Genomic DNA, 72,089 nt, shown 5'->3' with positions numbered 1-72,089 from the left:
ATGATCTATTAAACAAGAAAATTATCACAACACAAACAGCCCTGCAATGGAACCAGAACGCTACGAAGTTGAAATGGAACCAGAACGCCGTGGGTGGAGGAGAAGTGAGCGCAGAGAAGAGTCGAGAAGAAGAGACGCAATCGCAGAGTGTGTGAGGTGTCTGGGCGCAGAGTGTGTGTGAGGGAGGGATACTGAAAAAATGTGCACGTGCTGTTTTTTTTATTAAGTGATACGGGCCGCGGGCCGGCCTGTTTTGGCCCGCGGGTTGGCCCGACGGGCCAGCGGGCTTGACGGGCCTGACTGTCTCGGGTTGACGGGCTGAATTTCTGGACCCGGCCCATGTATTTACTGACAGGCTAGTGGGCTGGCCCGTCGGGCCCAGCCCATTTTGCCATCCCTAGTTGCAGGTGGATCTGGTGAGGCATAGAGCTGGAGTGTGGGCTATCTTAGGGTTTTCTACAGAGTTTATTATTTATGAAATTTAAAGGATTTTGTAATCATTTCGATTATTGAACTTGGTTTTCTTCATTTGAGTTAATAAATTATGGATTTGAGTTACTCTATAAGGTAATAAAGTTTTAAATTTCTCGCGTTTTTGGGAAATGAATTTATAATAAATGAGGTTTAATTATTATTTCTATTTTATTTCATTTAAATTTGTAATATCCGGCCGGGGTGTTACAAATGAAGCTCATGGTCTCAAAAGGTAAATTACCTAACTTGAAGAATGTTGACATTGGACCTTGCGAACATTATATCTTAGGAAAGCAGAAAAAGGTTAGCTTCTCCAAAACAAGACGTATAAAGTTGAAAGATTACAAATAGTGCATACAAATGTTTGGGGGCCAACTCTAGTGAAATCCCTTGGAGGTTCACAATATTACGTAACCTTCATTAATGACTCTACAAGAAAGGTATCAGTTTATTTTCTTAAAATAAATCTGATGTGTTTTCTGTGTTTAAAAAGTGGAAAAAGGAGGCTGAGACTCAAACATGTTTAAAGATTAAATGTTTGAAGTTTGACAATGGTGGAGAATATGACAATAGTCAATTCAAGGAGTTGTGTTCAGAAAATGGGATCAGAATGATTAATACGGTTCCAGGAACACCAGAACAAAATGGTGTGGCAGAAAGAATAAACAGAACCTTAAATGAAAGAGCAAGATGTATGAGAATCCGGTTAGGATTACCCAAGGTATTTTGGGCAAACACAATAAGCACAACAACCTATCTCGTAAACAAAGGACCATCAGTTCCTTTAGACTATCAGTTACCTAAAGAAGTATGGTCTAGAAATGAGGTAAACCTTCCACATCTAAAAGTTTTTGGTTGTGCTTCATATATTTTGTTAGATTCTAATAGTAGAGATCAACTGGACCCTAAGGCAAAGTGAAGTTATTGGTTATGGATTTGACATGTATGGCTACAGGTTTTGGGATGATCAAAACAAGAAAACTATCAGAAGTAGAAATGTTACTTTTAATGAAAACATGTTCTATAACAACATGACTGCAGAATTTGCAAATGCAAATAAACAGCCAAAGCATGTATCATTAGAAGAAATTTTAGAAAGTGATGTAGTCAACAGAAGATAGAATACAGATGTAGAGCCTGAGTCATAGCCTAAGTCAGAACTTGAACAAATAGTAGAGATAACAACTCCTAAAGTCCTAATTAGAAGATCTAGCACAACAATTGTAGTACCACAAAGGTATTCTCATTCATTGCATTACTTGTTGTAAAGCATTTTGTTGATGCTATGTAGGGAGATGAATCTATTAAGTGGGAACTTGCAATGGAAAATGAGATAAAGTTTATTCAGAAAAATAAAACATTGTCTTTAACAAAGCTATCAGAAGGAAAGAAGGTTTTGCAAAACAGGTGGGTCTATCGGTTAAAAGAAGAACTAGATGGCAACAAAAGATATAAGGCTAGACTCGTAGTGAAAGGGTTTCAACAGAGATGGGGAATTAACTTCACCTAAATTTTCTCTCCTATTGTCAAGATAACATACCATTAGAGTTATCTTGAGTATAGTAGCTGCAAAAAATCTTCATCTAGAGCAGTTAAATGTGAAAACTGCATTCCTACATGGGGATATTGTGGAAGAAATCTTTATGGCATAACCAAAAGGATTTGAAGTACAAGGCAAAGAAAATCTTGTATGAAAGCTTCATAAAAGTTTGTATGGATTGAAAAAAACACTGAGACAATGGTACAAGAAGTTTAATGAGTTTATGAGAAACTCATGATTTCACATATGGGAAGAAGATCATTGTTGTTACTTTAAGAAATATGTTGACAACTATAACATTCTTGCCTTGTATGTTGATGCCATGTTGATTGTTGGTGCTAATATGACAGAAATTGACATGTTGAAGAAACAATTGTCAGAAAATTTTGAAATGAAGGATGTTGGTCTAGCCAAGCAAATTCTTTGTATGGGAATATTCAAGAATAGATTTGAAGGTATTCTAAACTTATCTCAAGAAAATTATATAGAAAAATTACTTAGTAGCTTTAATGTTTGAAATGTCAAAACTAGGAACACACCTTTGGGAACTCACTTAAAGTTTTCAGAAAGGCAATCTTCTCAGACAGAGGAAGAAGAAAGTCACATGTCTAAAGTGTCATATGCATCTGTAGTAGGGAGCTTGATGTATGCTATGATTTACACCAAACCTGACATAGCACATGCAGTGGGAGTTGTGAGTAAGTTTTTATCAAATCCTGGAAAGTAGCATTGGGAAGGCGTGAAGTGGATATTGAGATATTTGAAGGGCACTTCAAAGATGCATTTGTCTTTTAGAAGAAGTAATCTCACTTTACAGGGGTTTTCTGATGTAGATTTGAAGGTGATTTGGATGGTAGAAAGAGCACAACAGGTTACATTTTTACGTTGGGTGGTATAACTATTAGTTAGAAGTCCAAAATTCAAGGAATAGTCTCCCTCTCAACCATTGAAGTTGAGTATGTAGCTATCTCAAAAGCACCAAAAAGAGATGATATGGTTGAAGAACCTTCTAAAAGAATTAGGAAAACAACAAGATGACTCTTCGTTGTTCAGCGATAGTCAAAATGCTATTTGTCTTACTAAAAATTCAATTCTTCATTCTAGATGCAAGCACATTGAATTAAAGTATCATTTTATCATAAACTTGATAAATGATGGAGACTTGTTTTTGTTGAAGATTCCAGGTGCAGAGAATCCAGCTGATATGTTGACTAAGACTGTCACAAAAACTAGTTTAGGCTTTGCATTGCCTCAACTGGCCTTCAAGAAAGTTGATGGTGAAGGCACTACATTGGGTGGTAATGTAAATCAAACCCTAAGTGAGAGAATTGTTAGTATTACGGTGCTTGATTTAGTCCTACATCGCTTAGGATTGTGAGATATGGTTCTCTATTTTGCTATATAAACAACCCTTTGTAAAGTTTGATACGCACCAAAATAAAAATACTTTCTAGTGTAGTCGTGGACGTAGGCATACACATTGTACGTTGAACCATGTTAAATTCTTGTATCGTTTCATTTTCTCTCCTTTATTCTTTACTTTATTGCCTTGTTCCTAACATGTTGGATCATGAGATTTCAAACGAAATATGGGATTTCAAACGAAAGAGCATTTTAAACCGACATGATTTTAAAATAGTGCAAATTTTTATGTCTTCCCTAGAATCTTTCATCTCTTAGTTTGATAATGCTTTAGTCATCAATCTTAGCAGGGACACTTGAGAGAAATGATCCTTTCAACTTAATCTATCATATACTAAATTCCTACTTTGTTTGGATACTTTGCACTAGGTCTCTAGTTAAGAGTGGCCCAATCTTTTGAATTATGGAGATTTACCTTCGGGAAAATCTATCTAACGTAAGGTAAGCTAGTAAAGATTATGAGTTACTATTGTTTTAAGATTATATTAACATTGAAATGCTTGTGATAACAATTTTTGGAGTTTGATTAATTTGTTTGGTTTCTGTTTCGAATGTTGTTCTATGCTTATTCATGTTAGAATGAATGAGAGTTATAACGTGACTTAGTGGTAAAACTGGAAGGGAGGGTGAGAGAGTTGGATTTATCCCTACCCTTTAACAAAATACTAACAATTAACTTGATAAAAAAAAGTTAGAATGGATGATTTGATCTCTTGTGCTAATTTTCCTTTTGATGCATTGAGTATTTAGAATGGGATACATGTCTAGTTTACTTGATATTACATATGATTTTGACATAATTATTAATGAAACAAACCCTTTTACTTTAGATTACAAAATGAGGAGTAGAGAAGTAAGAAAATAAGGAATTTGATGTGTTTGTAATGTTTTTGCAAGTAAATCCAAGGAATTCAAGCATATGATGCTGAGCTCCAAAGTTGATTTGAGCACCATAAGATGTTTTCTAAAGATTCAAATATGAGCCTTACAATTGGAGTTAAGCCTCAGAGAGGAAACATTCATTGCAAGAAAGCTCAAGCTCCATAATTGACAACTAAGGTTCAGAGAAAACCTTCATAGGAAGGAAAACTCTATTACTGGCTACTAGACCAGAAGCTCAAGCGCAAGTTGTAACATCCAAAACTTTTACGATGTAATATTTTTAATATAAAATATGTCATGGTCACATTATTTAAAAATATTTTATTGTTTAATATATAACAAAATATTATTATTATTAGAACAAATAGTGGACGTAATAAATAAGAGAATAAATTATAAATGGTAAAAATGATAGTAGTAATAATAAATAATAAGTACAGGTGCAACAATAATAACAAATGTTTAAATAGAAAATAGAATAATGTAAATAAGTTAACAAAATAATATAAATGTTTAGAATATTATATAATGTATTTATTATAATAAATTATGAATATATAAATATAACAATTATAAATAAAAAAAATACTAAAACTAATTAACTAATAACAATATAATAATGTGTTATAAAATATGCATGTATTCTAAATATATTATAAATATACATATATAAATTATAAATATATATATATATATATATATATATATATATATATATATTATAATTACATTGTCATTAAAGAAAATGAGATAAATACACTTTGTACAAATTAGATAAGATTTTAAATGCCACAAAATAAGATGCTAATCTAATGTATCAGTAAAGACTAAAATAAAACAAAAAGAAAATTTGCAAAACTTAAAGTTATAATTATATTATATATAAATAATAATAATAATAATGACCAACTTTATCTTTACTTATGAAGAGATAAGGTGTATTAATATTTTGTACTTAATTTTAGAACTTAACATTCTAAAAGGAAGGTGAAGTTTCTATTATTGGAGGGAGAGTGAATCTTTCTTATAGATAGAAGAAGAATTAGTAATAGAAGAGAATAAGAAAGGGAGAGAGGAAGAAATAAAATTTTACGCTGCAAGTTTTACATTTTCTCTCTATGGGTTGAGGTAAGGGAAGCATGCGTGTGTATCGTTTTATTTTTTATTATTTATTATCTATTTATAATTATTTTTATTTATATATTTATGTTATTTTTATATTTATATTAAGTGAAGTATTCTTAACTTTATTCTGTATATTTATCTCTAGTAATTGAAATTTATTATTCAATTTATATTTATTATATTGGTCTTCTTATTTTATTTATATTTAAATTTAATTACGCATTGATCTTATTTATTTATTTTTTATTTATATTTATACATCAATTCTATTTATTTACTTTATATTTATATCTAGTTATTTTTACTCAAATAACTTTATTTTTATTTAAAACTATGTAATCTCTGAATGAAAATATCTAGGAGTGAGGTTAATCCTTGTTAGATCTAAAACAAATTATTTTGTAGAATCTCTTATTTTTATTTTAAGGACAATCATCTCTTATTCTTTTATTATGCACATATCCAATTTATTTATTTCTACATCATATGGTTTAATATCAAAATAAAATTTATGACAAATAAAGATTTGATATAGTGGTTGGAAGTATGACCTTGGAGATTTAAATGGGTGGATATTACTCAAGATGAGATGTTTTTGAGTTACTTTGTTGGTCGTGTTGAGACTCATTTATTCTTGAGTTACTTTGTTGGCCATGTTGACACTCATTTATCCTTGGGATACTTTGTTGGCCATGTTGAGACTCATTTATCCTTGGGCTACTTTGTTGGCCATGTTAAGACTCATTTATCCTTGAGTTACTTTGTTGGCCATGTTGAGACTCATTTATCCTTGGAATACTTTGTTGGCCATATTGAGACTCATGTATCCTTGGGTTACTTTGTTGGTCATGTCAAGACTCATTTATCCTGACTAACCACTACAAAATATAATAAATATAATATGTTTATTATAGTTGGAGGTGTAAACCATGGTGATTTAAATGAGTTGTTAGCTCATTTATCCTAACTAGCCACCGCAAAATATAATCATTTGAGTTTACATAAATTCTGGTAAAATAATTACAGAAGATTAATTATAAATGATTTACTTTATAGAATTTGTATGTGACATGATTTGAGTATGATTTGTGTTAATACTATGTGAAGAAATTTTATTTGCTTTATTTGTTTTGTTATAGTAAATTATAATTTCACTAGCTTACCCTCACATATTTGTGGATGTGGTTTCCACCTACGATGATCATATATTTATGTTGATATGCGTGAGAGGTATATATGTATATACCTATATATCTAGTATCAGTAATGCCTCATTGATATTAAATATCTTATCTTTGAAAACATCAACTAATAATTTTGGAGGGCTGTGAATACCCGGTATATAGATTTACATTTATGTGTTGTTGATTATTACTTATGTAATGAATTAAATTGGTATAATTATGTATTAATTTGGGTCGTTACACCAATATATTTTCCTCTTTCTGAAAAAAGATATTTTAAAACAATTACTTTTTTTTCTTCTAAAGACTAATTTAAATTAATTAATATTAAAATAAGAAAAAATATTAAGATTTAAAGATTTATTTATAATTTGAAATTTAGGAAATTAGGATTAAGATACTATTTGAAATCATGTTAATAAAATAAATCACAAGTTTATTCATATATAAGATTTCTTTACAAAATGTTAGATCATTGGTCATAAAAATAAAAATATATTGCATTAATACATATGGAAACTCTTACATTAAAGTAAAAACGGTAAAAGGTCTTAAAAATAAATTGTCCGACAAGATTCATATTATATGACTTTTGTAAGATAAATCACAAATAGTTAAAGTCATAAATCACAAATTTCTTGATATGTATATATAAGATTTTCTTATTGGTCTAAAATAAGATCATTGGTCATAAAAATAAAAATATATTTACATTAATAAATATGGAAACCCTTCCCTTAAAGTAAAAATCGTAAAAAATCTTAAAAAACTGAGTGAAAAAAAATTAAGATCGATTTTTGTAATGTTAAAAAAGTTCATTTTCTCCTATAAATAGTTAAAGGATTTAAAATTTTCATTAACAAATTTTGAGATTTAAAATTTTGACATTGTGTCTTGAAATTGTTGCTCGGAAAAGATGTAGAAAAATTCATTGATATTGTCATTTTTGTTTGCAATTGTTGCTATGGAAGTTTGTTATGGTATGTGTTTTCTGTTATTTCCTTCTCCATTGAATTGAATGTTATTATTATTTGCATTTGTATTAAAAACATAGAATCATGTCTGTATGTAGGGCATTCACTTTCAAAGGAAAGTGATACAGTTGTGATTGCATGTCAAAACGTGGGACATTGTCATGTACACTCAAGCGCTCTACCTTGTGATCCTGAATACATTTCTTGCTACGAGGGATATTGTGTTTGCAATCATAAGAATTTCAAACCAGGTATTCAAATTTAATGCTATTCTTATTTTTAACTAATTTTAATTTTTGGTATGTAATACTTTATCCAATGTACTTAATTTCACTGTTAATTTCACTGTCTTATCGATGTTCAAATCATAGTTATCATTTTAAGAAGCACATAATTCCACATCTGAACATTTCAAATTATAAAAATTATCAAAGTATAAATTCAAAATGTTGTTTTTTTTGTCATTCTTGTTACAAAAGCGTGTTTTTTCAAATATTTTTTGAATTTGGATTCATTGAAATTGTAGTACTGATTATTTGTTAACCTTTTAAAATATACTTTGATTTTAATATTTTAAAATATATCAAAAAATTTCTATCTATTTTAAAGATTCGGCAAGGAAACAATATCAAAAACTTTTTTAATATTTTTCACTTATATGTTCCTTATTATTTTTGTGGGTTAAATATGTTTTTTGTTAGTAAATATTGAAATCAGTCTATCATGAAAACTTTGAACTAATTTAGTCCTTCAACTCTGTAAATGTATAGATTTAATCATCTTAATCAACTTTTATTAAGTTTATTTGACTTTTCAAACACATTTTTTTATAATATTTTAGTTTGTTTGTGTCGTTTGACACATTTTAGCTTCAATATTAGTTGAGAAATACGTTTCACAAGTTAAATAAAATTAAAAAAATTTGGTCTAAAAGATTATATCCATGTATTTCTAAAAATAAATGACTAAATTGGTTTAAAATTTCTAAAAAAAACTAATTTTAATTTTGACTAAAAATAGAAGAACAAAATCATATTTAATCCTATTTTTATTACAATTAATTTTTTTCTTTTTAATTTTGTAGGTAATTTGTTTTGAAGGAACCGATACGACAGAGAGCCACGAGGGAATGATTCTACTATGAAACTTTTGGAATACATATATTTTAGGATTGCATTATTCAAAAATAGGTTATTTTAAGAATGTGAACCCATTTTAAATAACTTTTCTACTCATGGGATATTTTTATATTTTAAGAATGTTTTTTAGGTTATGTTCCAAAGAATTATGTGAAATTTTTTACCTATAATTTTTTTAATCTTGAAGATGAAGACATTATTACTAAAGAGAAATGTATAATAATTAAACAACAAGTAAAAGTTGATTATAAAAAAGCACGTAATAGTCAACTTTTTTTTATGTTTTTAAAAATAATTATAAAAAAACTCTAGAGATAAAGAAATATTATACTATAAAACTAATGTTTCATATCAAGTAAGCCAAGAAAAATCTTAATACATTTTTTTATTATTTACTATATTTAATTTTATGTTTTATTATTTACATTTTTATTACTTATTTACATTACATGATATTTCATACAAAAATTATACAAAAAATCTAATTTAATTATACACAGAAGTTTATGAGTTGGAGCATGCCATGCCATCCCCCATAAGAAGAAAGAATAAAAAAAATAATAAAAGAAAGAAAAAGAAAGAGATAATAAGAAGTAATAAGGATTATCTGTTTTTTATTATATATATAATGTTTTTTTAATTAATTATTTTTTATTTGTTTTATTTTTTCTTTTTAATTACTTATTATTATTATTATTATTAACCTACTTAATCACAATATTTTCTAAAATGTTCTTCTTATTTTTCAATATACAAACTTTATCCAGATAGAATTTGAAACATTTTTCTAATATATGAATTTTATCCTAGGAGTTAAAGCGTAAGTTTGCCTAACACTTATTTTTTTTAAAGTGAGGATAAAATAAATAATATAATTATGGGATGTTATAATTTGAATATTTAATTGATATGTAATTTTTTTTAAATAAATTATGTTGTATGATAATAATTATCGAAAATGATAATACTTGTACGGATTTAAGATCACAAATTTGGAATAACATGTAGATCATTGTTTGATTTATGTATTAGGTAATGTCTAAGTCATAGATTAAGATACCATGTGATTCATAGAGTTTTTACATCATGTGACATGTAAATATACAAACTTGGATCATAATAAATTTACCTTTTCATTATTTTTAGGTTTATTTGTAAATTTAAATATTGACACTCTATCAGAACATACTTAATACGAATATTTGAAAATACATAAGTCAATACTATTTTGAATTGTTTATAGATTGCTAATTATACTTTTTTTCTTTACAAATATTTTGTTTTTATGTTGGAAATTTATTATAATACTTTAAGTAGTCAATTAGACAAACATATCACTATGGTAAAAAGTCGATCAAGGTTTAATAAACTAAATTGAAAGTTATCACTATTCAATTAAAAATGTAAAAAATATATTGTTATAAGAGGCTATTTAGTGGGATCTACATAAATGCGAATGGGTGTGTTGTTAAACTCTCTTTTTATTAAATTAAGAAAATGACAAAAATGTTTTAATAATTTAAATGACATATTAAATATAATATTATAGTTACTATCAGGCTTAATTAATCTTTTAGTCATTTTATTTGTGTGGTTCAATTAAGTCGTCATTTTCCTAAAAATGATTCAATGTGATCCTTTTATTGGATTGAAGTTAATGTCGTGTCTATATATGTCATAAATCAATTCATAGTATTTTAAATGTAAATTTTTTTTGAAATTCCACATGTCATATTATTATTATGTCATTTGATAGTGATAGTGTTACGTGACAGTGATAATGTCACGTGTCAGTGTCATTTCCACATGTCAATGCTTATATTCAATTTAGTCTCTATGTTTGAAATATTGTCTTATTTGAGTCTTAATTTTATTTTTTATTTAAATTAAAAAAATACCTAATTTAAAAAATGTAAACTGAAACTTGTATTTTTTTTATGTGACAAATATAAAAATTTTAAAAATACAAGTGTCATTATACATTTACGTTTTTAATATTTAAAAAAATTATAAGTTTAAAATAGGATTTTTTTTATTGAAAATAAATATGTAAAAAATAAAAGTAATTTAAATATTTATTTAGTAGAGTGATTTGATGTATAAATTCTAAAAAATTATTTTAACATGTATACATAAGTTGTAATTAAGCTTAGTTATTAATTTGATCTCACCTAGAAGAGGAACACAATACTTCCATCTTTAAAAAAAATGGGACTTAATTGAAATATAAAGACTAAATTAGTACAAAACACTGATATGTGATATTGACACTGACATGTAACACTATTAGTGCAAAATGACATTACAATATAACACATGGCAATTTTTTTTTTTTGATTAAAAAAATAAATAAATAAAATAAAAATACTACAAACTAAAACATGACATACACAAACCAAATTATATCATTTTTTTAAAAGGATTTAATTGAAAAAAAAAACACACATTAGAGGATCGAGTTGAACAAAATAAAAAAACACAAGAAAAGAGCCTTTACTATTATTTATTAAAAATTGATATATTATTAAAAAATGTTTGATTCTTTTTTTGTCAGATATATATAATATATTGTTATTGGATTTTATTCATACCCACCTCCTCATTCTTGCACCGAATTAGCTTTCTCTCCTTTCTACCCATTCTTTGATGTGTCTTCATGCCAACATTCAAAAGAATAATGCTCATATTTGATACAATTATAGCACTGCTTTTCTTTTATCATATGGCCTCTTGTCACTTCTTCCTTTACCTCTTTTCTGAATTTCTCTTCTATCTTTAGACCCATTGTTTCCAGAATTTTCTTGGGCCAATGATTCACTATTTTTGCCACCATTTCTATTTCCAGATCTTCCTCTGAATCTGCCTCTACCTCTTCCTCTCCAACCACTTTGACCTCTTCCAATGTGACCCACCTTGGCTTGTAAGGCCTCTTCTACCACTTTCTCACCATTATTTCTCTCGTTCACCCTCTGTTTATATGCTTCAAGGGAGTTTTGCAATTCCTCTATTGTCATAACATCAAGATCCTTTGATTCCTATATGGCAACCATAATGTGGTCGAACCATGGGGTTAGAGTCCTCAAAACTTTCTCCACAATTTTGCAATCTTCTATGTTCTCATCACATGCTCTCATGACATTGGTGATCTCCTGCAATCTGCCCAAATATTCTGCCATTGTCTCCTTTTTTGTCATAGAGAGGAGTTCATATTGCCTCCTTAAAGATTGCAGTTTCACCTTCTTGATTTTCCCAAAATTTCCATACCCATTATGTAAGATCTCCCAAACCTCTTTTGCTATGACAACTTTAAAGATTTTCTGAAAAATATTGGCGGCAACGCATTGATGCAGCAACACACGAGCCTTGCAATCCAACTTCTTCATCTCCTTGTATGTTTTCTTGGCCGCTTCATCAACATTCTTGGGTAGTTCTTTGAAACCCACCTTCATGATTTCATCTATTTTTTGAAAACCAAGAATCGCTTCCATCTTCACGCACCAATCATTATAACCCTTTCCATCAAATATGGGTAAGCTTCCCAGTATAAAACCCCCACCAACCATGAGTAGAACACACAACAATACTCCCAAGATTCCTCTTCTTGAACCTTGCTCTTGATATCAATCTGTTGGGCCTTAAGTAAAGCCCAAACCCATCTCCCATTACTATAATAGATTTTTATCTCCCTCTCTCTGTGCTTCTAGAACCACCCACATACACCACTCCACCTACAACGTTCTTCTCTTCTTTTCTCCTTTCTCTCACTTCTTCTCTACTCCACCACCGTCAAGCTAAGACTTGATTTCCCTTCGAATCTCTTTGCTAGCCACGTCCCTTTACTGCTCACTCACCAACTCTTTTCTTTGTTTGTAGGACACGTACCAATTTTCACACAAGCTGGAATAATGAAGGGAGAAAGAAGATAGCAAAAGAGTTGTAGAAAAGGTAATCTTTGTTTTCATTATTGAATATGTGTTATGTGAAAAATTGCAAATGCACCAGTCACACGTAACAAGTAATAAAAATATCGTTCTCTTCACAAAGACTTGTGCAACACATGACAAATCTTACAATTCACAACTCAAATAGACAACAAACCTCACAAAAATACAAAGAAACTCTTTTTGGTATTTTATCAAACAGTTGGTGTGCAACAAAAATTTAACATAGATTATATACAATTGTCAAGACTATATTTCATTCACTTTATTCTCATGCATTCACAAACATCTCAATTTCAATTTCATGTCAAAATCAACTCATTAGAATACTCAAATCCTATTCCTAGTGACTTTGAGCCTATAATAACTCATCAAGTTCCAATTCCTTGAATCCTCAACAAGTGAAATCATGCATTAAGATCAAGAGTCTTAAGCTTACTAATAAATTATGTTCTATCCCTAGATATAAGTTCCATTAGACATTCAATTTCAGTTCTAGGTTAAAAAGACATTTTTCAACACCTCAAGAACCACAAATCATGCATGGGTGGCCAAACCAAAGCAAGCATTAAGCATGGAAATCAAATACTAACATAAAAATGGAAAAGCATATGGATTAACATCACATAATACACAAAAATTTAGTTCATTACATCTAATCTCAACAAATAGGTTTAGCTCTCCATGGTGGAGAACCTAGGTTTTACAAATTGAAGAGATAGGGAAGAAATGAAAACCAAAGAGAAGATGCAAGCCTTCTCGCAAGGTTCTTGGCAACTGCTCCATGCTCCAATTGCCCCTCCCATTCGCATCTTCATCTCCAATTCGCAACCCATCTCCTCTCCAACTCCAAAAAGGAGGAAAACCCACCATGAATGGAGGAGAAGACCCAAGGAGGAGTGTGAGAGTTTTCCAACACCCCTAGCAACCTCCAAGAGGCTCTCCAAGCACCCCAAAAGTGTTTCTCTATCTTGCAAAATGAGGAATGGTCCAAACCCTCACGATAAACAAGATTAAAAACCCTTTTTGACATGTCAGCGACGCCACCGCTCAGCCTTGTCTCAGCAGCGCTGAGCGACAAGTTTTACGAATTGAATGATGTTCAGCTCCACTTTCCACTGCTCAGCCTTATGGCGCTCAGCCCCAATTTTCCACCGCTCAGCCTTGGACAGTTTGACAACATTCTGTATTTAAAGCACTGATGTTATTCTGGTGGCGCCCGACAAAGGTATTTGCTTCAAAATCAATCTTTTCTTGTCCAATCATGTTTCCTTGAGTTCTTGCTTGTTTCCTCCACCACAAATGCTTCCTATTAACTTATTTAAGACACTTAGAAAATAGATTAGAGACAAAACAAACATAAAACAACTAAAAAACAAAATAATACAAAATACACTAAACTTGAAGATATAACACAATAAAAGTTCGAAAAGAATTGATTTATTCATAACAATAAACACACAAAAAGATAAAAATAAACATTATCAATGTACATATATTGTAAAAGTTGTACATGAAACCGAAGCAAATATTTATACAATGTTAATTGACTCCGATTCTAACGGAAACGGAGCTCGGAGCTCAAAACTTATTTTTGGTTACAACTACATATACTGGAACACCAAATTGTCCTCATATATAGTGCATAGTCTTCCTCTTTCATCAACGACCGCATAACGATGTAACTAACTGATAAGCATTAAATGCTAGCCATCGAACTTCACCCAACCTATACCACAAATATAGAAACACAAATGGACTTTCAGGAGTGCACCTTGCTAATTTCTGTTTACACCCTTTCTACACCAAATAACTAAATTCATCTCTATTTCCACGACCATTTTATTGAATAAAAATATTATTATGACAAATACTTATCTCAACCACATGTATATGGAATACATATAAACATATTAGTTAATAAATTTCTCAAAATCACTATTTCAAATTATACATATAAATTTCTTCTACTAAGATATGATAGTTGATTACTTATAATAATTATTACATTAATTTGTTGGTTACAAAGTAAAGAGATATAAAACAATATTATAATGATTTGATGTAACTACATTTCGTCTGTATACACTAATTTAGTGGAAAAACTTTAACTAACCTACTACATTACTAAATATAACCATTATTTTTTATTTTGAATGTTATACTCAAAATATAATAATAATTTCCTTTAACCTTTTATTCCACAATTTTAATTATTATAGAATTTACTATTCACAAATCTATTTAAAATTAAATATTTTAACATATACTTAACATAAAACTCATTCATTAATTAACTTAACTTTTATATTATGAATCTCTTCAAAAGTGCATTTGTTTTAATAGAGACATGTTTATATAATTAACTAGACATACATATATTGTATAAATAAAATAGATAATATATTACAAAAAATTAAATTGATTAATTAATAATTATTTTATATTTAAAATTCTTCATTTAAATAATATATCTATTTTATATTATTCATTAAAATAAAATAATATAATAATCATCTTACTATAAATATAACAAAAAACGAAAAACAACGTCAGCAGACAGGCCTCAAATTAGTTAAACCAGTTCTCTGGCAACGTGAAGACAAATTGGGAGTTATCGGTGACAGTTTGAAATGTTAGTCTCCAACGCACTCAGGTCAACAAAACTTGTGTCATGGAAACCTGTTCGTGTTAATTTTTCTGTCTCTCTTTGTTCTTCATCTATACGTATGCACTGTCTGGTACGCTTACACTAACCTCTTCGACGCGCTTTTGCAGACGGGGCGGCTTCAGCAAACCCTAGCGGGATGCGTGGAGAGGAACGGCGTGGGTTTGCATTCGGGGAGGGTTTGGTCGGTGAGGATGTGGCCGGAGCTCGCTTCCCGAGGCAGGTACTTCGAATTTCGTTGCCGTTCAATTCCCGCCGCCGTCGAGTTCGCTCAGGTCTCGCCGCTGTGCACCACTCTGAGCAAGGACGGGTTCCGAATTCGAACCGTGGAGCATTTGCTTTCGGCTTTGGAGGCTTTGGGTGTTGATAACTGCAGGATTGAGATTGAGGGTTTTGATGATAAAGAGAACGACGCTGAGGTAACGTTGTTGAAGCATTGTTTGGTTCATGGAAAGAAGATGAATAGCCTGTTAAGTTCGTTATTTATTAAAGAATCGTTCAAATGAATCCAAAAAAGATATAAAGTTGGCTCACTAGAAAAAGTGAATCAGAGGGAGGGATAGGTGTCGGTTTGAGGCTCACTAGTAAAATTAACTCATTAAACGTTTCTTTCTACATTCAAAAGACAAATTAATCCCCAAAATAAATATTAATGAAATATTTCAAGGTGAGTATGACACTAATGGATTAACTCATTTTAGGTTTCTTTAATATTCTCCTTTGCTCTGCTTCATCATAAAATTGTTCTAGTATTTCGTGCAAAATATTTGTGAATTAATTTTCTTTACTCCCTTCCGTTCCTGTTTACTGATTTCTTGTATTGTAATGAATAGTTTGTATTACAAAATTATTAGTTTCAGTGGTTTCTCATACAGATTCCTATATTTGATGGGTCAGCAAGGGAATGGGTGGAAGCAGTGGAAGAAGTTGGTTTAGCGGTGGCCACTGATCTTGATGGCAATAGTGTTGAGAAAATGGCACCACATGTGAATGAACCCGTGTGTGCTTGGAGTAATGATTCTTTTGTCGCTGCATTTCCTTCTACAGCGGTTCAAATAACTTATGGCATCAACTTTCCGCAGGTAAATATAGGATAACGATACATTGGGTTGAGATCATACAAAATTTCTTGGCATGCCATTTAGAGATTTCTCTCCTATAAGTTAAATCAGTTTATCCACCTCTACTTTTAAGAATCTCTCTCATCTAACTTTTCCAAAGGTAGGGGTGTATGAATTGATTTTAACTCTTTGGTTCATTTTACCTCCATATTCTTCTCCAACAAATACTTTTCAATGAGTTTACCGAGATTGTGGCTGTGTGCTTTATGTGCTGTCAATTGTATATCCACAAAAAATTAAAGTAATTGCATGTATCTTGTTCCCAAATATTGGTAGGTTTGGCATTGAATAATGGACAAACACACCTTCCTTTTGCAGGCACCTGCTATTGGCTGCCAGTGGTTTTCTACTTCCCCATTGGATAATTTGGTTTATTCCACACAGATAGCTCTGTCAAGAACCTTCTGCATTTATGAGGAGGTTAGTTCTGCAGTTCTTCCATTTATAATATAGTTATTAACATGTTGGCTTCTTTCTACTACCATATATATAGTGGACAACCTGCTTGAGGTGTAAGATGTTACTTGTACGTGGAACTTGAACATTTGATATTAAGTTGAACTGGATATTGAACAACCATGATTAATCCACATAACTGGCATCAACTATAACCAAATGACACCAACATGTTCGATCAAAAGCTGAATTTTCAGTAAATCCACTTAGACAGTTTATTTTTGGTTGGTCTCTTCTAAACTTTTCTTATTATGATTATAATTGAATCGGATCCATACCTTTTAGATTTCAAAAGTTATGTTGGTTTTTTATTGCTTACCTCAAGCCTGTTCATCTTTTAAAAGTAAAGATAAGAATGCTATTCCAATCATTAAACATGCCATAATCCTAACTAAGTTAGCACTAAAATATGTACAATCATATGCATCATTCCTAGTATTATTAATGAAAGAAAGGAAAATATAAAAGTGGGGGTCAAACCAAATCCACTATGGAAACTGAGAATGCCTTCTTCGTCCCTTGGTAAATAAAGTTCCTAATTCCATTCTGATTCCAAATGAACCTCTATTTCATGTTGCTCCTTGTGTCTTTGATTGCGTGTGTATTTGTGCACAACTTATATCCAGATTTGGACAAACTATCCGCTAGAGCCATGAAACGTATCTTCTTAGGATATTCTTCTCTCCAAAAAGGGTATCGTTCTCCTAAAACAAGAAAGTACCGCATGTCTGCAAATGTTACCTTTTTTGAAGAAATATTTTTCTTCTCTTCTTTCTGTCACAAAGTCAACTCTCTATCCAACTAGTCTTACCCATTCAAGTAGTTGAATCCTTGGCTTACTCTACTCTTGACAACCCTCTAGGTTCCTCCCCTATTTCACCCTAAAAACTCATTGTTGTCTATTATCAATTACCAACATTGGCTACGAGTGATCGGTCCCATATTACTTGGTGAGTCCTTTTCATCGAGTCCTTTGCCATTGCCACTCAATACAATAATGAAGATTTTGGTTGACCTGTTTTCTCTGAAAAGGCACTTGTTCTACTTGTAATCTTCATCTTATTTACAATTTTCTAAACAATCATTGGTTATCCCCTTCCTATTTCTCATTTATTTCCTATCTCTCCTTTTACCATTCCAAAAGTGTGATTGAAGCACTCGATCATTCTGGATGGCAACAAGTCAGGATTGTTGAAATATAGGCTCTTAAACATAACGCATGGGACTTAGTTCCTTAGCTACCTTGGCAGAATAAAGTTGGTTGTAGATATTTGTATGCCATTAAAGATGGGGCAAATGGTGAGGTTGATTGCCTTAAAGCTCGGTTGGTGACCAATGTTATGTTAAGATATATGGTTTGTATCACAGTGATAATTTTCTCTTGTAGCCTATGCCTATACATCTCTTCTTTGCTGTGGTAGCTCTTTGCCATTGGCCTCTTGTTAAGAATGCTTATTTTCATGGCGATTTGGAGGAGGACATCTACATGGAGCAATCTCCTAGTTTTGTTGCTTAGAAGGAGTTAGGATTGGTTTGTAAATTGAAATGGTCCTTCTATGGTCTCAAGCAATTTCCACTACTTGGTTAGGAAATCATAGTCATATTGTTCAAATCTTTGGGTTGAAATGCAATCATTTGCTCTTTTACCGCATACATCTCTTGGAAAATGTGTTTATCTAATTGTGTATGTTGGTGATATAGTTATTAAAGGAAATGATGCTATCAAAAATAACTCAGCTGAAGCTACATTTTTGCAAACACTTTCAAACCAAAGATCTTAGGAGTCTGAAATACTTCCTAGGCATGGAAGTACCTCAATCAAATGAAAGTGTTTTGATTTTTCAAAGGAAGTATGTGTTGGATATGTCGATAGAAACATGACTGTTTGATCGTAAACATGTGGATAGTCCTACGGAACCAAATAAAAAATAAATAGCTGAATAAAGTGTGACCCTCTCAAATCCAGAGAGATACAAAAGACTTGTGGAGAAACTTGTTTTTCTTACTATTAATTGGCCTTACCTATCTTTTGCTACTAGTGTGGTGAGCCAATTTATGTAGGCTCCTTGCATTGATCGTTGGAATGTTGTTCTTCACATTCTTAGGTACCTCAAAAGGGGTCCGGGACAAAGTCTACTATATGAAGATAAAGGAAGTACCTAAATATTTGAATGTTGTGATGCTGATTTAGTTGGGAAAAGCAAGAACAAAATGCTGTTGCTTGATCGAGTGTTGAAGTTGAATATAGGGTAATGGCATTACTGACTTGTGAACTGGTGTAGATAAAACAATTTGTCCAAGAACTGAAGTTTTGTGAAACTCAGCAAATGATAAACAATTGTGATAATCAAAGCTTGGGAAATATAAATTGTATGCTCCAGCTTGAAGGAGAGTGCTAGAGTAGTTTATATTATCTTCTAAAATGCCATTTTTGTGTTATATCTATAGGTAACCTAGTATCCTATGGGTTCCTTTTTTTCTTTCACTTTTTCCTTAAGCTTCACATCCTTTGTTGTTAGTTGAATATTAAATGCAATAGTAAAAGCTGTTGGTAGTATATTAAATGTATTATTAGAAGTTATTAGAAGTTATTAGAAGCTCTTAGAAGATTCTAGAGATCTCTTGTAATTATTACTTTAAGGTTTGAGATCTCTATAAATAGAGAAATTGATGTACTGTTTTTAGTGAATTAACAATACAGTAAAATCCTCTTTCTTTCAAATTATTCCTTTCAAGTTGGTATCAGAGCTCCCGATCTAGGGAGCCTTGCATCTGCATTTCTTCTTTTCCGTCTTAGTTACGGTTCTCATTAGTGCTGTCCGAAGTGCAGCCATTTCTTTTATTATTGGGTTGCCTGAAGTGTCCCAAGTTGTGGTTTTGTCATTGTTGCTACTGCATCACTGTTGTTGTTGTCGCTGCTGCATCCTCTGTTGCATCATTACTGTTGTTGTCTGCATCACTGCTCTAGTGCCCACGAAATTTGGGATCCATGACTACAGAAATAAGTAAAAATTATATGTTCTACTCTAGTGCCCGCGAAATTTGGGAGGACCTTGCAACTACCTATTCTATGCGACAGGACATCTCTACGTGCTATGAGTTAGAAAGCAAGATCTTTGGTGCCAGGCAAGGAACTCTCTCTGTTTCAGAATATTATGGAAAGTTGAAGTTTTTGTGGATTGAGTTGGACCAGTATCAAAACTTGAAGCTTGAGAATAGCAAAAATGCTATCACTCTTGCTTAGTTTGTTGAACGATCTCGAATATTTAAGTTCTTATCAGGATTGAATCCTGAATATGACCATGTTAGGGCTCAAATTCTTGGGAAGGAAAGACTTCCCTCTCTTTCTGAAGTCTTCTTCATTGTCCAAGGTGAGGAGGCTCGTCGAATGGTCATGATGAATGAGACCTCCACCGAAGGTGCTGCTATGTTTTCTGGAAAGACTTCCAAACATGGGAATTCAAATCTTGCAAATATTAAACTTAGCTTAAAAGGTAAGGAAGAGCGTTGGTGCTCTCATTGTAAGAAATCTGGTCACACCAAGGACACTTGCTTCAAGCTACATGGAAAGGAGAAAGCTCTCAATCGTCTAGCAGAATTAAAAGGACAACCCTCAAGGAAAGCTTATTAGGCCTCTTTAGATTCTGAAAATCTTGACAAGACACCATCTTCCTCTTCAACTAAGGAAGGAATGCCTACACTACATGCTGAGATTGAACGTCTAAAAACTCTGGAGTCAATAAGTAAGCCACCTTCTGGTACTTGCTCTCTAACCATGACTGGTAAGAACTCTAATTCTTCTTTTAATGTTTCTAGAACTTTATGTAAGGACTCTTGGGTTTTTGACTCTGGTGCAACAAACCATATGACCCCTCATTCATCTCTTTTAACGTCATTTGTTACTCTTTCTAATAACCACATTACTATTGCCAATGGGACCCATATCCCAATACATGGACGTGGAAATGTTTCTCTTTTGCCATCCCTTAGTCTTAAAGATGTCCTTTATGTTCCAAAACTATCTAATAACCTTATTTCTATTCGAAAACTTACTCATGACCTAAATTGTTCCATAACCTTCTTTCCACTCATTGTACTTTTCAAGATCTTGCCACGGGGAAGTTGATTGGAGTTGTTAAGGAATAGGGAGGGTTGTATTGCTTTAACAACTTGGAAACTAAGAGTAGTATTGGTAGGCAAACAACTACCTCTTGTCTCCAGTCTTGCACTTCTTTTGAGTCTTCTCAAATTTGGCTTCTCCACCGTCGTCTAGGACATCCGTCATTTTTTGTTTTAAAGTCTATGTTCCCTTCCTTGTTCACCAAAGAGTCCGTTGAGTCATTCAAATGTGATGTATGTCAAATTGCAAAGCACCATCGTGCTACATATCCTTCTAGTAATACAAAGAGTGTTAATCCTTTTGATTTGGTTCATTCTGATGTTTGGGGGCCTGCATCAAGCTCTAGTATATCTGGTGCTAAATGGTTTGTCACTTTTATTGATGATTGTACCCGAGTTACATGGATTTTTCTTATGAAAGAAAAATCTGAAGTTTTTAACTTATTTGTTAGATTCTTTCATATGATAAAAACACAATTTGGAAAGTCAATTAAACATTTGTGTTTTGGTAATGGAAGGGAATATATAAACCGTGACATGTCTAAATTCTTTTCCGAGAATGGTGTTCATGAATTCACATGTGTGGACACACCACAACAAAATGGCGTTGCTGAGAGAAAAAATAGACATCTTCTTGAGGTAACACGGACACTTCTTTTCCAAATGTACCTAAATCTTATTGGGGAGAGGCTGTCCTTACTACTGCCTATCTTATCAACCGATTACCCTCTCGGGTTCTAGATGGTTTGAGTCCCATTGAGTCCATATCTTCCTTCTATCCATCTGTTCCTTTTCTTTCTAGTCTTCATAGTCAAGTGTTTGGATGTGTTGTGTTTGTCCATATTCATTGTCAATTCCGTGGAAAGTTAGATCCTAGAGCTATTAAATGCATCTTCATTGGTTATGCATCTAATAAAAAGGGATATCGGTGTTACCATCCTCCAAGTCGAAAGTTTTTTACCTCCATGGATGTTACTTTTGATGAAACTAAATCTTTACATGCGTCCTCAACTTCAAGGGGAGAGTTCTTTTGAAGTTGGGTCTTTTGAATCTCTTGAGTCATCTTTTGTACCTTCCATAGAGAAACTATCTCATTCTGATAATACTCTTGGTTCTCCTAATACTTCTCCAGAAACATCTTCTATGGATGTCTCTAAAATTGCTCCGAACAATACAGAGTCAGGGTCATCTACAGACTCTAGTCGTCCAGAGAGTTTTTTCCGTATACAATACCAAAGGCGACAAAGACAACCTAACTCTATCCAAGAACAACTTCAATCGTTTGAACCGAGGGTAAGTAGTCCTTCTATTGATACCTTTAAACCTTTGGAAAAGTCTTTGAATAGTAATTGTGAAACTGACCTTGATGACTTGCCCATTGCTTTGAGAAAAGGAACTCGGTCTTGTACCAAGTATCCTATCTCCCATTTTGTGACCACTAAACACCTTTCTATGCAACACCAAAGTTTTCTCTTTGCCATTGATGCAATTAGATTCCCTACATCAGTTCAAGAAGCATTGAAAGATGAGAATTGGATTCAAGCCATGAATGAAGAGATGAGTGCCTTAGAAAAGAACCAAACATGGGAAATTGTTGATAGGCCACTAGATAAAAAGTCAGTGGGATGCAAATGGGTTTTTAGTCTAAAGTATAAATCAGATGGCACATTAGACTGTTACAAAGCAAGGTTAGTTGCCAAAGGATATACTCAGACTTATGGTGTTGATTATGAGGAAACATTTGCTCCGGTGGCAAAGATGAATACAGTTAGAATCATTCTCTCATTGGCAACTTATTTTGGTTGGGAATTGCAACAATTTGATGTAAAAAATGCTTTCCTGCATGGAAATTTAGAGGCAGAAATATACATGGAAATTCCTCCAGGTTTTGAATCTAGTAAAGGTGGGAATAAAGTGTGCATGTTGAAGAAAGCTTTGTATGGGCTTAAGCAGTCCCCTCGTGCTTGGTTTGGTAGACTCACACAGGTTATGATCTCCATGGGGTATTGACAGAGTCAAGGTGACCATACCCTATTCATCAAACATTCCCAAGAAGGTAAACTTACACTACTCTTGGTCTATGTTGATGATATGATTGTTGCAGGAGATGATGAACATGAGAAACAAATCTTGAAAGAAAAGCTTGCTGCCCAATTTGAAATGAAGGATCTAGGAAAATTGAAGTACTTTCTTGGGATAGAAGTAGCTTACTCAAAGAAAGGCATATTTATTTTCCAACGAAAGTATGTTATTGATCTTCTCAAAGAAACATGTATGATTAATTGCAAGACTACTGGAGTTCCTATAGAACAAAGCCATAGAATTGGGAGTGAAGCCAGTTCTACAATAAATAAAGGCCAATATCAAAGACTAGTTGGGAAGCTCATCTACTTAGCTCACACTAGACTAGACATAGTCTATGTTGTGAGTGTTGTAAGTCAATTCATGCATGATCCAAGGGAGAGACATTTACAGGTTGTAAACAAGATCTTTCAATATTTGAAGAAAAGTCCAGGAAGGGGATTATTGTTTAAGAGAAATGAAAAATTAATAATGGAAGTGTATACTGATGCGGATTATGAAGGGTCTATCATAGATAGAAAATCCACTTCAGGATACTGCATGTTCTTGGGTGGAAATTTGGTGACTTGGAAAAGTAAGAAACAAAATGTTGTTGCAAGGTCTAGTGTAGAAGCTGAATTCCGAGCTATGGCACAAGGGGTGTGTGAATTGCTATGGATGAGAATTATCCTAAATGATCTTAAAGTGGCATGTGAAGAACCTATGATCCTTTATTGTGATAATAAGTCAGTCATTAGCATTGCTCACAACCCAGTTCAGCATGATAGGACTAAATACATAGAGATAGATCGACACTTTATTAAAGAGAAACTGGATAGTGGTCTTATCACTACTTACTACATCCCATCTGGACTTCAGTTAGCAGATCTGTTCACGAAAGGTCTTCCCACTGAGCGATTTCATAATCTCACATGCAAGCTGAGAATGATAGATATTCATTCACCAGCTTGAGGAGGAGTGTTATTAGTTGAATATTAAATGCAATATTAAAAGCTGTTGGTAGTATATTAAATGTATTATTAGAAGTTATTAGAAGTTATTAGAAGCTCTTAGAAGATTCTAGAGATCTCTTGTAATTATTACTTTAAGGTTTGAGATCTCTATAAATAGAGAAGTTGATGTACTGTTTTTAGTGAATTAACAATACAGTAAAATCATCTTTCTTCCAAATTATTCCTTTCAAGTTCCTTATATGTGTGAGGGTGTTTGTGTTTGTATAATGGACATAACTAAACAGTTAGATCCACGTTAAGAACTCTTAAACACCTTTTCTCTTTAAGTACTTATTTTCTTTAATGACTAGTAGTTGTATATGTTTGATAGTATGCCATTGTATGCAGGTATATATGTTTGACTAGTATGCCATTCTTTAATAACTAACATTGGATACCCTTGATTAAAATTTCTTGCAGATTGAGCCTATGCGCAATGCTGGACTTATCAAAGGAGGTTCTCTAGAGAATGCCATTGTATGCAGGTATATACTTTGCTTCAAGCATGCATTATAACTGATCGAAGCTCAGCTACATGCTGATAAAAAAAAATGCTAGATAGTGAATTAATTTGATAGCCTATTTTACTATAGCAGATAAGTTCACGCAGCATTATTTTAAGAGTAGTTTGAAACAACATGAATATTTTAATGGAAATCCCAGAAATGGTTGTTGTAGTCAACTATGTATGTGTAACCTTAAAGACGTTGCTTTAAGATGAAGTTAATACTGTTGCATATGTAGAATAGGCTGGGCTACACATAAAACTTCGATTCAGTTATATTCTGGCCGTATTAAATTACGTTAGTACAAAGGTGCAAATTGTGTTCGATAGTTCAATGAGATCCGGGAACACATGAGAAAGTTATGCATGGATGATTTCCATGTTGCCAATTGTGCTTCTTAGCTTCTGTGTTATTCATTTATAATTGGTACCCTTATTTTTTGCAGTGGCAATAAAGGTTGGTTGAATCCACCTCTGCATTTCAGTGATGAACCATGTCGTCACAAGATCTTAGACCTCATTGGTGATCTCTCGATGGTTGCTCAATCTGGGAATCAAGGACTTCCAGTAGCACACATCATAGCTTACAAGGCGCGTGCCTTTGGTTCTCTCTTCCATATCTTAAATATTCTTCTTCTCATTTATCTGTTTTACTCTCACTTTCACAATCGATGACGTTGAAATATTTATAAGTGTTTTTTGTTGATTATGTGCAAAACAAAGTATGCTATTAGTGATTTGAATTATGCTCGAGATCTGTGTTGTGAATAATTTTTAATGCGATTGATGTATGTTTGATGCAGGGTGGCCATGCATTGCATGCTGATTTGGCACGCCGGCTGATAGGAATGAGTTGAAAGGCCAACATGATGACAATGGTTACTGAGAAGCTGTTCTTTTAGGTCACTTCTGAGCTTCTATGCAGAACAAGCTGAAATTGTTATCTTTGGATGAGTAAATTTTGGTAAATAACTATTTTTTATAGAAATTGTAAATGTTTTGTAGTAAACTATATTTTGTTTGGCTATTTTTTTTATAAGAAATTGAAACAGGCTCAAACAACCTGAACCAGTTTTCTTTTTCTCTAATTTTTGTTTGTATTTTAATATATTTATTATTTTTATTATCTTGTGTATCTAACAAATTATAGAAACAATGGGCACTGGTCGTTCAATTCAAAATGTATAAACATTGGAAAAAAAAAAATCAGTAATGTACCTCTGTTGCAACTTCAGTTTATGGTTTTGTTCTTACTCTCTGAAAAGTGATTCTGTGCTTCCTGTGATGAATTTTGTGAGTTCTTGCTCTCTGAAAAGTGATTTTTTGCTTCCTGTGATGAAGTTTGAGTATCGGATTTGAATGGCTGTGTTGTTTGCCTTTTTGCTCTGCTGTGTATTATGATTCTGAATTCAGTAGAAATTTGATATTGTGGAGATGAGTGATACCCATGTGGGAGTGGGTTGAAGATGATGGATTAAAATAATCCTAGATGTTGTAATGGTGAAGGGGAATGAAATGGAAAGGATGGAGAGTGGTTTGGGTGTGGAGGAAGATGGAGGATGTGATTGGTTGATAATGAAGATTGGAGTGTACCAGTGCAGGGAATGCTCGGTGATTATGATGACCAAGCGAGAAAAAATGTGGGGGATAAGATCAAAACCGTATGAGAAAAGAAAAACCTCCCTGTGATGAAAAGGCTACGGTGGTTATCAAGCGTCCCTACCAAAACTGGGTTTTTTTTTTTTTAACTTTTAATTTAATTAATTAATTAATGAAAAAACATTTTTTACTTAATAATAATTTATTTCTTATTTTGATCATTTCTCTAATTTTATAATACATTTTTTAATATTAAAAACAAAAATCCCATTTTATTAACAATTTTATCTTTACCTCTTTATTTAATATATTTAATATATATTTTTTAAAACAATTGTTTATTTATCATGACCAAATTGGGTGTTGATATTTTTATGTATCACAAATCATTTAATTTAATTTTATTGAAATTGTAATATATTTTTAATCTTCTTTCAGATAAATATTATGTCATTTCACTAAATAAAATAATAATGTTACCAAGTAACATGAATGACAAAATAAACATAAAATCTATAATAGAAATTATAAAGGTAAAACAATACAAGCATTACAATCATAATATATAAAATTTCATCATTAACAAGAATTTATCCATTATATTTATTCTTTCGACATGAGCTATGAATATTTTGGGTGGTAAATCTGTAGTTAACAGATGTTATAATTAAGTTTGTACCAATATGCTTAATTGATGTTCTTTTCTTTTGTACTTCCTCTTTAATTGATAAATACTTTAAATTTATATATTTTGCACCTTTTGAGTACTAATCATTCTTTGGAAAGAAAATAACTACAACACTGTCATAATAAATCCTTAAAGGCCTAGCAATATTGTTAAGCATTGAGACAAGATTTAGCAACCACGAAACATGAACAATAGCCTCAAAGCATGCTACAAATTCAACCCTCATAGTAGAAGTAAAATTAACATATTGTTTTGTACTTTTTCAAAAAATTACTCTTCCAACCAATATATAAACACATCCAAATGTGGACTTTCTTGAATCCAGACATCTAACATAATCTACATTGGAGTAACCAAGATCTAACTTTCTATAGGTGAACTTATAATTCTTGGTGCCTTGTAAGTACCTAAGAACTTTCTTTCATATTAGAATTACTTTGATATCGACCTAACATTTTTACAAAAAAATTGATATATGGGTAAGTAATGAAATTGTTGGTTTAGCAAAGAAGAGGGGTTGAATTGGTTTTATAATTTTTTTTTGAAATCTTAAAAACCATTTTCCTTGAATCAGATTGACCACGTAATCAGAAAACGAAAGTTGCTGAACAATATACTTTCAACTTATTAAAATAAAAGTTAACAGGTTAATCTGTTCTTACACTATGAATCAACAAATTATAATATGAAAACAATCGGCTAAAATTTTGGGAAATTATGTAGAAATGCAAAATGTAGGAAACTCACTCAAACAACATGCTTTCTTAATCAATATACATCCTAATCAATATATATAACTTGATTACACTACCAGGCAATGTAAAAACATGTGCACAACTAACAAAGATTGATTTGCTTGGTTTTCTTGAGATTTAAGTGATGAGCAAGATGAGAGAGAAGATCACACACTTATTTTTATATTGGTTCACTCAATCACAGAGTTACATCTAGATTACTAAAAGTTTTACAAAATCACACAAGATTGCATTTTTGAATAAATCACAAACACTAAGATTTTTGAATCCCACAAAAATCTTATCCCCAACACTATAAGAATCTCATTTACAGTCCTGGAATCACACTAGCAACACTACAAAGACACAAGAACAACAAAAATTGATGGAGGCTTTCCGTAGCTAACCAAACATGTGTTCTGCAAGCTTCAACCAAGCAAAAATGTCTCCAAGATCAACTAAGATCTTCAATCTACAGCTACAACTATGTGATTCAGAGAGAGAGTTTTCCAAAAGTGTATGATTGTTTTTCACGCTCAAAAACTCAAAATCATACCCCATTTATCTGAAAACTAACTTATATATCTTATTTGTAAGTGAATTCAACAAGTTGATTTGTCTATACAATTTGTTGATTTCACTTGACTTAAGTGGAATCAGTCGAGTCGATTGAATAACAATTGAACTAATTGAATACATTCATACCAAAACTATATGCAACAAGCCTTTTAACCTATTAAAGACCTTTTTAACAAATTGAAAAGGGCATACCAAGACTAAAAGGACATCTAACCTATGTCATATAGTCTACAAGTATAATACAACATATAAACAACATATAAACTTCATGATTTTCACTTCATTTCCAGATTTAGCAAATAAGAAACTTGATCATCAATGCATCTTCATCAATTCTTCATCAACTTCTTATAATCTCATGCACTTTGCTTCATCAAATCTGTGAACCAAGGTCACTTATGCTAACAATATGGTTGAGTACAAGTTTGAGCATACATCAAACTTTCAACCATTGGTTCATAAGGAATTGACTCCATGACCTTTCATTTCAAATCATTCTTAGGAAATTCCATTTGAATAAACTTATCCACTTTCTGAATTAAAACTATTCCAACAAAGTATTAATCCATTATGAATTTCTGTAACACTTTATTAATATATGCATTTTGAGACAAACTTGATAGTCATTGTGATCTATCACGAAATATTTCTATTCCTATCACATAAGATGCTTCATTTATATCTTTCATTTCGAAGTGACTAAAGAGAAACTTCTTTACCTCATGTAACAAACTGTTAGTAGTAAGTAAAATGTGATCAACATATAAGACTAGAATTACATCAGTCACCAATGTTTTTTAGAAAACCATATGACATAATAGTATCATTGAACTTATTATACCATTGTCTAGAAGCTTAGTTTAGTCCATATAGATTTCTTTAATTTACACACCCTATTTTCCTTTCCTGAGGAAATGAACCCTTCAGGTTGATACATATATACTTCTTCCTTTAAGTCACTGTTTAAAAAAATCAGTCTTTACATCCATTTGGTGAAGCTCTAAGTCATAATGAGCCATCACAGCCAAAATAATTCTCTAAGAGTATTTCTTAGAAACAGGAAACAAAATCTCTTTGTAATCAAGTCATCTTTTTTAGTAAAACTTTTGGCAACAAGTCTGACCTTATATTTGCAAATATTGCCTTCTGGGTCACATTTGGTCTTAAAGACCCATTTACAACCCATTTGTTTAGAACCTTTAGGCAATTTTACTAAATCCCAAACTTGAGTGTCATCCATTGGTTTTAACTCTTCTTTCATTGCATTGACCACTTTTTAGAATTATCACTTTCCATGACTTGTTTAAATGAGATTTTGTATTCATCAATGCTTAAGTCATATTCATGTTCAATAGAGTAAACCACATAGTCACTTGAAATAGTTGGTTTCTTTTTCCTTACAACCCTTCTTAGCATTTCTTCTTGTGGTTAGTAACTTACACATTGTAAATTGGTTCATTATCATTATGTTTATCTTGTGGTATTGGAACAGCAACTTGTTGTCTCTGCATGTTGGGTGATTGTGATACTACAAAAGGGATAACAAATTGAGAAAAGACAGGTGTAGAAACATTACTATTAGTCTCTTGATTGACCACTATACGTGATTTATCACTCCCACTGAATTAACCATTCTCAATGAACCTACCATTACCAGACTCAACTATTCTTGTATTATGGTTAGGATAATAAAACATGTATCCTTTTCACTTTTGAGGATAGCCGATGAAGTAACCAGTAATAGTCCTTGCATCAAGCTTCTTTTCATGTGGATTATACATCCTTACTTCTGTCGAACATCCCTAAACATGAAGATGTCTTAGATTAGGTTTCCTTCCAGTCCACAGTTCAAAAGTAGTCTTAGGAATTGCTTTACTAGGAACCTTGTTAAGAAGATAAACAATAGTCTTTAATAAATACATCCATTAAGTTTTGGGAACATTGTTATGACTCAACATACTCTTAACCATATCCATGAGAGTACGATTCCTCCTTTATGCTACACCATTTTGTTGTAGTGTACTAAAAATTGTATATTGTACAAAAATACCCTAACTTTCAAGAAACTTTGCAAATGAACCTGAACATTGTCCAATCTCATCAATTTTACCACATCACCTCCATCAGACCTCACTACCTTTACTTTTCTATCTATCTACCTTTCAACCTCCTTTATGAATACATCAAGGACATCCATTGATTGAGGCTTTTTGTGTAGTAGATATATATAACAATAATGTGAGAAGTCATCAATAAAAGAAATAAAATACTTTTCACCATTCCAAGATGGAATGTTAAACATACCACAAATATTAGTGTGTATTAATTTAGGAGTTTATTATTTCTTGTGGTAGAATTATTTGCTATGTGTTTTGTTTGTTTACCTTTAATACAATCCACACATACATCAAGTCACCAAAATCCAATTGAGGTAAGATTTCATTTTTCACCAACCTCATCAACCTTTCTTTAGATATGTGACCTAATCTTTAATGCCATAAGAAAGCAAAATTTTCATTTTGTACATTACAGTTACTATTAGAAACATGTTCAACATTAAAAAGGGAATCAGTAAAATTATCATGAAGATTCAAACGGTATAAACCATCACATAAAGTACTAGAATCATAATAGTATGTATGCGTATACAAATGGAAAACACCATTTTCAATCTTGAAATTAATGCCTAAATAATGCAACTTTGCAACATAAATCAAATTTCTAACATAACCAGAAACATATAGACACTTTTCAAGATTAAGACAATAACGAGTGTTTAGAATCAATCTATAAGTCCCTACTCCTTCTATTCGCATCATCATTTTGTTCCCCATATATAAATACTTTCCAGTTCCTTTTATGAGCTGAATTATAAGGAATCCAGACATAATATTATAAACATGAGTGATAGCTCCAGAATACAACCACCAAGTATTATTAGGTACTTCAATAATATTTGTTTCAAAAATTATTGAAACTTAAAATGTACATTTCTTTTCAAATCAAGATTTTCTTTTCAGAAAATCCTTCTTGAAGTGACTACCTTCTTGCAAAAGAAGCATTTTTGGTCGTTCTTGATCCTACTCTCATTAACTTTCATTGGGGCTTTATTCTTCTTATCTTTCTTTGCTGGATTAGCTTTACTGGAGCTAGAACCATCATGAGTCATGAGATGAATTGAATATAGGGTAATGGCATTACTGACTTGTGAACTGATGCAGATAAAACAATTTCTCCAAGAACTGAAGTTTTGTGAAACTCAGCAAATGATAAACAATTATGATAATCAAACTTGAAAATATAATTTGTATGCTCCAGCTTGAAGGAGAGTGCTAGAGTAGTTTATATTATCTTCTAAGAAGCCATTTTTGTGTTATATCTATAGGTAACCTAGTATCATATGGGTTCCTTTTTTTTTTCTTTCACTTTTTCCTTTAGCTTCACATCCTTCTATGTGTGAGAGTGTTTGTGTTTGTATAATGGACATAACTGAACAGTTAGATCCACGTTAAGAACTCTTAAACACCTTTTCTCTTTAAGTACTTCTTTTCTTTAATGACTAGTAGTTGTATATGTTTGATAGTTCTTGGAGTTCTTCTTAATTTAAATTCAAACAAATATCAATCCTATTCAAACAAGCAGACTAAAGTTCTACATAGTAATATCATATATATATAATACGACAGAAGTTAATGTAAGACCCGAGAAATTTAAATAATTAAATAGATAATTATTTAATAAATGCGGGTAGTAGGAGCCTTTAAGGCATTTAATGCGGATTGTTATGACATGGAAAAGTATTAGCTCAAGTGGTTAAGAGTACTTGGTTGTGTGTGAGGATTTGGGTTTAAGTCCTATGTATGCCAATTGTATGTATTTTAATTTGTGCATTATTTTAATGATAAATTTGAATGTGGTTAGTGATAATGTAATCCTAAAATTATACAAATTATCATGAAATATGAATTGGTTGAATTGGTTGTGTATTGGCTTTGCAATTGAGGGGTTATGTGTTCAAACCTTGTTGGGAACGAAATTAAACTTTCTTTTTGCCTAATTTTATTTTGGCATGGAATTGAAGAGTCAGAGTAGCCCTAGCTGCCAAGGGAGGTAGCCTAGGGGGCTGGGTGACACCAAGTAATGGTTATTGAATAACCATTAAGCCATTCTTTTTAATTAAAATTCGTTTTAGTAGATTAAAGGTTAATTAAGGGGGCATTAATCTTGGGAGAGAAGAGAGAAGGAGAAGAAATTAACCTAGAAAAGTGCAGAGAGTTTTGGGTGTTAGAGTGGAGAGGTTCGGGTTCATGGAGAAAGCAAAGAGGAGAAGAAGTGTTGTGTTTTTTTAGAAGAAGGTGTGAAAGAAGAGTGAGGATCTCAATTGGAGCAAGGATTCCAGGTAAGGGGAGCTGTTTATAATTATTTTGATTCGTGTATGATGAATTGCGTGTTGCCATGATCAATAGTATGATAATTCAACTCTTTTCGACGCTGATTTTTTTAGTTTTTGGGTTCCTACCCAAAAATCGCCTGGCGAGCACTACTATGCCGCCAAGCGACACATCTCTTTTTGCACAAAGTTCTTGATTTTGGTATGAACCGCCTGGCGACAATGAATATCCGCCAGGCGGTGCGACGCTGCTCGCAAAAGTTTTAGGTTGTTTAGGGTAGGAGTCCTTGCGACTTCTAGAATTTCATGCTTGTATATTGTGTAAATATGTAAATTCTATAAATTGAATGGAATTGGGGTTTATGATGAATCTTTCGAGCAAAGGTAAGTGAGTGATCATTGAATTATGAGGGAGCTTGGAAGAGAGGTATTAGGAACTTGATTTCAGTGTATCATTGGCTGTAATCATAGGAATGTCTTGTGTGTTGTACTATCTGGATGGCGTGTGAATTCAACATAATTGGATGAGTAGGCAATGTAGTTGACGTTTGGGGGCTTTTGCACAAAGGAGGAACTGGGAATTTTTCCCAGGGTTTGATACCTTGCCTGATGGTGTGTAATCTACCGCCAAGCGACAACGCGAGTTTCCTTGGCATGTGGTGGCTGAACGTGACGCGAGGGTTGGGGTTTTATGGTGTTTTTTTATAGATTCAAGGGGACGAGGATATGGCATTGAACCTTGGGGATTGAGAATAGAGGAATGCAGAAGAATATGATGGTAGGGATATTTAAATGTGTAATTTGGAAGGTATGAAGGGAGAGTAATGCAATAGGGTATGACTTATGCTAATTGAGAGTGCAATTTCTGGAAAAGTATGTAGTTGCCTTAAGTATGTACTGTAAACTGCAAAAAGAATACGAAATAGTGGATTAAGATATAAATTCATGATGTTGTATATGTATAAGTTAAAGCCGGGTGAGAGGAAGGTGTAGGGCTGTTGTAGTATATCAGAAGTATGTGTGTGATGACGAGATTAAGGCATAGAGTATCTATTTTATGAGATGACTAAGTCATGGCTATAGGGTAGAGTGTTTGATAAATCACATATCAAATGTGTGAATTGTGAATATGAGCTGTAAACAATTGAACTAATTAAGATGGGGATAATTAGACTTGGGTTCTAATAAGCAAGTATGAGTATGAGATTGTAGAACAAACCAATTTGGGTGCCAAAACCAGCAAAGGTGTGCTTCTGGTATGGCACATGGCGGCACGGGTATGTGCGCCAGGCGATAGGACTAACATGACGGGTCTTTACACTACGTGGCGCCTAGCGGTAAGGTGTGATCTGCCAGGCGATAGACCCTGCAATAGTGGGTCTATGAGAGGTTGGTGCCTTGCGGAGGGGGGAACTACGAGGCGGTCTGTGCAGTTTTAGCCTAGCGGTGCTTAGGGTTTGCCAGGCGATAACGCTGCTGTTAATGGTTTGCGTGTGTTGTTTTAAGCAATGATGCTATGCTTGGATCAGGAGATGTTGTGCCATGAACGGGTAGGTTCATGGATGGTGGTGAACACATGATGATATGAGCGGGGAAGTTCATATCCAGTTACTCTTGTGTGGGGATATGAGCGAGGTAGGTTTGTATGTTCCGTACTCACACTTGAGAGATGCTGTGTGCGGGGAGGTACGTAGTTGGTGGATCACGTGCGTTGGACTACGGGCGGGCAGGTGTAACATCCCGTCAGGATATTACGAATTTAAAAAATAAATAACAACAATAATTTATTATACGCGGTAGTTAATAATACCTCATTTTCCCAAAATGCGGGAAAATTTAAATTTTATTAATAACCAATAACTGTTCAAGTCCATAATCGCTAAACCATAGATTATATAAGAAAATTACGTAAGGGTTTACATTTTATTTCAAAAACCAAAGAAAATAATAAAAGCTTTTCCCCACATCTATCCCCTCTCCACAGCTAAGCTTCACTTGCGCCACCTGCATCAACAACATTTGCTCCCGTGTACCGCATACACGATCATCGCCAATCACAAGCAGATAGGGTGAGCTTAACAAATAAAATAGATAGAATCAATAAATCATATAAAAACACATTTATTATTTAATCATCCCCAAACAATCCTTAAAGTACCAAGTTTTATAATCAACCATAACTTTTGTGTTCTACATCTTCTAGTGATTACTTCAAGATGACTTGCTGCCATACCTATCGGCCACAACCGATAGAACACGTGTAGGAAACCATGTTATGGATCATACACCATAACGCCAGGTGGAGTTCCCAAATACGAACATAGTTCGCATCGTCCCAAGACTACCAAACTCGTCAGCCAACTACTGAGGAGGGCAATCTATCTGGTCCCGTCTGTACTGGCCACAACTAGCACACTCACACCGGCAACACTCACCAACCCGAGCCACAACTCAAGGGTTTCTCGTGTTCATCCACCATCCCGAGCCACAACTCAAGAGATGCTATTCCGAGCCACAACTCAAGGAATACCACGTGCTTAACCCCTATCCCGAGCCACAACTCAAGGGATATGTTCCGAGCCACAACTCAGGGAACCCAACAAACCCACCTTTAAAGTATCACTAGAAGCCTTGTAGATCACACATATGCACTCAAAGTTCCAAGCTGCAACAGTACAAATCGCCTGGCGGGGTACACAAGCCGCCAGGCGCTGCCAGCTCCTAGACCGCCTGGCGGGTGTCGCGTACTGCCAGGCGCACAGTGCCTCAAAATCCTTCTCGCTGTAGGTACTGCCTAGCGGGACTGCCCCCGCCGCCAGGCGCCCCAAGCCTCGAGACCCCCTTGTAATCTCAATTACGCCATAATATAGGAAAAACCTCTGAGGTCTAATAGCGCTACCTCCTAAGGTAGTTCCCACTCCTCTATTTCATACACAAAACTCCATCATCGGACTTCCACAAATATCACAAAAATCTTATCTACTAAACCCAACTCAAACGGAAACAAAATCCAACCTCAGCGCATAACATTACAACATTCAGCAGCACTGCCACTGCGCTGGTGCCTGGCGGCCAGCCCCGTGCCGCTAGGCAGTGCTTACCATCTGGACATTTTTCCAGATTTTTCCTGCACCCTTATCTGACCACTTTTCCTTCTTTGTGAATGCCCATTACACGCAATTCCAACCCAAGCACAACCAGAACCATTCAACATTTAATTACATTGGTCAACTATTCCTATCTCCAATTCACGGTAACCCATTTCGAATCGCAGATAAAGATGTCACACATTCAACCCTAAAGCTCATGTACACTGTTCCATTCGATTACGCCCTTAATTACGTGATTATACCCACCGTTGGTCATCAACATTACTCTTTAATAATTACCATTGACTTTTCCTCGATCAGATTCAACCCAGAATTCCAGAAAATCCAGAACGAGACAGTTTGCCTCGCGCCGTCTGGCGGTTCAACCAGTCCCGCCAGGCACTTCATCAATAGACCCAGAATTTGTTAAGACGCCATGCATCGCCTGACGATCGGCAGTGTGTCGTCCGACGGTTCCTCTTCCAAGAACCCAGTACACGAACAAATGCATGAGTCGCCTGGCGGTGGTTCATCACCCGCCAGGCGATTTTTGGAGAAATCCCAGAAACGCAGAATTTCGTGAAATTAACAATGTGCAGACATCCAATTTACCATACATCACACATTATTAACAATATGCATAAAATTACGGAGTCTAGCTCCCCTAACCTGGAATTCCTTCGCTTAAATTGAAATGCTTGAGAGCTCCCAACGATCACCAATGATCTTCCCCTTGACTTCCACTCAACCAGCCCCAAAACTCACTCCCACTCATTAATCTTAGCAATTTTCGTGCTTTGTTTCTGGTACCAACTCTAATATTGCCAAACCCTTTACAAAACTTCACCTTTTCCTTTTAAATGGAAACTTAAGGCTAGGGGAAGAGTTAAAAACGAGCTGCCACTTAATTTGAGTGTTAATGGCCATTCAATCCCCCATTATGGGGTGTTTTTACAGCCACCCTTGGCTGCTATTTTCTCTAGGGTTTACGGTAACCCTTCACCTTCATGCCAAAGCCAAAAATAGCAAAAAGAATGTTTAATTTGGGTTCTCCCAGAGTTGAACCCACAACTATGAAATGCCAGCTCAATGCCAAACCATCATGCCAATTCATAATTCTTGCTAACTATCATCATCCAATTATCATATTATTTCACAACATGATTAACATATATTAAAATAATAACGAATAATAACACAACATTGGCATACATAGGACTCGAACCCAAGTCCTCTCACACAATTAAAGTACTCTCAACCACTTGAGCTAGTACTTTTCCACATCATACCACCCATAATTTAATGTCATAATTAATTCTCCCACCCACATTTATTAATTAATTATTTATTTAATTAATTAAATTCTACGGGTCTTACAGCAGGTCCGTAGAGTAGGACTACGAGTGGGGAGGTTCGTAGAGCAGGACTACGAGCGGGGAGATTCGTAGAGGCAGGACCACGAGCGGGCAGGTTCGTGTGAGCATCATAAATCCTGAATCCGAGGCTAAATATTTGTGTGTTGTGAAGGTTGAAAACCCTTGGGGATAAGGTCTTGGTCAAGAACTAACTAGGATGAATAAGATGGGTGTATTGCTTCTATTATGATATATTGTATGTTATTTTTATTTTATAAGCTCACCATTTTTGTTTGTGCTTGGCGATGATCGTGTAATTCTTTACACAGGAGCAGATGATAATACAGATGATGTTGTGGATGCATAGATGACAAATAGAGGGCTAGCTTGGGGACTTGAGCTAGGGATTTTTACTATGTTTTTCTTTTACTATTGTATTGGATTTTGGGAATTGTAATAATTTTATTACTACTATTTCATAGTTTTTTTGGTGCGTTGAATAACATTTTAAATTTTCCCGGGTTTGGGAATAATAATATTGCAATCTTTGAATCTCAACTTTTATTTATTTTATTTAAATAAGTAATTTCCTTTAGGGATGTTACATTTGGTATCACAACAAACGTCTTAAAATATTTGGGGAATTTTGGGAGTGAGCTTGCTGCGTAATATATGTGAATATGTTTTTGGCCATTGATTGTTAGGAATTGCTTGTATAGTTTTAAGTTGACCTGTTTGATGTTAACAGTTGAAAAATGTGGCGTGCACAGGCGATGGCTAATCAGAGGCGTAGGAACACTGCTAGGGCTGACGAGATTGCTAATGCAATCCACAGGATGGTAGATGCGATGCAGCCTGTTGCAGCGCAACCGAGAGCCATGATTCCACTTCCCAGACCTGTGACAATGGAAGATTTTATGCGCGATAAGGCAGCAAAATTCACTAGGAAAGCCACCCTAGACGAGGCAGACTCATGGCTACGAGAATGCGAGAAGATATTCCGATTGATTGAGTGCACAAAGTCCTAGAAGCTTACATTTGCCACCTTCTTGTTGGTGACCGATGCAAAGTACTGATGGATGGGGATGCAACAACAAATGCAGACCCATGAGGAGGAGGTGACATGGGCCAACTTCAAGAAGAGGTTCTTGGAGAAGTATTTTCCTAATAGCGCTAAACATGAGCGCGAGGGTGAGTTCCTCACTCTACAATAGGGGAACTTATCAGTGCATGCCTATGTGGAGAGATTCGAGTATCGTGCGAGGTTCTACTCGCAGGCAGTCAAATAAAAGTGGCGTTGTAGGAAATTTGAAGGCGGCTTAAAACATGAGCTGAGACGGTTCATCGTGCCTTTGAGAGTCATGGAATTTCCTGTTTTGGTCGAGCAAGCCAAAAGTGTGGAGCAGTTGGAGATGGGACCCAGCAGGGTCAATCGAACCCTGAAGATCAATGCAGAAGGCAGACATCAGAAAAAGCCTTACAATAGACCTGCATCATCCTCGCAAAAACTACAGTGCTATAATTATGATGGGGAGCACCTTAGGAGGAACTGCACGAAGCCCGCAGGCAGCGGAGGAGGCAACACTAGCACTCACAAGTGCTATGCTTGTGATCAGCCGAGGCATTTCGCTAACTAGTGTCCTAATAAGAAGACTACTACAGGTGCACGACCTCAACCATCCTCGATAAAGAGGCCTAGAACAGCAAACCGGGTTTTTGCTATGACCAGTACAGAAGTCACCCAGTCAAGCAGCCTTATACTCTACTATTGTTTATTGTTTGGTAACAGTGTGTTAGTGCTGTTTGACTCAGGAGCTTCACACTCCTTCATATCGCACGATTGTGTGCAGAAACTGGGATTGTCGACTTGTGACCTGGGATACGAGTTAATAGTCTCGACACCAACAGCTGGACAGATTTCAACTAATTCTGCTGTCTTGGATGCTCGCTGGAGGTAGGGGGCCGAAGATTTAAGGTGAATCTTATATGTTTGCCTTTGGAGGGATTGGAAGTAATATTGGAAATGGACTGGCTGTCTATCAACCATGTCGTGATTGACTGTGGACGACGTAGAGTGGTATTCCCAGAGACACAAGGGGTAGAGTTGATATCGTCATAGGAGGCGGTGAAAGATATGAAGGGAGAAGCTACTTGTTTTATGATAATGGCTCAAGCTGAAATGAAAAGCACAGAAGAGCAGATCAGTAGAATACCAGTAGTAGATGAATATGCTAACGTATTTCCAAATGAGATACCCGAGTTACCACCCAGTAGGGATATATATTTCTCCATTAATTTAATCCCTGGGCAGGTCCAGTGTCGGCAGCACCTTACCAGATGGCATTTGCTAAGCTAGCAGAGTTGAAAAAGCAGCTCGAGGATTTGCTAGAGAAGAAGTTCATTAGACCGAGCGCGTCGCCATGGGGAGCTCCGGTGCTACTGGTGAAAAAGAAGGACATAAGTTCTCGATTATGTGTGGATTATCGACAGTTGAACAAATTGACAATAAAGAACAAGTACCCACTACCAAGGATCGATGATCTGCTAAATCAGCTAAGAGGGTCAGGTGTGTTATCTAAGATTGACTTAAGGTATGGATACCATCAGATCTTAGTCAAACTAGAGGACATCTAGAAGACAACATTCCGATCGAGATATGGGTATTACAAGTATGTAGTGATGCCATTTGGAGTGACTAATGCTCCAGTAGTGTTCATGGATTACATGAACCAAATTTTCTGCCCCTATTTGGATAGGTTTGTGGTGGTGTTCATAGATGACATCTTCATCTACTCCAAGAATAAGGAGGAGCATGTAGAACATCTGAGAATTGTATCGGAGGTACTCAGAGAATATCAGCTCTATGGCAAGCTGTCTAAATGCGAGTTCTGGTTAGAAGAGGTACAATTTCTGGGGCATCTTATCTCTGCACATAGTATTGCAGTAGATCCTAGCAAGATTGATACAGTGCTGAAGTGGAAAAGGCCACAGACGGTGACTGAGGTGCATAGTTTCTTAGTTTTGGCCGGGTACTACAAGAGGTTTGTGGAAGGGTTTTCTAAAATGGTGAGTCCTCTGACACAGCTCACTAGAAAAGATCAACCCTTCTCCTAGACAGATAAATGCGAAGAATGTTTTGAGGAGATGAAGAGGAGATTGACTATAGCTCTAGTACTTGCTAATTCCAAACACTAGTAAGAAGTTTGAGGTATATTATGATGCATTCTATCAGGGTTTGGGGTGTGTATTGATGCAAGAGAAGAGACTTAAGAAAAGAACTACCCCACCCATGATCTAGAGTTGGCTGCTGTAGTGTTTGCTCATAAGAGGTGGAGACACTATTTGTATGGCTCCTAGTTTTAGGTTTTCAGTGATCATAAAAGCCTAAAATACCTGTTTAATAAAAAAGAGTTAAATATGAGACAGCGACGATGGATGAAGTATCTCAAGGACTATGATTTCGAGTTACTTTACCATCCTAGTAAGGCAAACATAGTGGCAAATGCTTTGAGTCGGAAGAGGATGCATATGTCAGCATTGATGGTGAAAGAGCTGGAATTGATTGAAAAGCTGAGGGATATGAATCTGGGTATACAGTTGGGAGAAGATTCTATCAGGTGCAATGCACTGACATTGACCAACAACATCTTAGAGACTATCCGAGATGAACAAAAAAATGATGTTGAGCTACAACAGTTTGTGAGCTGGTTAGGTACTAAGAAAGGGAAGGATTACAGGATAGAGTCAGATGGTATCCTATGATTCATAGATAAAGTTTGTGTACCGGGAAATTGGAGGTTGAGGAAGCAGATGCTGAAAGAGGGTCATAAAAGTCGTCTTAGCATACATCCAGGTATGACTAAGATGTATAAGGACGTTATAGTTAACACGTCAAAACACCTTAATTTAGTTCACAAAATCATACATATGTTAGTGTGTATAAATATAATTTATTCTGTCTTTAATAGATTATTCTATACATGTAATACCTAGCTGTTAGGGATTCTCAATTACTTCATGTAAATAGGAAATCTCCTATAATCCCTCCCCCTTTATTGAATATTAATGTAAAGATATTCTACAGTGCCTATTTAAGAAAAGGGTGCTGCAGAATAAAAGCAAGTCATTCTAAAATACACTCTTGAGTATTGGACTAAAATATGTTTTCATATACCGTGATATTATGACATGGTATCAGAGCTAATACTCTGAACCGTGGGTCACTCCTGTTTTCCATCCCGCTTCTTCTTCGACCTGTTATCGAGCTCTGCTGCCATCCTGGTCTTCTTCTTCGATACGCAATTATCGAGCTCCGCTGCCTCAATCTTCGTCACGCTGTTCGGAATCCATTTTCTGCACGCTGTTCGTAGTCGCTGGTTTCGAACTTGTGATTGACGTTCGCAATCGGTGGGAGTTCTTCAACCTGTTCGCTTCTTGGTCGTTTGGGTTCGCGAGCAGTGGTGGTTCGTGAATCTATTCTTGTTCGCGATTTTGAGCTTCTTCGTCGTTTCGGTTCGCTGGCGGTGGTGGTTCGTGGATCTCGTTCTCGTTCGTATCACTGTGATTATCGTGTTCACTTTGATTCACGGTTCGTTCTTGGTGTTGCTCACTTACGCTCTTCGATTCATTCTAGTTTGACGTTCGTCACACCCCTGTCTTTTCTGGTTTTGATTTCGAAAACCCATTATCTGCATCCTTGTTCATCATGGCCTCAGATAAAGTCGACACTTTTCTGGTTCGATTTAAGGGAAAGAATTATGCTGCTTGGGAGTTCCACTTTAAGCTCTTTGTCAAAGGCAAAGAATTATGGGGTCATATTGATGGCAAAGTTCCCACACCGACGGCTGAAGCATATTTGGCGAAGTGGGAAACAAAAGATGCCCAACTCATGACCTGGATTCTTAGCTCTGTTGAGCCTCATTTTATCCTGAATCTTCGGCCTTACAACACTGCTAAAGATATGTGGGATTATTTGAAAAAGGTTTATCATTAAGCCAATGCAGCTCGAAGGTTTCAATTGGAGTATGAGATGACTAATTTCACACAAGGAAGTCTATCGATTGAGGAATATTATTCTGGTTTTCAAAATCTTTGGGCTGAATATTCAAATATTATTTACGCGGGTATTTCTGGTGAAGCCCTATCAGCTGTCCAAACGGTGCACGAGACTAGCAAGCGAGATTAATTTTTGATGAAGCTACGATCTGATTTTGATGCTACTCGATCCAATCTGATGAATCGTGACCCTGTGCCTACGTTGGATGCTTGCTTGAGTGAGCTTCTCCGAGAAGAACAACGAATCAAAACGCACACAGTTATGGAACAAAATATGAATTCTTCTGCTCCAGTTAGTGTGGCCTACGCTGCCTAAGGAAAGAATAAGCCTAGAGATATGCGTTTTGTCCAATGCTACAGTTGTAAGGGATTTGTCATCTTGCAAAGGATTGTTCACAAAAATTTTGTAACTATTGCAAGAAAAGGGGGCATATTATCTACGCTTGTCCTATTCGCCCTGCAAAGAAACAAGACACTGCTGATCATGTCTCTATTGGTGCTTCGAGTTCTACTGCTTTGCCTGCTCTAGCTTCTGTTCCTACACCTCCTGCCAACACTCTTACTCCAGAAATGGTACAACAAATGATTGTGTCAGCCTCTTCTGCCCTTGGTCTTTCAAGTAATACTCCTATTTCTTCTCAACCTTGGTATCTTGATTTTGGAGCGTCTAACCATATGACAAATTCTGTTGTGTCCCTATCCAATGTGAAACCTTATGATGGCAATCAAAAAATTTACACAGCTAATGGAACCTCCTTACCTTTTAGTGCTATTGGTGATATTTCTCCTTCTTTGCCTAATGTCTTTGTGTCTCCTAATCTTTCCACAAATCTCATATCCGTTGTCCAATTAGTTGATCATGATTATAATGTCCAATTTTCTCGTTTTGGTTGTGTTGTGCAGGATCAAGTGTTAGGGAAGATCATTCTGAAGGGACCTAAAGTAGGACGACTCTTTCAGCTATGCATCTCACCTTCCACATATTGTCCCGTTTTTTCTCTAGTTTGTGTTGATGATAGACAACTAAATAAAATGTGGCATAATCGTTTAGGCCATCCAAATTCTCATGTACTTAGTACCTTGTTTAAATCTGGTTCTTTGGGAAATAAAAACTCCCCTATTTCATTTGATTGTACTACCTGCAAACTTGGTAAAAGTAAAACTTTACCATTTCCTCATAATGCATCTTGGGCAAATCATTGTTTTGACATTATTCATAGCGATGTTTGGGGGATTTCTCCTATTGTATCTCATGCAGGTTATAAGTATTTTGTCACGTTCATAGATGACTACAACCGATTTACTTGGGTATATTTTCTTCGGTCTAAAGCAGAAGTTTTCTCTGATTTTCAACGTTTTGTTTCGTTCCTTAAGACTCAATTCTCTGCTCACATAAAAATTTTAAGATCAGATTCTGGAGGTGAATATATGTCTAACGCATTTCAAAGTTTTCTTCAAAATGAGGGAATTCTATCTCAGCGTTCTTGTCCTTCCACACCACAACAAAATGGTGTTGCTGAAAGAAAGAATTGTCATCTTCTTGATGTTGTTTGCACTCTTTTGCTAGAATCATCTGTTCCTCTTCGTTTTTGGTGTGAAGCTCTCTCCACTGCTGTTCATTTAATAAATCGGTTACCTTCTCCTACTCTCCATAATGTTTCTCCTTTCTATAAGTTGTTTGGGTATTCTCCTTCTTACTTTAATCTTCGTACTTTTGGTTGTGTTTGTTTTGTACATCTTGCTCCTCATGAACGTCACAAACTCACTAATTAATCTGTTCAGTGTGCTTTTCTAGGTTATGCTATTAATCAAAAAGGTTATGTTTGCTATGATCCGCAGCTTCGTCGCATTAGAGTTTCTAGGAATGCGGTCTTCTTTGAAAATCAATTTTTCTTTCCCTCTTATGTTGCACCATCATCTTCATCTTTTTCCTTTATGCCACAATTTTTAGACTCTTCTCACACTATGAAACGATTCAAGCCTGGTTTGGTGTATACAGGACGTCGTCTTCTTTCTGGTACCCTTCCTGATTCTGCTCCGACACTTGATTCTCTCCCTCTGCCGACACTTAATCCTGTCACATTTGTTCTACCTCTTCGTCGGTCCACTCGATCATCAAAACCTCCTTATTGGTATGGCTTCTTTACACCTATTTCTTTATCCACTACATTGCCGTCTATTTCTATTCCTTCTAGTTCTACCCAGGCTATGGAACATGACTATTGGAAAAAGGCAATGCAAGAAGAACTACAAGCACTTCAAGAAAATCACACATGGGATATTGTGTCTTGTCCTCCCACGGTAAAACCTATTGGAAGTAAATGGGTGTTCTCTATCAAACTTCGATCTGATGGCTCTTTAGATCGCTATAAAGCTCGACTGGTCACTCTTGGTAATAGACAAGAGTATGGGATTGATTATGAGGAGACATTTGCTCTTGTTGCTAAGATAACTACAATTCAGACTATCCTTGCTATTACTGCTTCTCAATCTTGGCCATTGCATCAAATGGATGTGAAGAATGCTTTTCTTCACAGTGATCTCAAAGAAGAAATCTATATGAAACTTCCTTCTGGTATGCTTCCTTCTTCCTCTTCTGATGTTTGTAAACTTCGACATTCCTTGTATGGGCTTAAACAGGCTCCTCGGACTTGGTTTGAGAAGTTTCGTACTACTCTGCTTAAGTTCTCCTTTACGCAGAGTCAATATGACTATTCTCTTTTCTTTCACAAGTCTCCCGTCGGTATCGTTCTCCTATTGGTTTATGTGGATGATCTCATTATTACGGGAACTGATCATGAGTTAATTACTAAGTTGCAAATTGAGCTCCATGCAACATTTCGCATGAAAGATCTTGGGCAACTCACATATTTTTTGGGATTGGAGGTTCATCATCGATCCAATGTCATCTTTTTAAACCAACAAAAGTATATTCAAGATTTAATCAAATTGGCGGGTTTAGTTGGAACTACTTCAGTTGATACTCCTATGGAAGTAAATGTCAAATACAGGAAATATGAAGGAGATCTCTTGCCTGATCCCACTCTCTATCGGCGTTTGGTAGGAAGTCTTATTTATCTCACCACTACTAGACCTGACATTTCGTATGCTGTTCACCAGGTCAGCCAATTTATGTCTTCTCCTCGTCATCTTCATTTTGCTGCGGTTCGTCGTATTATCCGCTATCTTAAAGGTTCATCTACACGTGGGTTATTCTTTCCCAAAGCCTCATCTTTACAGCTTATGGCATATAGTGATGCTGATTGGGCAGGATGTCCGGATACTCGTAGGTCTACTACCGGTTGGTGTATGTTTCTTGATGATGCCTTAATATCTTAGAAATGTAAGAAGCAAGATCGTGTTTCTAAATCTTCTACTGAGGCTGAATATCGTTCAATGTCAGCTGCTTGTGCTGAAGTTGTGTGGTTACGTAGTCTTTTGGACCAACTTGGGTTTTCCCAACCTACATCTACACCTCTTCATGCAGACAATACAAGTGCTATTCAGATTGCTGCAAATCCAGTGTTCCATGAACGTACCAAGCATATTGAAGTGGATTGTCATTATATTTGAGAGGCCTTGACCAACAATGTCATCTCTCTTCCTTACATCTCTACTGATCTTCAAGTTGCAGATATCTTTACCAAAGTTATGACTCGACAGCGCCATCAGTTTCTTGTTGGCAAATTGTTGCTGGTTGATTTACCAGCATCAATTTGAGGGGGGATGTTAGTGTGTATAAATATAATTTATTCTGTCTTTAATAGATTATTCTATACACGTAATACCTAGCTGTTAGGGATTCTCAATTACTCCATGTAAATAGGAAATCTCCTATAATCCCTCCCCCTTTATTGGATATTAATGTAAAGATATTCTACGGTGCCTATTTAAGAAAAGGGTGCTGCATAATAAAAGCAAGTCATTCTAAAATACACTCTTGAATATTGGATTGAAATATGTTTTCATATACCGTGATATTGTGACAACATATACCACCTAAAATTTCTCTTACATATGATCAACTAATCTCTCAAACTTTATAGATACAACAATAAACTCATAACCTAACCCTCTCAATACCTTTTAAGTCATACTTTAACACACTAATTAATTTAAACCAGAACAATGTTCTTTTCTCCTTTTCACGGTTTAAACGGTCTAATGGTATCTTTTCTTTAACTAATCAATCTCAAATCAGTTCATATATCACAGAGCAATTCAAATACACCCAACAATAAAATCCAACTTTTATGGAGAAATAGATTTTACCGTAACCCAACCCTTTCAATACCATTTATGCTTGTACAAAACACTCAATTCAGATATCACATAACAATTAAAATACAACCAACAACTTAAAACACTATCAAGTTTCTCTTTTTCATCCAACAATTTCACCAATGACCAATGTATTTTTTCTCCATTAAATAAAACTTTTAAAAATAGTTTTTACCCATCTCCATTTCATCCTCATAATCACAATTCAATCTCTTCTCAAGATTCAAATAATATTCTTTATAATTTCAATTCATGCAATTGTAATTAAATAAGATTAGAGATAATTGGTTAGCTTCCCTTACCCGTTTTGAAAATTGATTGGTCCAAAAGAGAAACTTCTCTTCTTCATCACTCACGCGTGGAGGAGCAGTTCTTCCTCCTCTTATTCACTCAAGCATCCTTTTGACCACCATGCACCCTTAGACTGCAATGGCTACCCGAACGAGCGACGAGGACGAACGATTGTGATGAGCAACAATATTGAGTCTTGGGTGAATCTCCATCTCCTCCTTCGAATGATATTAGGACTCCATTTTGTTCCTCCTTTTTGTGGGACTCCAACACCATCCGACGATCTCTCTCTCTTTTCTCTCGCTGGTGTCGTTGAAGCTAAAAATCCATGAACCCTTGTTCCAATTTCTATCCAGATTGCATGCAAACATTATTAGACCTTCTTAATGACATAGGGGAGCAACGACTCCCCTATCCTTTTTTCATATATATTTTAAAATTATATTCATATATTATTATATTATTTTTATTAATTTTTTTTAAAACTTCATCCATAGCCTTTTTTTTCTTTCATTTCTCTCTTTCATACTTCCATCTCTTTCTCACATCTCAAATTCTATCTCAATTTTTACTCTCAATCTCATCATTTCCAAAATAAAATTGCACCACGATGAAATTGAGGAGTTAAGGAACATTTTAGATCAATCAATATCTTATTTTGAATAAGTTCATTTTCTACCCCTTTTTAAGCAATCTATTTTCCTCTTGCATGTGATAAATTTTTCTATCGTGTACCATTCAATGATGATAAATTTATCTTTTTCTAAATAGGTGAGAGGAGATAAATTTATATTAGAAAATTTCTCACAAAAAAACAAAATAATTGATTCTTTTCTCGAGAGGAAGACATGTAATGAAGATGAAAAAAATGCATGTACAACTTAAGAAATTTTGCGAGAACCCAAGAATTAAAAACAATGAAAACCAACTCTCTAAAATTCTTAGAATTACATATAATGAATTAAAAAAAATATAATTTGATATTTCTAAATTTTGTGTTAAAGTTCTGCCGTTGCATTGCATGCAAAGGTGGGGTTTTGGCCGTGTCACGGTGGATTATGCTTGTTGTGCATTAACTGCTATAAAGATTGAAGGAGTGTTTATGATTGTTTTGCATGGTCCCCCATCAACGTGGAAAGAGATGAAGATGATTGGAGACTCAAATAGCGTAAAGAAGAATATTGCAAAGAAAGGAAGAAAATGAACCTAATGGAGTGCTGCTACCAAGCATTCTTTTGAAACTGTGTGAGCATTGGAAGAAGAGGAAAAATAATAGATAAAGGAAGTGGGTTCTTAGGTAAAGGGTTTTCCCTCCCACTATCACGAGTCTCACAATAAATACGATAAAAAATATAATATGTACATTAATAGAAATATTAAAAAATGTGTACAAGAAGACCGATTTACAAATAAATTATAAAAATTTCCAATTTTGATGCGTCATGTCTAAAATCAATAAACTTCACTTAACCATAACTTTTTCATTCATTGAAAATGTTTCCTCAATAAAAAAATATACTTAATCTTGATAGTTCACTAGTATAGTGTTAAGAGTATAATGTTATATATGTATTATTAAAAATAAATTTTCGATGTTTTTTAATGAAAAAAAGTCTAAGTAATCTTTATAGATCGATTATTTTGTTTATTTACCGATTATTACCCTTTTCTCATTTCCATCGTAATTCGTAATCAATTTTATACTTTTAAATTTCACAATGCAGATATGAAATATAATTCTAGATTATATAATTTAAAATATTTTAAATTATACAATTTTAGAATACTTAAATCATAATATTTTTTTATAAAAAAATACCTAAATATAACTTAAAAAGGACAACAGCTTCACATATTTGAAAACCATAAATCCAAATATATTGTCAAAAGTTTAAATAATAAAAACGATCTTATATGATGAGGAAAAAAAATGTATAAAGACAGAAGAAGAAGAAATGACAACCAAGCATTCGATTCTCACTACAAAAGATCATTCTCACTTCATCATGACAACTATCGTTTAAAATAATAAAAAACTAAATTTGGAAAATATTGTTAAAATATATTTTTGAAAAAAAAATAAAATAAAAATACAACATAAACATTTATGTTTTCCTGTTTCTAATTATGTTTTCAGTTTTTAGTTTTTAGCTGAGTTAGTTTTATAGGTAGTAGTATACTCATCTATACAAAATATATATATAAAAAAATGAAATAGTGCATTAGGTGAAAAAAGGGCATGTGTCCTTCACTCCATAGAATTGCACCACACCACACTCGTTCTTCTCCAACTCTTACCTCAAACCTTTCAACAACCATTCTCTGAATCTACCTTTCAAAGCAAAACTGAACAATTGCTTCCTTCTTCAAATTCTTCTCATTCTGTTATTCACCAAATCATTCTTCTCTTCAAAAATCTAATCACACAACAAACTCTTCAATTTCATCTTCAAAAGCCTCCTCAATTTTTTATTATTATATTTAATTCATTATTTTAATAACAATAATAGCAGTGTTTTCATTCCCACTTTGTTTCAAACCTTTTCAATTTCAATTTTAATTATTCAATCATGCATTGCCTTGTCTCTTCCTCTCTCTAGAGAGTTTGGCCAGCCATGTCATCACAGACAGCCGCAGCGGAGGCGCCGCTGCTCCGCAACCGCCACGACGCCGCCCGAGCACCGGCGCTAGCGCTCCTCCTCGGTCGAGCCGGCCGCCGAGGCCCCTCCATGCTGGTGCGGGAGACCGCGGCGCGCGAGCTCGAGGAGCGCCGCGCGGACTGGGGCTACTCCAAGCCGGTGGTGGCGCTCGACATGTCGTGGAACATGGCCTTCGTGGTCGTCTCGGCCGCGATGCTCGCATGCACCATCAGCGAGCGCCCGAACTCGCCGATCCGCGTGTGGATCGTCGGATACGCGCTGCAGTGCCTTGTGCATGTGGTGCTCGTCTGGCTCGAGTACCGGCGTCGTAGCCGGAGGGACTCGCGCCGCGGCCAGGGGACGCAGGACGTGGAGAGCCAGGCCGGCAGTGACAACGAAGAGGGCGGAAACGACAGCGACAGCGACGTGGATGGGAGCTCTGGCAATTCGTCTCGCTCCCGGTGCGTTCAATTCAATTCAATTGAATTCAATTTTGTTCTTGTTGAGCTGAGTTATTCTGTTTTTGTGGAATTGTTCATTGTTTTGGATGTTATGGGTTTGATTTTGAATTTCTTAATTTGACATCTGAGTGGGTTCAGCTCAGTTTTATTAGATTGTAGAGGTTTGATTTTGGTGAGGAGGGCTTTTCCTTTTCAAATCAATGCATTTTTTTCATTTATTTTCAACTGTTGGGATGCTAAGCTTTTGAGTTTGACTTTCGAACTCTGGAAAAAAATTATGAATTATGGGGAGCTTTGGGGAAGTTAGTGCTTGTGTTATGTTGTGGAGGTAAAGGTAATTGTTTGTGTGCCGGTCTGGTTCAGTAGATACGAACTTATTCAACGTAGAGTTGGTCAGATGAAAATTGAGTTTCTTGTGCTTTTGTCATGTTTATATTCTGCATTTTAAGGTAGTCTAGTAAAGTTATTCTAAGAAATTTTCAAATGTTATGCTTTGGATTTTGATTAAGGGTTATGTAATTTTTATGATTGGACTTGATAGAACTGACAGAGTGTCGTGAAGAGGCTCTTGATAACAAAAGTTGGTTTGCTAGAGGTTGTGAACTAGAAATGTGAATGTTTTATTGATTAGTTAGGTTGAACTGGATGAGTGAAGGGTCATGAAGGGGGTATGCGCTTGTCTAATATCATAACGTGGACAGTAGTAGAGATAAAAACTGGTTCAGGTTGAGCGCACAAGAACATTGTTTATTGATGAAAAGAAAGAACACAATTTTTCTGGATATTTGAGAGATCCAGGACACTCCTTTGCTGCAGTATCGACTCTCCAGTTGACTTGCCACTCCTCTCCACACCTCTTCCTATTGATAGGCAACACCGTTTATTTCTCTTAACTATTCTAGCTCTCAACTACACAAGCCTAATTACTCTAGGTGAATAGCCAAAGGCCGCTGACCAAGCTGATCCCACCCACCAAGCTAAACACAAATATTTGAATGCCTCAATGCTCCTACTGTACCAAACACAAATATTTGAATGCCCCCATGCTCCTCCAATGCTCTGTTTTCCGCAGCATTTTTGGCCATGAAAAAGGATATTGTGGCAAGCAGCTGCTAATGGAATCTATCATAGTCCCTTTTTCTGGTTCACTGATGTTTGCTTCTTCTTCAGAGATGTTATCCACCATCAAATGTTCATCTTCGTTTTTTCTTCAAGTTCTTGAGTCAGAATGTTTCTCTTGATTCTCTACCCTGTGTTCTCCCTTGCTCATCATTTTTTCGTTCTTCTAGATCATCCCTTCTCCACTTGTTTTTTGTTGGATATCTCCTTCTTGGGTTTCCTTTTCTGAGAATTCTGGTTTCTTCTGCAACAATTTCTGATTTCGTCATTTCTTGCCTTCAGTTGTTGGTTCCATTCTCTGTAATTATTCATCTTCTTTTATGTTTTGTAGCTGCACTTGTGTGAGCAGTTTCTACTTTTGCATCACGGGTTCTTGGCTTTTCTCTTGAACTTCATTCCCGCATACTTGCTCCTCATTCTCTGAATCTTGTATACAAATCCAAACTCCACCAAGTTGCAATTTGGTTGTTCCTTTCACATGAAACCCACCATTCAGGAGCTTTTCCTCTCAATGCAAATGCAACAACCATGATAGCGTAGTTTCTTGTCCCTGAAATAGTGCTCTGCATTGGTGTCCACCAGTAGGAATAACTTGATCAAATCTTGGAATTAATCTTGAAGTCATTTTCTTGACAATTCCCTACAGCTTCTTGATCCAAGCTCTAATACCCTTTGATAGAAACTCGTTTAGCACATATACATTCCAAGCTCTAGGACTCTCCCTAGGCACAATACTAACTCTTCAATTGACTAGCCATTCCTCTCAATATCTCTTTATAGGAAACATGCCTATTTCCTTTATTATTCTAGCTCTCAACTCACTAACTAACTAACTCTAATTACTCTGCTAATCAATTTAACTAACTAAAGGGGTTGCCTATCAAGTAGGTATGTAGCTGGCCATCTTTTACTACCTAAGCATGGGTTGTAAACTATTTAGAATGTGCATCATGGATTTAGCATGTATTATAGTATTGATACTAAATATAGTTTTGTCCCTAACATGGTGTTGAAATGAAAAAGCTTGTCATACCTGTACTGTAGGAATTTGTATATGATATGGTAGTATCCATATGTTTGAAAACATGCACATTTTATTGTGTATTTTGGATTGGCTAGAGCTTACACATGCTAGCACTAGCTAGAGGATCCTCAGCATGAACAAATTACATAGCTATTGAGGACTGTTATGACTTTATATGTTTCTAGGGTTATTCATTTGTATTCTGTGGTTTGAATTTGATGATGCAAACCTTTTGTTTAAACTATTAGCTATTTGGCAGTATTTGGATTGAATATATATTTTAATTATTTTATTTTATTTCTACCTAGTTTACAAGTTGAATAAAACGTAACCTATGTTTCCATTTCCTATTGTTTCAATCTTTTTTAGTGCGCATATTGTTTCAAGTACTTGACCTGTGCACTTTGAAACAACTCAACCTAATATTTAATGGTCTTGGTTTACTGAGGTGGTATAAGAATCTCTTTGATTCGTATTGTTCGATCCTTATTGCCACATTTCATTCATTAATTCACTTTTAGCTCAAGTTTTGGATTGATTGGTATTTTGTAAAACATAAGATCATTTATGGGCTTGTACTTGATAACCAATTAATAATAGTTGTTTCCCTGAAGTAGATTTTATGTCATGGACTTCTTGAAAATATTTGAGTATGCTATATTTTTATAAATTAAGTTCATTCAACATTAATTGATACATGAGTGACCAAGATAGCTAATAAAATGTTTCTTTCCTTCATAGTTTATGAGGATATATAGGCAGTGAACTTTTCACTACTTCACATTGTGGGTATAATTAGCTGTGGGTTTTCATTTATCATGCTGTTCCCCACTCCTCAGGTTAACCGTTAGGCACCCAAAACTGTGATGAGAATACAAGAAAGGAAAAAGAAGAAAAGACAAAGTCTTGCACTCTTTTATTCACTTTACACACGGTAAAAGCCAAAGCTTCCAAAGAAAAACGGCTTTCCTTTCACACAGGGTATTCCCTATCACAAATTCAAAAAACTGTCAATACCCAAGAATCCCCCAACATCCCACAAGATAGAATATATAGACTTTCATAGGAAGTCTTCCCCTGTACAACTACCCATTTTACTATTTTTATATCTAAATTTCTTCCTAACCCTCTCATTACTTCCATACCCAACATTACTCTCCTCTGCTGGAACAACCTTGTCCTCAAGGTTGAACTCTTGAAATTTAAGCTGCCTCAGCCCTCATGACTTTCTTCATCCATGCGCTCAACTAGATCTTGTACTCTAACCAAAGCGCCATTGTTGACATGTTCATCTTTGTTAATATCAGTTGAGAATAAAAAGATAATGTAAAATTGGAGGGCTTACAAGATCCCTCTTGTGATCTTCTATTTATAATGATAGAAATTGATACAATGAAGATGAAAGATCAAAAAGATTACCCTAGATTCCTAGGTACAACTCATAGAGTACACTAGACTCCTAGGTAGAAGACTAGGTACTAATCATGATTACAGCAGATAAATGGTTCCCAAATGCATTACTTATTACTTACTCCAACAATATCTTCTTTTTCACCATCCTGATTGCTGACTTGGTCATAAATCTTGCAAATAGTTATCATAAGAAGCAAACCAGCAATACCTTGATCCGTAACATCCAAAAATATATTATCAGATACCATATAAGCAATTTGTAAGCCAATAACCTCCATAATAACATCAATGGATGCTTTGACAAGAAAACTTTCTTGGTAGGCTCCAACACATTCCTTAACTTTAGTTTCCAGTTCTGAAACATCACAAGTTTCCTTCAAACCAGGTAACAACTCAAATCTTGCTTCAACTAATGCATTTGGTTCAGCCCCAAGCTCCAAGCAGTTGATTTTCCATGGTTCAACTTCATCTGAATCGTGTGGTTCAACCATCGCGTCGATTTCTGTCACAGAAGCCGATTTTACACTTGCTCCATAATCATGTGAGTGACCTTTGTATTCAATGTTTTGCTCATCGAACTTGAGAGTATTTTTGGAACCCACAGTCAAATCTATCTGAAGACTAGATCCTTTTTCAGTATTTTGCGAGTCTTCTACTCGGTGCAAAACATTACTCGTTTCTTGAAAAACATCAACAATCTTGACAAATCCAATTTCTTTAATGCCAATCAAACTCGTCTCGGACAAGCCATTCTCCCACAGTCTAACCACTACTTTTTTTATATGTTTTTTGTAATGAAATACTATTGGGGGGTCTCAATCTTGGTGGTGCAAACCGAATGACTATTAGGTCTTCTCCAACCAACAAAAGCTGCAACATCAACCCCAATTAGATTCACAATTTCATCCAATGCATCAACTTGATGTTGGTGGGAATGTTGTTCTTCTTGCATAGGGCTTGTTGCTTTGCAAGGAAATACTCCCTCAACTGATCTTATGAAGTTGTATTTACTTGTGATACCAATATCTTGAATTCATGGATTAAACTTTCCCACTCGTGTTATTGCTGCCAAACTTTCAAATAAAATTTTTACTCCTAGTCTATCACCCCGCCGAACTCTCAAATAACATGCTTCTCCTGTTGCCTCCAACTATCCTTGGTTGAGTTGTTGTGAGATCTTCCCAAGAAAGGTTCTTGGATTTTTATTGCTAGATTTTGAACCACTGGCCTGCGTTCCCTTCCATGCTAATGATGGTTGGGCACAACTTTTCTTTCGGAGCACTTTTCTAAATTTCAAAAAAAATTTCAGCCCTTGTTGTCCACCCCATTGGATCGTTCCCTTCAAAGGTTGGTAATTCCACCTTTTTCATCGAATGCCTTTGTACTTCTTCCTCTTCCTCCTCCTCTAAATTATCACTCCGTTCCTCTCTTTCTCCCCTCCTTCCTCGATTGATAGAATTGTCACTCTTCAGAACTTCTTTTGCATTTCTTGGAAATTCTAGCAATTCTTTGATTTCTTGCAAGCTATATTTCAATTCTGCAATCACCTTTTCTTGTTCACTGACCCACTTCTCCAAAGCACTGATTCAACTTTCCATGACTCCTCCTCAACGTATCTGGTAGGTCGGACCAAATTGTTAGGCACCCAAAACTATGACAAGGAAACAAGACAGAAAAAAGAAAAGACAAATTCTTGTACTCTATTATTCACTTTACACACCGTAAAAGCCAAAGCTTCCAAAGGAAAACTGCTTTCTTTTCACACAGGGTGTTCCCTGCTACGAAGTCCAAAGACTCCAAAGAATCCCCCAACATCCCACAAGAAAAGAATATATAGGCTTTCCTAGAAAGTCTCCTCCCGTTCAACTACCCATTTTACTATTTTTATCTACAAATTTCTTCCTAACCCTCTCATTACTTCCATGCCTAACATTAACTGTAGGTTTTTACATGCAATTGCAATTAATTTTCCCTATTTCCCCCTTTATATCAGACTTCTGGAATAAAAGGCTATGTATTCTTGCAATTGTTTACTCTTTTTATTAACTGTGATAGATTCATCCTTGGGCCTAATTCATATGTGACAGAGGACTAATTGTTCTTTTTCTGCTGAAAGCTTGAGTACTATTGAGCCTCCAAGCAGGGGTAGTTAAAAATGGTATAAATTTATAATGTTGTATACTAAACGAGGATTAGTCACAATTGTTGGTAAGAAAATTGTAGTGCATGTCTGGTAATATTGCAAGAACTTATGGTTTTCAAATAGGTCTCAGCAAATGGAATCATTCAGTTGATATTTTTTGCTAGAAGTTTTGCCTGACATGGTGCACTGTGAGGACTAACGACGGCCCACAGGATAGAACTATCATTAACTTTAGGAAAAGGGAATAAGATGTCTGTTCTTGTGTTCAATACCCTGGCTGATGAAGCATGTTGATCTACTATATACTTTGTTAGGCTTATTAATAGTATATTGTACTCGATACTTCTTTGGACTGTATTATATAATTAATAATTAATTAATATTTGATGACACCAATTTTTTATTATTTACAATACAGGTTCACAAAACGATGTGAATCAATAAATACAGGGGTTTCATTCCTTTGGTGGATAGTGGGGTTTTACTGGGTTGTCTCTGGTGGTGATGTACTTCTGCAAGATGCCCCACGATTGTACTGGTGAGCCTGTATTTCAACTTCTAAAATAATGTTTGTGTATTAATTTTGATATTCTGATATCTATCTATGCATGTTGACTTAGAGATACTGATGATATTCGCTATATGTTTGGCTTCCTGAACAATGCATACACGAGATTATGCTGGCTTTCAACAACCTTGGTTATGATAAGGCATCCATATAGGACAAGAAATAGACTCTTCCTTGACAGAGCCTCTCCTGGATATTAACACAAATTATTGTGAAAATTATTTCTTATTGATAATATTTTTTAATAAAATCTTTAAAAAGATATTCTTAACAATTATGATAAAATAAAAAATAAGGGTAAAGTGCACTTACACTTCCCTGATGTCATGGTTTTAATAAAGTAATTCTATTAACAGAGTAACAATTGTACTCCTTATTTTATTTATCTGAAATCATATAATAATAACTTAATAAATGTAATCATATATTTTATAGTTATTTCTTTACTTTATATTAAAATAGTGTTTTCTAAAACATATAAGTTTTATATTTTTACAAGAATTTATAATTTAGTGACAGTAAATATCTGATGCTTTTAATATATAATACTTATATTATTCAATTTTTGTTTATAAAATTTTCTTTATTTTTATACTTCCAAACTTCAGTTTTTAATTTTCATAATATTTTTAGGAAAGTGAAGTGCATTTTCCTAAAAGTAGAGTTTCCTAACTAATAGGGCCATAAGAAACATGTATTCTAGTTGGTCCTAATTTAGGACCTACTTGATAATCTAAATAAAAAAAAAAAATAAAGATTCCTAATTATTAGGGTCTTATCTACAAAATTTCCTAATTAACAAGATATGGATCTGAATCAGCATTCTGATATCCAGATCTAGGATAGGTAAAGGGATAAACTAAAATAAATCAAAATTTAAATTTAGATATGATAACTCTATTTAGTAGCCACCTTGACATGTTACATATGCACAATAGGTATTTTGTAATTTTTAGTTCATAGGTGATTATGCCAATGGTTGATGATCAAACTTAAAAGAAATAAAAAAAGAAAAGAAAAACTGTATTCATATATGTATCATTTGCCCTTATCAAGTAGAATGACTGAATCCATTTTCTGCACTTAGCTTTTTTGTGTTAGCCTCTGTTGTGTCTTCAAAATACATTACTTTTGGTATATTTACAAGATTTTTAATATATTCTAAAACATAAAAAATCAGTGTATTTTAAAGGTACGACCGAGGACAACACAAAAAAAATTCAGCAGAGAATCCAAATTCTAGAATGACCATGTCACAAGAAGTACATATTTTTCCCAACTCATGTTAGAATGTTGCAAAAAATCATCATTAGTCCTATTGAAAAGAATTCTTGGCTCTATATGCTTGTCTTCTATTGACAACCAGTTTAGGGATATCAAGGAAAATAGAGCTGTATGTAATTATATTCCTGTTCAGTTATAGGTACCAGATGCATCAGTCAGTAAAATTTTAATAAAATTAGAGACAATTGAAGGATAATCCTTGGATATATGTATTTAGAAGCATTGTATCAAAGGATTATCATATATGTATTGGTTTATGTGGTTGTGCCTCATAGCTTGCGACCTTTGTTCAATTCAAGTACTTGTATCCGAAATGTACCAATCAATAAATTTTAGTAACTTCGAAGAAAATTCCAGGGTACTTCTTGGATATGTATTTAGGAGCCTCATAAGTGTATCAGTGTTTGATATGGATGTGATCCCAATACTTTTCCAGTATAAGTATTTGTACTTGGGGATTCCACATTCAAGACTAAAAAGAATTAAGCGTTATGAATTATTTGAAATCCCCATCAATCCTAATTTGAAATATTTTTCAATTTAAAAGTTTCAGACACATTTTTATGTTGTTTTTTATTTTTTATTTCCCATAAAATAATCTATCAATTAAACCAATATTTTCATTTTCTTTTTCATATACTCATGAATATTCGAATGTTTGGACACTTGCTAATTCTTTTTGACAAATTGTTTGCTGAATTTTGTGAATCTTGCTAGCATCAATGACAAAAATCTGTTTTTGTAATTCTACAGGTTATCTGTTGTCTTTCTGGCATTTGATGTCTTTTTTGCCATCTTTTGTGTTGTCTTGGCGTGCTTGATTGGTATTGCGCTTTGTTGTTGTTTGCCCTGCATCATTGCTATTCTCTATGCGGTTGCAGGACAGGTATGAATGAAAAACATTTTAGACCGACTAAAATATTTTGAAGTTATGAACCTTCTAATTTTTCTCCTATTGTTCTGGAATAACACAGGAAGGTGCGTCAGAAGCAGATCTTAGCATACTTCCAAAATATAGATTTCGAATACTAAGCAATGAGGATAAGCCCAGTGGTGGAGCTGGATCAATGGTTCCTATAGAAACCAGCAGTGCTTACTTGGCAAATGAACGACTGCTTTTACCAGAGGATGCGGTATGCTCTTCTCAAATGCTATTTATTTGTCTCACATTCCATCACTTCTATGAAATAGAAATTGCTGGTTATTTGATTTTCTATTTTAGTCAATGCACAAATATTTGTACCTTGTGGCTCCTTGTACTCGTGTGTGAATCTGGTTAACCAGGGGGGAAAGTAATAAATTTAATTTCTACAACTAAGCACTGAAATTGACATTCACAACTTCAAACAGTAGTTCCAAGGTTGCTTACTTTGGTCTCTATTTGTGTGCTAATTCCTAAAGTCCATGATATTTTAGAAATTTGGGGAGTAATTGATGTAGGTTCAAAATTTGAGTTCAAATTGCACCTGAACTTTTGGTATGATTATATTTTTTTCCCGAATTTAATGTGTTCAGTTTAGAAAGTACAAAGAGGTTGGGGTAAAAAAATATTTATATGAAAGAAAATAATTTACTCATCACGGACTACTATAAACGAAGTCCAAGAAAATTGAAAACAACTATATTTTAATTTTGGGACTACTGCAAACAAACAAGATTGTTTCAATAATGGTTTATATGTTAATCGTCGTTGTATTTCATTGTAATCGGTATTATTTTTTGTTTGAGTAAATTTGTTGAAAAAGTGGTTTTAAGGAGATTTATTATGTTTGGATGCAACAAATGAAATAGGTTTTACATAAGAAGTATGCTAAAATGGAAAAAGGTTGTTAGGAAGTCGTTGTAAGATACAAGTTTTCGTATGCACGAAGATAGCTTATATACAGAGAAAAGCTTTTTACGATTTCAGTTATTTTTCCAAACACAACTTATTCTCCAAAAACGTCAACTTTCCTAAACGTGCTCTAAATAAACATATGCACTGTTATTAGTAAAGGAGGAAGTGTAGACTTTGACACTTATCAAAGATGAAGTCACCAAGGAAATAATAGTAATTAAACAAGAGGATTAGCAAAGGATTTTGTTATTAGGTGCAATTTTTTTGCATAGATGGTTTTAGTGAAGATTTTACTAAACTATTCTTGAAAGAGGAAGCTAGTTGAAGATGTATGTGGCCTTGAACTCTTCTAGGATGTTGCTTAGTGTCTTTTCGTTATTATTATTCAAGATTCCAGCTTGTTTATCCCTTACAGAATAAATTTCCTTCATTAGATAAAAAATAATTTACTTTAAAATAGAAAACTTCATCCGGAGACTGTAAAATTTGGTCTTCTAAGATTCGAATTCAATTTTCAGGAGCCTATTTTATTAATATTTGTTGTTGTTTTTCAGGAATGCTGTATTTGCCTCTGTTCATACGAAGATGGGGCAGAGCTCCATGCTCTTCCCTGCAACCATCATTTCCATTCTTCATGCATAGTGAAATGGCTGAAGATGAATGCTACTTGTCCTCTCTGCAAGTACAATATTCTCAAGGGAAACGAACAAGTGTGACAGAAAGTGAAGAACCTACCAAGTACCAACTGGTTATTTTAACATCTGTTGTTTAATATGTATATATAGTTTCAAAACAAAACTCGCTGTGTTTTGATCGTTGGTTCGTTTTAGCTGTGTTTCTGTAGAGAAAAGATAGCATTTATTTATAAGATAGCAAATGTAGTCTACCTAGCATTATTTCGTCCTTTGTTAGTTTCACTTGAAAGTTGTCCACTTTATGAATTGTTTATTACTTTTCGGACGGAAACCAGATTGTTTTACTTGCTATTGGTTGAGTAATCATAGGTTTTATTCATTTTTGTTGTGTTAAACTAATCCTTTTATTTGTATAAATTCAGATCAGTTATCGCATATGAACTAGAAGATTTATCCATACTATTTAATGTAAAGTTTGTTCCATGTTTCTTTGTTACGCTATGAAAACTACTCAGAAAGAATTATATTTAATGAATTACATGATTCTCATATTGAGAATGAAAAGATTGAAAGTAAAAGTCTTATCTGATGGAAATATTTAGAAAAATGTAGGAGCTATACTATGCTATTTGTAGGATACTAATTGGTACCGCTTTGCTACCAACATTATGTTAAAAGGAGTAAAAATTAAAAACAAAATGATAAAATATCTAAAATTTGAAATTCTATTTTATTGAAGAAAGGTACCATTATCTTATAAAATATATAGAAGTGTCAATTTGAATCATGATATATGGATCCATCTCAACCCGTTTCTAAAAGAAACCCTTCTTTATTGCTATACCAAATCATTGAGTTGAAATATTCCTAATCCCAAAATGTCTCCACATAAAGTGTGTTAGGATTAGGGTTAAAGTGAGTTTCATTAACCATAAGATTTTAATTAAATTTTAAATAACTTAAAATTGCATGAGTTTTTAAAATATTTTTTTAAATTGTAGTAAATTGATGTATAACTATTTAGTCCTTGTTATGAATTATTGATCGTCCATTGATTTGATATAATTACTTATATGATTGATACTCATAGATTCATTACTCTTTATGTAATTTTTGTATTAACTATTTCATTTATATCTTTTCTAGGTTACCATGTTGTATCTATAAATATGACTCTTCCTATTAGTAATAAGACACACAAAAAAGTTCCTCCTCATTCTCTCATTCTATATTCTTCTTTCTATTCTCCTTTCTATTATTAGCTTTATTTTATAACATGTTATCAGCATGATACTTCAACCAACTGATGGCTAGTAGAAACTTTTTTTCTCTAAGGACAATGTTCTGAATATCTTAATCCAAACTCTTCCTAATCCTTTTCTTCATTTACAATTTTATTATAATGACGATTATTATTACTATTCTTTGTTATACTAATTCTAAACATGTCAAACCTTACAAATTTTGAATTTGTGAAATCTGTGACCCTTGATATTACAAGGAAAATTACTTATATTGGATATTAAATGTTGAAATACATTTAGATGCAATGGGTGTTGATGATACCATTAAAGAAAGAAATAAAGCATCTGAACAACTAATTTGCTTCTTAGAGAACAATACTGTGAAAAAAAATTCTCAATTATTATGAATTTATTTCATGCCTTGGTATGGCTAACAAAACAATGAAGTTTTTGATAAAAAATCATGAGATTTGCCAAGCTGGTTTTGCTCCATTCCCAGAAGTGAATGCAACAATAAATATTATGAATTTATTTCATGCCTTTATATGGTTGAATAAAGCAATGAGCCTTTGATAGAAAATCATGAAACTTGTCCAATTGGTTCTGCTCCATTCCCAGAAGTGAATGCAACAATATTTGATTTATATTTTCATGATCGCGATATTGATTATGGACATGGTTATAAAGGAAATTTTAAAGACACATTTTGTCACCAGAAATGGCACAAAATGTGAAAAAGGGAAAAAGAAAATGTGAAAATATTGATAAATAAGATGAAAGTATATATTATCATTACGATGGTAAATGTCATTTGAGTTGTACTTGTCGTACACCGAAGCATCTGACAAATAATTAGAAGAACATAGAAACACGCTTTACTATGATGATTATGATTATGGCCATATTGATGCTACTTATCTTGATATTATTATTTTCTTTGCCAAACCAAATGGAAGCATTGATCACCTCATTGGTTATGAGAGTGTTAAAAAAATCTCATATTGATATTTACGTTTATATGAAGAACGAATGTTGGCACTAGTACCAATGATGAGGATATGTGTCTTATTGATAGTGCAACAACTTATACAATTCTCAAGAGTAATAAATTTTTCTCTTGTTTGATAATGTGAGACATCAATGTTAGTATTATTTATAGTACTACAAATATATTTGAAGGCTCTAGAAGAGTTATTATACTTCTACCAAGAAGTTGAATAGAAACTTATTAAGTTTCAAGGATATTTGTCTAAATGGATATCCTATTGAGACAATGAAAAAGATATGAAATATCTTTATATCTCTACGATTGAGTTGAAAAAAAAATCTGTATTGGAGAAATTATGAACATTCTCTTATGTTTTGTACTAAACATATATTAGTTCAATTGAAATGCATGTCATGATAAATTAGAAGTTTATGAATCAAAATGAATGCCTTATTTGGCATGATTAATTGGATGAATTGTATTATGCATATATTAGTATAATTAAAATGCATGTAATGATAAACTAGAAGTTTACGAATCAAAATGAATTCCTTGTTTGGTTTGATCAGTTAGGTCATCTTGGATCTATTATGATGCGAAAAAAGGTTAAAAAACTAATGTGGACACCCACTTAAGAGTCAAGAAACTTCTCCAGACCAATGAGTTCTCATGTACAGTACAGTACGTTCACAAAAGTTGATAATAAAACCATCATAAAAAAAAATAGAAATGAGTCAATCTCATTTTCAGAACAAATACAAGGTGATATTTGTGGTCCAATACACCCACCATGTGGATCATTTATATATTTCATGGTTTTAATTGATGCATCAACTAGATGGTCACATATTTGTTTATTATCAACTCACAATCAAGTATTTGCAAAGTTACTAGTATAGTTAAGAGCTCACTTCTCAGATTATCCGATTAAGAAAATCCATTTTGATAATACTGGTGAAATTACATCTCATGCTTTTCATGAGTATTGTATATCAATTGGAATTGAAGTTGAGCATCAAGTAGCACATGTTCATACTCAAAATAGACTTGTGAAATCATTACTAAAATGTCTAAAATTGGTTGCAAGATCATTACTTATGAAAGCTAATCTTTCAATGGCTACTTGGGGATATGCAATTTTGCATGTTGCATTAATGATTTGCATCAAACCAACAAGTTATCACAAATACTCTATTATGTAGTTGGTTTTTGGTCAATGACCTAATATTCTCATGTAAGAATTTTTTTGGTGTGGTGTATATGTTTTCCCCACCAAAAAGGACTACGATGGATCCTCAAAGACAATTGAGAATATATGTTGGATATGATTCTTCCTCAATAATGAAATATCTTGATCTACCAACAGGAAACTTATTTATAGTTTGACTTTTCGAATGTCACTTTGATGAATAAGTTTTTCCAACGTTAGGGGGAGAAAGAAAATAATTGGACAAAGGTATTGGTTGGAATGAATTATCATTATCTCATCTTGATCCTTGTAAAAAAGAATGTGAACTAGAAGTTCAAAGGACAATTCATTTACAAAATTAGTCAATCAATTACCTTACGTTTTACTGATAGAAAAAAAAGGTAATTAATACCAACTACTAATGCTCCGAAGATATTTGATATTAATTCATAACACGCCTGAAGCGTGGTAGGCTTGTTAGTTCCAAATACACGTTTGAAGCGTGGTAGGCCTGTTAGTTCCAAAGATAAAAACTCTTGAATGAGAAAGGGAGCTAAAATACAAGATGACCTAATCGAAAATGTGAAAATCTCAAAAGATTCATTTGACATAATTAATGATTCGGTTCCAAAAGAACCTCGGGTACTTGAAATTGTTGAAAATGATGAGATCTCAATAAATTATGTCATGAATCATATAATATGGAACCAAAATGAAGTCAACATTGATGAAACTTTTACATATAATATAACGATGAATGCTATGAATGACAATGAGGATTAATAATCGATGATCATTGAAGATTGCTAACAAAGAAATGATTGACCAAAATGAAAATATGCAAAGAAGCATGATTAGATTTGCTTGCTAAACAAATTTTTTTTGGACTTATAGTTCACACACCTAAAGGTGTGAAACCCGTTGGGTACATATGGATTTTTGTGCAAAAACAAATTAAGAAAGATGAAATTGTTAGATACAAAGCACAATTGGTTGCTCAAGGTTTTTCACAAAAACTTGACATTTATTTGTGAAAAGACATATTCAATGGTATTGGATGCAACAACATTGTAATATTTGATTATCCTAGTTGCACAACAAGGTCTGCATTTACATCTAATGGATGATGTTACAACCTATTTGTATGATTATCTTAAGAATGATATTTATTTGAAAATTCCTGAAAGATTTAATTTGCCTAACAAAGCAAATTCTAAAGAGGATTATTTAATAAAATTGAATAAGTCCATTTATGGATTGAAACAATCAGGACGTATGTAGTATAATCGTCGAAGGGTATAAAAATGACCACATTTGTCCTTGTATTTATATGAAAAGATCCGAAAATGAATTTGCCATAATTCCTGTTTATGTAGATGACATAAACATCATTGGAATTCCTAATGAGCTCATATATGCAATTGATTATTTAAGGAAAGAATTTGAGATGAAGGATCTTGGAAGGACAAAGTTTTGTTTGAGTGTACAAATTGAGTATTTTAAAAACGGTGTTTTTGTACATCAAGAAGCTTATATAATGAAAGTGCTTAAAAGGTTCTATATGGACAAATCATATTCATTATGCACTCCAATGATAGTGAGGACATTAGATGTTGATAAAGACCCTTTTTAAACCTCAAGAAAAAAAGATGAAGAACTTCTTGGTCCTGAAGTACCATATCTTAGTGCTAGAGGAGCATTAATGTATCTTACTAGTTATACTCGACTTGATACAACATTTGCTGTAAATTTGTGAGCAAGATATAGTTTTTCACCTACAAGAAGACATTGGATTGGAGTAAAACATATACTTTGTTACCTTAAGGGTATTATGAATATGAGCTTATTTTACCCAAATGATTCAAAATCAGATCTAAGGGGTTATGCAAGTTATTTATCAGATCTTCATAATGATCAATCATAAACATGATATTTGTTCACATGTGGTGGCAAGCAATTTCATGACGATCTGTGAAATAAACAATAACAACAACATCGTCAAATCATGCGGAAATTTTAGCATTACATGAGGCAAACTTGTGGTCTATCCTTGAGAAGAATGGAATTAACAACTATACATGAAGACAATAGTGGATTGTTCAATTGAAAGGATGATGTAGAGATCCAAACAATTCGTTCATGCGAAAATCTAGCAGATTTATTTACAAAGTCTTTGTTAAGGAGAACTTTTGAGCAATTGGTTTACAAGATTGGACTTCGTCATCTTAATGATCTAAGTTTACATGAGGGGAGAAATAGAAGATGTAAAGAACAATATTATATAGAATGATGTACTCTTTTTCCTTCACGAGGTTTTTATCCCAAAGAGTTTTTTCTAGTAAGATTTTAACGAGACACATTCTTTCATCAATGGACACCCAAAGAGGAGTGTTATGAATTAATGGTTGTCCATTGATTTGATACAATTACTCATATGATTTTACTCTTTATATAATATTTTGTATTAACTATTTGATTTATATATTTTCTGGACTACCATATTGTATCTATAAACTTTTTTTTATGTGAATTTTTGGACCCTATCTTTTTTAACCCTATCCATGTAGGTCAGGACTAAAGTCGTGGTCTATACCAAATTAAAATATATTTATATGATAAAACTTATCTTATCAGAAAACAAGAGAAGAATGCTAGGTTGTTAAACAAAAATAAAAGATAATATAATAAGAATTTAGCTGACGTGTCTAAAAGATATCAATTTCTTACGTATTATCTAGAAAATGCATAAAAATATAATATGTAAAAACGTTGGAGGATGAGATCTTGAAAAATAGCGTAAGGATCTGAAAGTTCATTACCTTGGGAAATTATTATGTTTTAAATAGATTATGGGACTTTATTAATGAATTATATTTATTGAATTGTGTCTAATGCAATACAAGATAAATTAGGTCACCATAGATTATTATAAATATTGTAATTATTGAAGGAATATGCGGTTAAGATCGTGATTGGTGATACAAATTTTGAAAAAAAATAGTTAAGTGTGTAAATACTTGTATAAAGTATCTACGTTATTATCTTTTTGTGTATGTATTGGGATTGAGATGGTGTGTTTTTGCATTGAACTCATAGTATGATCACTTTGATAGTCGTTCCTTTTATGATGAAAGATCATTGAGATTTGGTATATGGGATCCTAAAACTATGATGATTAAAGTGAAATAAATTATTAGGAAATAAAGTGAAATAAATAATTGAAGTCAATGACATTAGAAGTTACATTATGCATAGTTCAAAATAGGCTTAATTACTGTTTTAGTCCTCGAATTTGTTCTTAAGTCTCAAAAAGGTCCTCTAAAGATCTGGAGTATCAATTTAGTCCTTTAATTTTTAAAAGTGACTCGATTTGGTCCTTTCCGTTTAAATTGAACAAACGCCGTTCACACAGTACTCACGTGGCATAATTGAACTGCTACGTGTCAAAGTTTTTAAAACGGGGGTGCAATTGACGTGGCATGAGTTTTAAAGAAACCCTAAATTGAGTAGGAAACCCTAAATTGAGAAGGTTTTCTTCCTCCTTCCCCTTTTTTTCGTTGGTGGTGTGAAATCGTGCAGGTGGCGATTTTCGTTGGTGGTGTGAAATCCTGCAGGTGGCGATTTTCGTTGGTGGTGTGAAATCCTGCAGGTGGCGATTTTGTTGTGGTTTGAAGCATGTCACAAGTGAACTCTTGTTGTTCTTGCACGTGTTCGGGTAATGGAAATCGTGGTTTGTCCTCTGCTGGTGGTGGATGGAAAGGGTTGGGTGTAACTCCAATTTGTCGGTGTGGAGATGTTGCTGTGATTAGAACTGCTAGAACAACTAGGAATGCTGGGAAGAAATTTTGGGGATGCCCAAATTTCAAGGTTAGTTGGTTAAGTGTTGTTGCAGATTTGTTTTTTAAAATTATTGATTGTAATTATTGTTGATTGGTTTTTGTCTTCTCTTTACGAACAGATAGGAAATCAAGAATCTGTTGGGTGTAATTATTTCAAGTGGAGTGGAGAAGATGATATTGACCAAAGAGATGGTGTTATCTTGAGCCAAAATAGGGAGATTTGTAGTTTAGAAAAGAGTATTAAGTTGTATGAGAAATGGGTGAAATGTTTAATAGGAGTTGTTGGTGTTGTTGTTGTCCTTAATATAATCTTAGTTTCAGTGCTGTTGAAAAGTCCTTAAATTGTTGTGAAGGTTGTATTTGGTATGTTGTGCAATTATGTAGCTTGTTTTGGTGTGATATATAAAGTTTCAAATCACAGTGTGTTCTGTATTGGTGAATTTGTTATCTGTGAAAATCTGTTAATATTAAAAGGCTTATACAATTGAAAGAAAGGGGCCATATGAAATGCAAGATATGTGTGTTAATATGCGTGCAACAGTAAAACAATGAAATGGGCCACATGAAGTGCAAAATATATTCTGAAAGGGGCCACATGATGTCCAAAATATATTCCTTTGTCTAATTAAATTCAACTGGTTTTGAACAAAGCCTGCAATGTTAACCCACATATGGGTCCACTTGAAGTGGTACATCCAAAAATAATTCCAAAATAACATCAAGTGTTACATCCAAAACTAAATCCAAAGTGGATACATACCACAAAATACATTAAATACAACAAATAAAACATCCAAAATACATCAAGTACTTCACGGTTTCCAAACTTGCCCCCTCCTATGTGGAAGTTTCTGCCTCATGCTGGGTCTGCCACGTGATGGGGGACGTTGTGGTGCATTTGCTGTTGCAGTGGGATGTGTTGAAAGTGGTCGAATGGCTGTTGCAGCTGGTGGAATGGCTGTTGGAGGTGCTGGAATGGCTGCTGCAGGTGCTGGAATGGGCGTTGCAGGTGCTGGAATGGGCGTTGCAGGTGCTGGAGTGGTTGTTGTAGGTGCTGAAATTGGTTGATTTGAAGTTGAAGCTTGAGTCAAATTGACACTTGGTGGCAGATTATCACCTACATTAGAACTTGACGGTTGGGTTGTATTAGGTGATGGTTCTGGAGATGGGGGAGCATGTGGGCATGTGCTTCTATTGTGTCCTACTTGTTTACAGATGGCACACTTCTTCCTTTCCCCTGCTCTTCTAACTTGGGTTTCATCTTTATTAAGCTCAGAAGCTAGAAGTCTCCTTTTCTTTTTTGGTCTTCCAGGTAAGGTACGCTTTACAGGAGGCAAGACATCGGGGAATGGAGTAATCTCCCACACATTTTGGCCGTTCACAGGATATATTATTGAGTTATAAATTTCTTCATATGATGACTTGGTAAACCAATGTGCTATAAATTGTTCTGCATTCAGATTCAAGAAGGTCATTGCAGTTAGCGAGTGACAACACGGAATGCCAGTAATACTCCATTTTCTGCAACTGCATTCCATGCTGTCCACATTAACAACATACTTGTCACCCAAAGTAGAAACATGTCTGACCTCAAAAATCTTGTCCGCTGACCAACTACATGCAAAAAAAAAGTGACGTACATCATGAAGCAGTCCAATCACAAAATTCACAATAAAGTAGACAAAGATCAGTACCTTGGAACCCAATATTTTGTTAACTGCATCTCCTTGTTCAGTCTATCTTGAATTTTAGGGCATATTGAACTTTGAAAAGAACTTACTTTCAATCTATTACTTGCCCATCTATTCATCATGTACAACCGTATTTCTTCAAGCATGGTAACTATTGGCTTACTCCTAGCATCCACTAGCACGCTGTTGAAGGCCTCTGACATGTTGTTCACTAGTGTGTCACATTTCACAGTGGTATTGAACCTTGATCTTGACCAATACCTTTATTAGTTTGCAGCAATTATCAGAATTTTCAAATCATAAATGAAACTGCTACAAGTTTGGTGTTTAAATCATGAATAGATACTATAGCAACTAGTTTTTACTGCAGTTATGCATTAATCACACCTATTATTACTTTGCAGCAATTATCAGAAATTTGAAATCATAAATGAAAATATGTGCACAATCAGACCCACACTAAGCATAAAATGAAAAAGTGGTACTGGACAATTGAAAAAGTGGTACTGGACAACTAGTTCTTCCTAAAGTTCTCGTACAAGTGGCGCATACAGAACCTTTGGTCAACTCCAGGAATGAGCTCATTTAGAGCTGGCAGCAGACCCTAACAAAATAACAACAATTAAATGAAATCAGAACTGCAATGAACCAATTAAAACCAATTAAATGACTGAAAAATAATTTATTACCTTTTGCTGGTCTGATACAAAGGTACATGAGGCACAACATTCAACTCCACCAAGATCATCAATTAAAAGGTCTAGGAACCAAGACCATGTGTCCTTATTTTCAACCTCCACAACTGCGTATGCTATAGGCAACATTTGATCATTGGCATCTCTTGCCACAGCTGTCAACAACTCACCACCATACTTACCCTTTAAAAAACATCCATCCAATCCTATTATAGACCTACATGATACAAAGCTGTCCTTGCATGCTTTAAAACAGACGTATAATCTCTGAAATATTTTTGAACCATCATGGTCTTCAACCTTTATTTTAATTGTTGAACCCGGATTTGATCTACGCAACTCATGAGCATAATCATATATACGTTTGTATTGCTCTATAAAGGAACCATCAATCTTGTTTGCAGCCATGGATCTTGCTCGAAAAGACATAGCACGAGATATAGACACGTTCCACTTCCTTAACCCCTTTTCTCGAATATGCATGGCCTTCACAGTAGGATTCTCTCTAACTGTCTTTTCTATTCTCCCACTTAACCACTTTGCATTGATTAGACGATTGTTAAACTCCCTAGAACAAGTATGTTTGTCCACAATTTTTCTCAACTGCCAGGTTTTAAGTATTGGTACATAAGCACAATAAGCAATCCATACACACTTTCCTCTTGCACCCAAACATACCACCCTTACTCTTTTTTTGTCATTCTTCTCAAATTTCAAATTTCTCCCACTTTGCAACCCATAAGTTCTTATGGCTTCTATAAATTCTTCCTTGTTAACGAAATATGTCCCAACTTGCCATTCATATTCAGCCATAATTTTCGGCATACAAAAAGTGGGAAAACTTCCACATGTATCTTCATCATCACTGCTGGAATCACTGCCTTCATTACTTACCAACTCATCTGATTCCCATTCATTATCAGACAACCCTCTAGCATGTTTCTTCATTTCATTACTTTTTTGATTGTGATTAATTTTCTTCCTTGACCTAGTGGAAGTCCAATGTGATCCACCAACACCTGGGTCACAATCTATATCCACATCAATTAAACCATCACTATCTTCATCCTCCACCTGAACTTCTTCCGCATTTTGCTCTTGCACCCCCTCATTATGTGTCTCATTTTGGAACTCATTATCAACTTCATGTACTTCAGCCTCACCCTCAACATGGACATGTACTTCAGCCTCACCCTCAACATGGACCTCTCCCTCAACCTCACCACTTTCAGGTTGGACTTCTTCTGCACCATCACACTGCATATCAACCTCAACCTCACCAAATTCAGGTTCGACTTGGTCTGGTACAATTTCAGGCGCAGTGGCATTCTCCCCATCTGAAAAATATTCTAGCATCTGTACTACCTCTGGTTCACAAACTGAATGAATTACAAACATATGAACTGAACCATGTCGCTTCGCGATGCTCACCATTTGGAGTGCACCAACGTCATCAATGAAATGTTGTAACCTTTCCTCCAACACTGCACAACCTCCAACCGAATAGCACAAATCTTTGACATTAATATAACCCATCTCTCGCAGTATTGATAACACCTCAAAGTAGGACCATCTATCTTCCTCACACGACAAAACACTAAGTTGCCCATTAACATATTTAACTCCACCCTCGTTCACGAAGTGCCCTCCATGGTGGATAACCACTTCAAACTTGTCGTCATCCATCAAAGCTGTGAAATGTCCATATACCCAAAACCACATTTTTTTATTACCAAACAAACCACCGACAAACCGACAAACCGACAAAAAATCAAACCCCATTTCGAAGGGGGACCACAAACTACAAAAAACTAAACCCCGTTTCGAAGGGGACCACAAATTACAGAAAAAGGAACCACAATGGTGGGACAATACAACCATCAAAATCAGAAAACCATCCTACTCAGTAAACCAAACTCAAAAACGATATACGAGAATCAAACTCAGAAACAAACCCAAATCCCCCAAAATCATATTCAACGCAAATAACAAAAAACCCTAAAATTGATTTCGAAAAAATTGGAAGCTCACCTGGATTGTTGAATGTCGTCGATCACAATGTCCAAATTTCATCTGCAGCAGTGCCAATCACAGCGAAAATCGAACCCTAGCGAACCCTAGTTTAGCGTTTCCACGATGATCTTCGAACACTTCTCTCCTTGCACACTACAATTGATTGATACGGGCCACGTCACTAAAACTCTTACACAGTCATTAAGCCTTGTCACTGTTCTGTTACGATTTTTAACGGCGTTAATTTTGGGGACCAAATTGATTCACTTATAACAATTAGAGGACTAAATTGATACTCCGAATATTTAAAGGACCTTTTTGAGACTTCAGACCAAATTCGAGGACTAAAACAGTAATTAAGCCTTCAAAATAAAACTTTCCAAGTATTGACGATATTGGTGAAAGAATCACAAAAGATAGAACAAACGAGATGTGACATATGTTTTCTTCGTGTTTGTAATTGTTTTATTACTTTTAACTAGTTTGTGACCCATGCTTCATTGTGTTTTATTTTTTATTTTTTAATTTTGATTATTATAATTAATGTAATTATTATTATTATTATATTATTTATATAAATAATTTGTTTATATAATATTATTTGAATTAGAAATTGACAATA

The 72,089-nt window shown here is 34.3% G+C and overlaps 3 protein-coding genes across 3 annotated transcripts; 2 read left to right on the top strand and 1 right to left on the bottom strand.

The window, feature by feature from the left end:
* The first annotated feature begins 15,241 nt into the window (after nt 1-15,241).
* LOC114171733 (putative UDP-3-O-acyl-N-acetylglucosamine deacetylase 1, mitochondrial) lies at nt 15,242-25,750 on the top strand. Its single transcript, XM_028056608.2, has 7 exons — nt 15,242-15,365; nt 15,460-15,768; nt 16,225-16,431; nt 16,789-16,890; nt 24,540-24,604; nt 25,071-25,215; nt 25,428-25,750. The coding sequence occupies exons 1-7, from the start codon at nt 15,315-15,317 to the stop codon at nt 25,479-25,481; spliced, it is 933 nt and encodes a 310-aa protein (XP_027912409.1). The 5' UTR covers nt 15,242-15,314; the 3' UTR covers nt 25,482-25,750.
* A 23,287-nt stretch (nt 25,751-49,037) lies between these two features.
* Nucleotides 49,038-60,187, top strand: LOC114173930 (E3 ubiquitin protein ligase RIE1-like). Its single transcript, XM_028058613.2, has 5 exons — nt 49,038-49,785; nt 55,903-56,022; nt 58,090-58,222; nt 58,311-58,469; nt 59,728-60,187. The coding sequence occupies exons 1-5, from the start codon at nt 49,301-49,303 to the stop codon at nt 59,887-59,889; spliced, it is 1,059 nt and encodes a 352-aa protein (XP_027914414.1). The 5' UTR covers nt 49,038-49,300; the 3' UTR covers nt 59,890-60,187.
* A 7,693-nt stretch (nt 60,188-67,880) lies between these two features.
* On the bottom strand, nt 67,881-69,016 carry LOC146888293 (uncharacterized). The gene is made up of 2 exons (XM_085670037.1): nt 68,763-69,016; nt 67,881-68,682 (listed from the first exon to the last, which is right to left on the bottom strand). The coding sequence occupies exons 1-2, from the start codon at nt 68,960-68,962 to the stop codon at nt 67,881-67,883; spliced, it is 1,002 nt and encodes a 333-aa protein (XP_085526163.1). The 5' UTR covers nt 68,963-69,016.
* Nucleotides 69,017-72,089: the final 3,073 nt, after the last annotated feature.

Source organism: Vigna unguiculata, chromosome 2, assembly GCF_037176805.1.
Source record: "Vigna unguiculata cultivar grain cowpea cultivar isolate G323 ecotype 2 chromosome 2, ASM3717680v1, whole genome shotgun sequence".
Taxonomy (NCBI): domain Eukaryota; kingdom Viridiplantae; phylum Streptophyta; class Magnoliopsida; order Fabales; family Fabaceae; genus Vigna; species Vigna unguiculata.
This window is presented reverse-complemented; position numbering and strand designations above follow the sequence as displayed.

Coding starts and splice junctions, on each gene's coding strand:
- LOC114171733 (XM_028056608.2), top strand. CDS start 15,315: ATGTTAGTCTCCAACGCACTCAGGTCAACAAAACTTGTGTCATGGAAA. Junction 16,432..16,788: donor ATGGCATCAACTTTCCGCAG/GTAAATATAGGA, acceptor TTCCTTTTGCAG/GCACCTGCTATTGGCTGCCA. Junction 25,216..25,427: donor CACACATCATAGCTTACAAG/GCGCGTGCCTTT, acceptor TGTTTGATGCAG/GGTGGCCATGCATTGCATGC.
- LOC114173930 (XM_028058613.2), top strand. CDS start 49,301: ATGTCATCACAGACAGCCGCAGCGGAGGCGCCGCTGCTCCGCAACCGC. Junction 49,786..55,902: donor GGCAATTCGTCTCGCTCCCG/GTGCGTTCAATT, acceptor TTTACAATACAG/GTTCACAAAACGATGTGAAT. Junction 56,023..58,089: donor GATGCCCCACGATTGTACTG/GTGAGCCTGTAT, acceptor GTAATTCTACAG/GTTATCTGTTGTCTTTCTGG.
- LOC146888293 (XM_085670037.1), bottom strand. CDS start 68,962: ATGTCAGAGGCCTTCAACAGCGTGCTAGTGGATGCTAGGAGTAAGCCA. Junction 68,683..68,762: donor ACAAAATATTGGGTTCCAAG/GTACTGATCTTT, acceptor TTTTGCATGTAG/TTGGTCAGCGGACAAGATTT.